Source organism: Triticum aestivum, chromosome 6B (genome assembly GCF_018294505.1).
Source record: "Triticum aestivum cultivar Chinese Spring chromosome 6B, IWGSC CS RefSeq v2.1, whole genome shotgun sequence".
Classification (NCBI taxonomy): domain Eukaryota; kingdom Viridiplantae; phylum Streptophyta; class Magnoliopsida; order Poales; family Poaceae; genus Triticum; species Triticum aestivum.
Genome location: NC_057810.1, coordinates 473,281,503 through 473,353,591, shown reverse-complemented (window position 1 = coordinate 473,353,591; position 72,089 = coordinate 473,281,503). Strand labels below are relative to the sequence as shown.

The window sequence follows — 72,089 nt, the reverse complement described above, 5'->3', positions numbered from 1 at the left end:
GCGGTGCTACTAAGGCTGCACTAACCACTTGATTTGTTGCCGCCAAGTACAACAACAACGGCTCCTGAGGCTTGGGTGCAACCAGGGTAGGCACAGAGGACAGGTAGGTCTTCAGCTTTTGCAAAGCTGCATCTGCTTTAGGGGTCCATTTCACGGGGCCTGCCTTCTTCGAAATCTTGAAGAACTGCAGGGCACGCTCGGCAGACTTGGAGACGAATCTTCTAACTGCGGCAACACATCCCGTCAGGCGCCTTACATCTTTGATTGTCCTTGGCGCTTGCATCTGCTTGATGACCTTGTTCTTGTCGGGATTGGCTTTGATCCCCCTGTGGGACACAAAGTATCCAAGCAGCTTGCCGAAGGGGACGCCAAAAACACATTTCTCTGGGTTTAGCTTCAAGTTGATCTTGCGCAGATTTGCAAACGTCTCCTCCAAATCCTGAATGAGAGTTGCCCTGTCTTTGGTTTTGACCACAATGCCATCCATATAAGCCTCAATGTTTCTGTGCAGCTGATGTTCAAAACTAATCTGGACTGCCCTTGCAAAGGTGGATCCGGCACTCTTTAATCCAAACGGCACGGACAAAGCAATACGTACCGCATGGAGTGATGAATGTTGTCTTCTCCTCGTCCTCCTTCGCATGAAGATCTGGTGATACCCAGAATAGGCATCCATAAATGAGAGAAAATCACAACCTGAGGTAGAATCCACTATCTGATCAATGTGTGGCAAGGGGAATGGGTCCTTTGGGCAAGCCTTGTTGAGGTATGTGAAGTCAACACAAAACCTGCATTTTCCGTTCGCCTTCCGGACTACTACTGGGGTTGCTAGCCAAGTGGGATGTAGCACTCCTCTGACCAAACCAGTTGCTTCAAGCTTCTTGATCTCTTCTGCAATGAACTGCTGCCTCTCCAAGGCCTACTTCTGGACTTTCTGCTTAACAGGTCTGGCGTGTGGGCAGACAACAAGGTGGTGCTCGATTACCTCCCTGGGAACACCAGGGATATTAGATGGTTGCCAAGAAAACACATCAATATTCGCCCACAGGAAGGCAACGAGCGTGCTTTCCTATTTGTCATCAAGGGTGGTGCTGATGGTGAAAGTACCATCAATGCCAGCCAACCCTTTTTCACATGTGGAGCAGCAACCTTGGATCTCTAGATGTTGGAACACTCTGGCACGTCGTCAACGGGTGTCGTGCACTAGGAGGGGCACGCTTCCCAGACTCTTTGCCAGAGGCCCTACAATACGGTTTCTTCCCTTTGTTTTCTTTGGCGGGAACTGCTGCCGATGCAGCCTCTGCCGCAACCGCGTCCCTGTACATCTTGTCCACACAAATGGTGGCATCCTTCTCATTTGACGGGATGGTGAGGACTCCTAGCGGTCCAGGCATGTTCAGGGTATTGTAGGCATAGTGGGATGCCGCCATGAATTTAGCCAAGGCCAGGAGTCCAAGGATCCTGTTGTACGGCAGGGGGAACTATGTCAAACACAATCTTCTTAGTCTGGTAGTTAAGCTCTCCCCCAAATGTTACTGCCAACGTAATCTTCCCGTTAGGATGACTCTTGCCGGGGTTGACTCCTTGAAACATGCATGTAACCTCTAACTCTTCTTCTGCTATCTGAAGCTTGTTGATAACTCTCAGGAAAATCAGATTCAGTCCGGCCCCATCGTCCACCAACATCTTTGTGACCTTGAGGTTGCGAATTGTTAGAGAAACCAACAATGGCAGGCATCCTACCGTAGTGGTGCGGCTAGGATGGTCCTCTTCGTCGAAGATGATGGGCATATGGGACTATTTGAGCGGCTTCTCGGCCTCTGGTGCTGGTTCCACGGCATTGACTTCCCTAGCCCATCGCTTGAGTTGGCGATGGGAGGTGTGCAAAGATGCACCTCCGTCAATGCACAGGGCGTCTGTGGCCTTCTGAAACTCCTGCTGACTGGTTTCCTCTTCATCCCCCTTGTCACTCTCATCACTACAGACTTCTTTCTCCTGGCCCCCGACGGATTTTCCTTTGTTCCGAAAGGGCTTGCCGAGGCGATTTGCTCCATCGCCTCGGCCCTTACCGCTAGTGACGTTCTGACCCTTTTCCTTATCTCGCTTCTCATATTATGCTCTCTGTTTCTTGACCAACTGCTCGAACTGATAGCACTCCTGAAAGTTGTGGCCTTTGGTCCGGTGAATCTTGCAGTATGGCCCATCACCCTTCTTGGCTTTCTCGGCAGCTGCAACATTGCTCGGAGGAGGTTACCGTGGTGTTGCTCAACAACACACACATCTCCCCTCCGCCCATCTTCAGGGATTCGCTGTTGGCCTAGACATGCCTGAGGATCAGAAGAGGCCATCGAGGTGTCATCGGGGTCTTGATTTAGTCGTGCCCGCGCCGGCCGCCGTGGCAGGGATTGCATCATGGGGACGACCTCCCCAGTGTGGGCAGCGGCATGGACTGTTGCCGTGGCTTGGGGAGGTCATGGCGGGGCAGCTCATCGTGAGCCCTCGGCTTCAGCGAAACCGAGCAGACTTTGGATGGTGGCATGCCACTCGTCCATCTGCTCGGCCGTTGGTGGAAACCTCAGCAGTAGTTGAGCCCGCGCCATGGCCTCCGAGGCTGTGCTCGGCATAGATGATGACGATGTCGATCACGCCGTCGCTCGGCTCCATGCGGAGCTAACGGCAGCTGCATTGTGCCCCCGTCGCTGTGGTGCAACCACCTGGTCAGCAGGGTGGCGAGGCGGAGGTACTTGGGGGCCGTCAGCCCTGTTGGGCGCACCAGTTCAGTCGGCCCGCCCAGGGGAGAGCGCACGCGCAGTAGCCGTGCCCATGGCGAGGACGGCTGTGAGAAGGTGGCTCGCCCCGGACCGAGCTCCATCGATGTGGCTGCATCTGTCAACGGCCGCAGCGCGGCCGTCGGGGTGTTGCTGGTGTCGCTCTTCTTTGGCATCTTCTGCTCTCGCGTCGGTCGCGAGGGGGATGGTGTCGGTGCCGCTTGCTCCGGCCACACACCCCGCAGCGTTCGCTCCCTCGTGCGTCTCCGCGTCCCCCGCAGTGTTGGAGGCCGCGGGTAGCGGAGCCCTCGAGGTGGACAGATGAGCTGAAGGAGCTGATTTCTTCTTGGGCGCCATGGTCAATGGCACCGTCGACGATGCGGATGGCGATGAAGATGACGCGTTGCTTACATCTCCAGGTTCGCGCAAGGAGCCCCCTACCTGGAGCGCCAAAGATGTCGCGGGAAACCACATCATCCCATGGGACCAGGACGGCCCCTTGCTGGCTCGGCAGGGGGAGTCGCGTTGCACAAAGAGCAGACCAACGCAAGGCTGCACAACAGGGATCACACAGTCAGTTTTACCCAGGTTCGGGCCGCTGCGAGGCATAAAACCCTACTCCTGCTTTGGTGGATTGATTGGGAAAAGGTGGTGGTGGTGCGTAGTACACTTGCCTGGCAGGGTTGCTTCGGGGCAGCGGTGTCTACGTGCGTACGGGGGGTGCGAGTGATCTAAACTTCTAACCCTTATCCTCGTTGCCATGGGCCACCTTTTATAGATCAAGGGGTTATCACAGTGGCAAATTGGTCATTAGACAATGATATGATAGCAAACAGTGCTATCATACCTAACTCTGCAGGCTGACAACATGCATTTAATGTGCCGCTTAGTGTCACATCATAGGTTACCCGGCAAGGCTTGTCGGGTTGATTCGCCAGCTCCACGCATGCTTGCTTGACACGTCTCTGGACGGGTGTCATCTGGGGATTCATTGGTAGGAAGTGGCCACCATGTGGGGAATGGTTGCCACTTAATCATCCTGCATCTTGACACCACACTGATCCACGACGTGGGTTGTGGTGGAGTAGTCGGTGGGGTGATCTCGTTTCCATGAGTCCCGACAGGCCCTGCCGGGACGCCTTGGTCCTCTTCTTCTGGGGGTGGCCTCTCCCCTTGTCGGGCTCGTCTTCCTAGCAAGGAGGCCTCTTCTTTGGTAATATTTGGTTCTTCTACATTAGCCTTGGTTCCTCTCGATCCATTAGCTGGTTCTTTGAGTCTCTTGGTCTCTGGTTCTAGTGCTTCAATCTTGATCTTGTGCATGTGCACAGTCAGGTCAACAGGCCCTGGGTCTATTGCACCGACAGTACACATTCTACCACAGATCCAAAGGCAAAATCTTTGTTGCCAAGAATGGAACCTTTCTAGAGAAGGAGTTTCTCTCGAAAGAAGTGAGTGGGAGGAAAGTAGAACTCGATGAGGTAATTGTACCTTCTCCCAATTTGGAAAGTAGCTCATCAGAGAAATATGTTCCCATGATGCCTACACCAACTAGAGAGGAAGCTAATGATGATGATCATGAAACTTTAGATCAAGTTACTACCAAACCTCATAGGTCAACCAGAGCACGGTCGACACCAGAGTGGTACGGTAATCCTGTTCTGGAAGTCACGTTACTAGACCACGGCAAACCTACAAACTATGAAGAAGCTATCATGAGCCCAGATTCTGACAAATGGCTTGAGGCCATGAAATCTAAGATAGGATCCATGTATGAGAACAAAGTGTCGACTTTGGTGGACTTGCTCGATGATCGGCGAGCCATATCGGATAAATGGATCTTCAAGAAGAAGACTGACGCTGATGATAATGTTACTGTCTACAAAGCTCGACTTGTCGCAGAAGGTTTTCGACAAGTTCAAGGAGTTGACTACGATGAGACTTTCTCACCCATAGCGATGCTTAAGTCTGTCCGAATCATGTTAGCAATTGCCGCATTTTAGGGTTATGAAATATGGAAAATGGACATTAAAACTGCATTCCTTAATGGATTTCTTAAAGAAGAGTTGTATATGATGCAACCAGAAGGTTTTGTCAATCCTAAAAGGTGCTAACAAAGTGTGCAAGCTCCAGCGATCCATCTATGGACTGGTGCAAGCATCTCGGAGTTGGAATATACACTTTGATTAGGTGATCAAAGCATATGGTTTTATACACACTTTCAGAGAAGCATGTATTTACAAGAAAGTAAGTGGGAGCTCTGTAGTATTTATAATATTATATGTGGATGACATATTGTTGATTGGAAATGATGTAGAATTTCTAGATAGCATAAAAGGATACTTGAATAAAAGTTTTTCAATGAAAGACCTCGGTGAAGCTGCTTATATATTGGGCATCAAGATCTATAGAGATAGATCAAGACACTTAATAGGACTTTCACAAAGCACATACCTTGACAAAGTTTTGAAGAAGTTCAAAATGGATCAGTCAAAGAAAGGATTCTTGCCTATGTTGCAAGGTGTCAAATTGAGTCAGACTCAATGCCCGACCACTGCAAAAGATAGAGAGAAAATGAAAGTCATTTCCTATGCCTATGCCATAGGTTCTATCATGTATGCTATGCTGTGTACCAGACCTGATGTGTGCCTTGCCATAAGTCTGGCAGGGAGGTACAAAAGTAATCCAGGAGTGGTTCACTTGACATCGGTCAAGAACATCCTGAAGTACCTGAAAAGGAGCAAGGATATGTTTCTCGTTTATGGAGGTGATAAATGGTTATGTCGATGCTAGTTTTGACAATGATCCAGATGACTCTAAGTCACAAACCGGATACATATTTATTTTGAATGGTGGAGCTGTCAGTTGGTGCAGTTCCAAGCAAAGCATCGTGGCAAGATATACGTGTGAAGCGGAGTACATAGCTGCTTCAGAAGCAGCAAATGAAGGAGTCTGGATGAAGGAGTTAATATCCGATCTAGGTGTAATACCTAATGCATCGGGTCTAATGAAAATCTTTTGTGACAATACCGGAGCAATTACCTTAGCGAAGGAATCCAGATTTCACAAAAGAAACAAACATATCAAGAGACACTTCAACTCCATCTGTGATCAAGTCAAGGAGGGATACATAGAGATTTGCAAAATACATATGGATCTGAATGTAGCATACCCGTTGACTAAGCCTCTTCCACGAGCAAAACATGATCAGCACCAAGACTCCATGGGTGTTAGAATCATTACAATGTAATCTAGATTATTGACTCTAGTGCAAGTGGGAGACTGAAGGAAATATGCCCTAGAGGCAATAATAAAGTTGTTATTTTATATTTCCTTATTCATGATAAAAGTTTATTATTCATGCTAGAATTGTATTGTTCGAAAACCTAAATACATGTGTGAATACATAGACAAACACTGTGTCCCTAGTGAGCCTCTACTTGACTAGCTCGTTGATCAAAGATGGTTAAGGTTTCCTAACCATGGACATGAGTTGTCATTTGATAACGGGATCACATCATTAGGAGAATGATGTGATGGACAAGACCCATCTGTTAGCTTAGCAAATGATTGTTCAATTTTATTGCTATTGATTTCTTCATGTCAAATACATATTCCATCGACTATGAGATTATGCAACTCCCGGATACCGGAGGAATGCCTTGTGTGCTATCAAATGTCACAACGTAACTGGGTGATTATAAAGATGCTCTACAGGTATCTCCAAAGGTGTTTGTTGGGTTGGCATATGTTGAGATTAGGATTTGTCACTCCGAGTATCAGAGAGGTATCGTTGGGCCCTCTCAGTAATACACATCATAAGAAGCCTTGCAAGCAAAGTGACAAATGAGTTAGTTGCAGGATAATGTATTACGGAACGAGTAAAGAGACTTGCCGGTAACGAGATTGAACTAGGTATGCAGATCCGACGATCGAATCTCAGGCAAGTAACATGCCGATGACAAACAGAATAACATAGGTTGTCATAACAATTCGACCAATAAAGATCTTCGTGGAATATGTGGGAGCCAATATGTTGGATCCCGGGCTCCACAGGCCCAAGAAAGATTCAAACTCTGGGGTGTGTGTGCAAAGAACTCAACCTTCCTAGCCAATTTACCCGCTGCTCTCATGACCTAGCTCGATGAACGGGAAGGAAATGGACACAATAGTGTACCCAGGTTTGGGCCACCTTGCGGTGTAAAACCCTACTCCTGCTTTATGGTGGATTAGCCTCGCAAGGGCTGAGGATGAACTAGTAGAATGGGGGAGCAGCCTCGGGAAGCTTGTTCTTGTGGTGAGCTCTAGGGATTCGGTCTCCGGGGTCCGATCCATTCTATGGTGGTGGCTATGGGTGCGGTTATGGAGAAGGTTCGGTCTGCGAAAAGTGGACTGAACGAAGCCTTCAATAGCCTACTGACGGGCTTTGAGGTACGTGATGTAATTCTTCTAACAAGTTTTTTTATAAGCAAGGTTGAACCCATGTATAGGCAGTAGCCCCTGAGACTCTGTCCGGATTAGAATAATCCGGACAGAGGATCCCAAAATAAGTTGCTAATGCACTATGCTATTGTGTGGTACATGCATCAATGTTGGCGGCTATTGCCCAAGCTGTAGAGGTTTCCGAGCTCAATCAGAAACTTAGATTAGCCGATGAGGAGCTCGACCACGTCAATAAGCGGTTTGACGAAACACAAGGTATGTGGAACTTACATACCAGAGGTAATATGTATATTGATGCTTTTAACATATTGAATTTTCTGATTGCAATTATAGTTGGCGCAGCCGAGGTCGAGTCCCTCAGGAGTGCGCTTGCCCAAGCCAAAAAAGAGGCGGAGGCGAGAAGGGCGGCCACTGACAAGGCGGTGAAGGAGCTGGAGGCGGAGTAGGCTACCCACCGCAAACACGAGGTGCGGGTAGGCGAAGTCGAGCAAGAGCTCAAGGACGCCATTACAAAGTGCGAGTCCTTGGAGCAGAACATTTCGGATCAAGCCTTCGAACTCGCTAAAGCTCTACAAAGCGTGAAGGAGGCCCAGGTTGAGGCCCAGGGTGCTCGCCAGGAGATCCAGGAGGCGAGGAAAATAGAGGATGGTAAGGCCTTTCTTCTGTAGAGTAAATTTACAAGTAGGAGATACATCTTGCTGACCCGAGTTTGGAGTTCCCCAGGCGCGTTTGCGGATCTGCCGAGGAGTGTTTCTGATGCCGCAAAGTTCTTCCGAGCCGAAGAGGGGAGCTCGACGGAGAGGCTATTCTAGTCGGAGTATCATGCGCTAGAGCATCCGACGCCCCTTAGTGATCAGCTAAATCAGCTGACCGAGCTGCATAGGGTGGCCAACTTTGCCATGAAGGACTTGATAGTCTAGTTGTCACCGGCCGAGCCCATATCCAGCAGCTACTTCGGCCTCGTGAAGCGGCTAGTCAATGTGCGTCTTTGGATCGATGCCATAAAGTGGTCGGCCTGCATAGAAGGTGCTCGGATGGCCTTTTCCCACGTAAAGGTGCAATGGGCGAAGATGAAGGCCACCGAGATTGCCACTGCAGGGCCGCCCGAAGGCAAGGATCACCGGAGGCTGGAGAAGTACTTTGGATAGGTCCTCGAGGGAGCCTGAATTGTAGAGGGCCAATGTTCAAAGGATTTCATATTTGAGTAGTGGAGTTCGGTTTGTAAAGACTGTGTAAACTCATGAAGTAAAATATTTATGTTTGAGCCTTATGATTGTGTCAGTTTATCCTCCTGTTCGGCCGTTTATAATTCTGAAGATTACCAGTCGTCGGCTTCTGCCCCCGTGAAAGTATCTCCAGGGTGTTCAAAAATGTGTGTCCGCTCTTTAACCAACATCTTGGTCCATGGAGGAGGCGTCCGCTAGATGAACTAGGCAATCAGACTATACGGCTTTATTATCCTCACTTAGCCAAGGAGTCCATTGGTGGGGCTAAGTACTAGCCCCGGTTGTGTGAATGGCAATTCGGAGTACGACGTCTTTGCAACACGGCTTGGTTAAATCCCAGCCCCTCGTATAGCACGGCATAAATCGCGAACGATTCATAGTATAACACTAAGTCACCAGATCGTTGACTAGCTCTCGCATATCATGATAGTCAGTTTTTGGCTTTCCCTACTTAGGTACTTGACCGGATGAACCGGCAATACAATCGCAGTAGTTCTGGCTTTACTACCTTAGCCGAACTTGCGGAACGTAAGGTGGTAAACAGAGGAGCTGGGCAACCCAACTATAGACCAAAGACATAATTTGGAGCCGATGCATATAGTGCAATATCCGGGACGCCGAAGAGTTCCCTATAGTTGTTCGGACTTAAAAGTTTGCGGGGCCGAATATAACCCCTAGTATGGAGGTCGTGCCATAGCACGTATGTCAGTCGAAAGCAAGGAGGGAACACGGATGATGAGAAAATATAAGAACCCAACAGAAAGGTGGTGATCATCTGCTTCCTTTTATATCCTTATCAGTATGTCAAGGTGTATTTCGACAAACAATGCCATAAATATTGAGGTCATCTTACATGCCTAAAAAAATTTACATCAGGGAAAGTCTAGCACAGGGCCTAAAAGTAATGGTTCAGAGACTCCAGTAATGCCCTGCCGCACGTCTGTGTCGTTTCTCCTTAGTAATGAATCCTTTGATAGGGGTGTTTGATGGTTGTCCGTAAAGGAGGGAAAAGCTAGCCTTGAGAAGGGTCCTTGATGCAACCATGCCGTAGATAGGACTCCTAATGAACCTGCAGTGAAAAAATGTATGAGGTCCAAGTAGGGTCAAGCCATACTATGGAACTTTTCCGTAGTGTGCCCCCGACGTTGCCCAAGGTATTTTGAGTGTGTAGTTATGTATGCTCGGTACATAAGACGAAACCTTATGGGGCAATCGGCGGAGGCCGAATTGCTAATCGAGGTCCGGATCCGTCGAGTTATTGCAGTGATTCACGGACCGGACTCATTTAGAGATGTTGTTGGCTTTAATGTCCGATGAATTATTCGGCTTGATAAGGCCGCCATACACCTCAGCTACAAGGGTCGCGGTGTGCTCTTCAGTATAGAGGGAGCGCTCCATATTTCCATTGACTGTAATAACGCCGCGTGGTCCGGGCATCTTAAGCTTCAAATAGCATAGTGTAGGACTGCATTAAAGCGGGCAAAAGCGGTTCATCTGAGCAGTGTGTGGTAACCACTATGGAAGGGGACAATGTCGAAGATTAGTTTTTCACTTCAAAAGTTGTCTGGGGAGCCGAATACTACCTCCGGTGTTAGTGAGCCCGTACAACAGGCTTCCATGCCGCGTATCACACCTTTAAAGGTAGTGTTACTAGGCTTGATTCTTGATAAATTAAGTTGAGACTGCTACCATCGTCCATAAGGACTCTAGTAAGATGGTATCCATCTATAATTGGATTGAGTACCAGGGCGGCCGAACCCCCATGACGGATACTGGTTGGATGATCACTGCGATCAAAAGTGATCGGACAGGTTGACCTTGGGTTAAATTTTGGGGCGACATGCTCTACGGCATAGACGTCCCTTAGTGCGCGCTTGCACTCCCTTTTGGGAATGTGAGTGGCATAGATCATGTTCACTGTTTTCACCTCGGGGGGAAATTGATTTTGGCCCCCAGTGTTTGGCTGAAGGGGCTCATCATCGTCCTCACTTGGAGGTCCCTTTCCCTTGTGTTTGGTATTTATCTTATCGGCCTATTTGAAAACCCAACAATTCATGTTGGTGTGGTTAGGAGGCTTATCAGGTGTGCCATGAATCTGATAGGGCCTCTCAAAGATTTTGTCCAAGCTGGATGGACCGTCCCTATTGCCTTTGAATGGTTTCTTCCGCTGACCGGATTTAGAACCACTAAATCCGGCATTGACTGTCGTATCATCTGCGTTGTCATTACTGCTCTGACGTTTGTTTCTATTGCAGCGTGGTTTACCATTGCCATCCCTGGCCTCAGAAGTGCCGAGGTCACCGGAGCTGTTGCTTCTACAAGCCAACCAGCTATCTTCACCCACACAAAAATGGGTCATGAGTGCAGTTAAAGCTGCCATGGTCTTCGGCTTTTCCCGGCCTAAGTGTCGAGCGAGCCATTCGTCCCGAACGCTGTGTTTGAAGGCCGCTAAGGCTTCGGCGTCTGAAAAGTCCATGATTTGGTTCTTCTTAATCAGGAACCCATTCCAAAGTTTGCGAGCCGATTCGCCTGGTTGCTGGATTATGTGACTCAAGTCATCTGCATCCGGCGGCCGGACATAAGTGCCCTGAAAGTTGGCCCGAAAAGCATCTTCTAAATATTTCCAAGTTCCAATGGAGTTCTTTGGGAGGCTGTTCAGCCAGTGACATGCTGGTCCTTCCATCTTTAGAGGAAAATATTTAATGACATGGAGGTCATCTCCACGAGCCATATGAATGTGGAGAAGAAAATCTTCAATCCAGACGGCCGAATCCGTTGTTCCATCGTACTGCTCGATATTCACGGTTTTAAACCCTTCTGGAAACTAATGCTACATTACCTCATCAGTGAAACACATAGGGTGTGCGACACCTCTATACCATGCAACATCATGGTGGAGGTCGGATGACATTTGTGTTCGATGCTGACCCCGAGTATTGTAATGTTCATCGCGTCAGGCTTCATAGCCATTATCTCATGACGGGGCCCGACCTCTTGATTCGTAGATCTATCTGGTCTGTCCAGCTTTATTGTCCAGGTCCTAATACAGGTCATACGTATAGCCCGCAGCTGTTGTCTCCTTGCCTCTTCGGCGAGGGGGTGCGGGCTGGTGTTTGGCTTGATGTGCCACTTTATCCCGTCCACGTGGTGGTCGGTCTGGTTGATCTGCATATCTTATTTCGACGGTATTGGCTCAAGGGCTTCGTCGTCGAATTGTGGCAGCAGCTTGCGCTTGGGGTAGCTTTTTATGGGTCGCTCGGGGCCATACTCTTCGGCGGCCAGGACCTTGGTCCACCTTTCATTGAGTGTATCCAGATCACCCTTGAGCTACTGTTGTTTCTTTCTCAAGCTCCGCACGGTGGCGATAAGTTGTCGCTTGAAGCGTTCTTATTCAAGAGGTTCCACTGGGACGATAAATTCTTCGTCACCGAGGATGACATCCTCTTCGGAGACTGGCATATAGCTAATGTCCTCCGAATCTTCATGATCAGCATGTTTGGTAATATACTGACCCTCCTCCCTCTCATCCAATTCGGATGTGGGCTCAACGGGATATTCGAGATCCTCGGCATTATCCGGAGTCTCATTATCTCCGGTATCAGTATTACTATCCTTCGCCCGGCGCGATCGTGAGCGGCGCCGCTGGTGTCGGTGCTTTGGTGGTTCGTCGACAGGCTTGTCCTTCCCTATATCTTGAATGCCATTGTTTTCCTTCTTCTCAGGAATGTCCACCATGTATACGTCGTATGTTGAAGTGGTTGTCCAACGCCCTGTAATGGGTGGGACTTGGCTTGATTCGGCGCCGGCATTGTCGTCCATACCATTAATGTCTTTGGATGCGTAATCTAGCATGTTGGTTAGATCCTCGACAGTGGCTATTAAGTGGGTGGTGGGTGGGTCATAAAATTCCTCGCTCCCAGCCCCAGACCATGTTGGATGGAGTTCGGAGGCAAAGCTTCCGTGATGGCGAGGGATCGCATTAAACCCAGTGCTTTGTCTAAGGGCAAAAGCTGGAAGTCTGCGGATCTACAGGGCTGAGTTCAACGACAGACACTTGATCGGGCCCGATCGACGCAGACCTCGACAGTTCGGAGCTGTCGTCTAGAGGCAAGTCCAAAACCGCATATGGGTCTCTGGTCAGAAGTTCCATGGTAGAAAAGAGTCCGGTGGGGCTGATCCTCCCGTCTTCGGATGATACGACTCGCTCCGGATCTAAGGCCGAGGCAGGTGTGAGTGTCGACCCCTGAACGGGATCTAAGAGCGGATCCTAAGAGCTTCCTTCATGGGGGCAATGGGCGGCAACCGAGGCCGCAAACCCCTCGAAGATCAGCTCTCCTCGGATATCAGCGATGTAACTCGGGTTTCCAAACCTAGTCTTGTGACCGGGGGCGTAGCTGTGGACCTGCTCGAGGGGGCTGGTCAAGTTGGCACAAAGCACAAAGCCGCCAAAAACAAAGACCTGTCCGAGGAGAAAGGTTTCCCTGGACATGGCATCATCATCGATGAAGAGTCGAGCCATCAATCCTTCTGTTGACAACAAAGCGGAGCTCTCAATGAAAGCACCAATGTTGGTGTCAAAACCGACAGATCTCAGGTAGGGGGGCCCAAGCTATGCGTCTAAGGATCCATGGTAACAATGGACAAAGGGACGCAATGTTTATCTAGGTTTGGGCCCTCTTGATGAAGGTAAAACCCTACTCCTCCTTGAATATATTCGATGAGTATAGAGGTTACATGAGTTGATCTATCTTGAGATCGTAATGGCTAAACCCTAACTTGGCTAGCCTGTCAATGTTGTGATCCTGCCTTCGGTCCAAGACCCTCCGGTTTATATAGACACCGGAGGGGCCTAGGGTTGTACAAAGTTGGTTTAACAGAAAGGAAACAGTATATCCAGACACCTAAACTTGCCGTTCATGTATACGGGAGACCTAACTGGACACGAGAGGTGGTCATCCTCCTTGTATCTTGACGGCCCATTAGTCCGGCCCATATCAAATAGACCGGACGCCCGAGGACCCCTTAGTCCAGGACTCCCTCACCCTCTCTACCTTCTTTAATTCTTTGCCACATTAGCATACTTGCTACTTCCGAGTGCATGATACCGGCTATGATACCACCACTATGGCCAGCCTTATAGTGGGGAGTATCATATACTAGTATCATGCATATGATACTAGTGTATGATACTACGTACCTTCGTAGTGCATAGTATCATAGATGACCGTATTTATGGCCAGGCACGAGAGAAAGTAGTATAGCATTTATTATGTTATGGTATCTACCTATGTTACTCTAACCCACTCTCCCTTCTTTAATTCCTTGCCACATCATCATATTTGCTATTCCCGAGTGCATGATACCGGCTATGATACCCCCACTATGGCCACCCTTAGCAAAGAAGGTGAACAAATCATTTGTGCGTCGCTTTGCGAGTTTTCATCCATTTGTACGAGAAGCGGGGAGAAGTTTCAAACATTTTCAGCCGCCAGGTGCGGCCACTAGCATAGTCCTAGTTGGTATTTTAATTACAGGAAATTTAGATGGAGTCTGGACATCATCAAAATTGATGTGTGCCCGTGGCGTGCTCTCACGACCCTGTGGAAAAAATTTGGTAAAGTTTGGCACAAGTTTTGATGATCGCTCCTTCCAAACCAGAGCATCTCACGTGAAGGATCATGGTTTCTAAAAGGAGACGTGTCAATTCAAACTCCAGTGGCCGGTGACTTCATCATTTGGCCTCATAAAAATTTCCATGGTACGCAATCACGATTATACCACGGGTTTGATTTTCTGGCGCATTTCAGGTATCGTTAGCTATATTTAAGACATTGTTTGAGTTTAACGTGCATTTTTTCATAAAAATAAAATTACAACCGGAATTGCGTTTGTTGTTGAAAGGGATGAGGATCGACGTTTGATTTGGGAGCATCCAATGGTGCAGACGTACGATCCATGGGGTTTGGGTTTTGGCCAATTAGAAGCACGACTCAGATTGCACGCGGAGTTTGGCCGGCACACGTCTTTCATGAACGAACCGTGTGCTATTCGCAAACCAGATTGTATATTTTTGTTCACACATACTGTAGTGAGATCAATTAAGTGTGCTACCTCTATGATGATGATGATCATAATGATGACGATAATAATAATAATAATAATAATAATAATAATAATAATAACAATAATAATAATAATAATAATAATAATAATAATAATAATAATAATAAACAGTTCATATTCATTGCCTGAGCTGACAGCATATCAAGGTCAACATATTAACAGTTCTTACATCAACAGAAAACCAAGCATGACTCACAAATTCAGTACACGCGACAGTTCTAAATTGAATGAATTAAGTTGCACGGTAGGCATAAAGACTAGTCTTACGGCTTAATTCCCATGTACAAGGGGGAACTGGGATCATTACGTTGACCCTGAATGAACTTGGGTTTTCTGATGATTTTACGCTTCTCTGTTACATGGGTGCATGATCCCTTGGCTGGCAACTCAGCAAATTCATCGTACTCATCCTCATGGGCAACATCCTCGACACCCAGTACCCTCCTCTTCCCATGCATCACTACATGGCAGTTCTTATGCAAGGAGTCTTCCGCAAAGAAAATCTGGGTAGCATCGCTGGCCAGAATGAACGGGTCCGCGTGATATGACAGTGTTGTCCTGTTAACACATGTCTTCCTGTAGTCATCAACTTTTACATGACCAAGAGGGATCCATGCGCACCTGAATAATGCAACCTTAACATTCACATAGTCAAGCTCCCAAATCTCTTTGATGGTTCCATAGTATACCCTTTTATCAGCTTCATCTACAGTCATGCATTCTATTCGAACAGAGCTATTCTGATGTGAGGTCTTCTCATCATGTTCTTTAGTGTAGAACGTGTATCCATTTATGTCATATGATTGGTACGTCAACACCGTAGGTGATGGCTTTTGTGCCAACCATGTAGCAATATCATCGATGGATCCTTGTGCCAAACGATTCTTCAGCCATTCGGCATAGTTTTTAGTGTGCTCCTTCATCTCCACATCCAATGAAGGCACCATTAGTAAGAAGCTTTGGCGTATCTCCGCTAAGTGTTCGGCATAAGTGCTGAGAACTGGGTTGTTAAACAGACCATCAAATGGGCTTTCTCTGCCAATTCTCCGGGTGCAGCCATTTGCGTGCCAGCAAGGACCGGCTTACCTTTCAGCATTCCCTCGTGGTGAGAGAGGGGCAAACCTATAGGTCTTTGTTTCATGTATTTGGTGCAAAACTCAACCACCACCTCCACGGTATAACCTTGTAGGATTCTTGCCTCTAGATGGTTTTGGTTCTGACAATAGCGCTTCAGTATTCCTATGAACCGCTCAAAGGGATACATGTTGCGAAGAAACACATGATCACAATACTTTATCTCGTCGACAAGGTGCACAGTGAGATGGACCATGACATCAAAAATGAAGGTGGGAAAAACATCTATAGGTTGGACAATATTCTTGCAATATCATCTTGCATATGATCCAACTCTTCAGGATCTACAACTTTCTGCCATAGTTGGTTGAAGAAATCACAAAGCTTAATGAGTGTGTTTCTTATATCTTTGTCCATCAGATTCCTGATGGCCACTGGGAGGATTTGTGTCAACATTATGTGGCAATCATGTGACTTCATGTGTCCCAATTTCATTTTACCTGAGCTCACATCCACAAGACTTCTAATGTTTGCGGAGTAGGAAGAGAGTGTCTTAACTAACAACAAATAGGTGAAGAACTGTGTTTCTTCTTTTGTACTGAAATTGTAACACTTGTGAGCTTTGATGAATTTGTCATCATCTTCTGCTTCACTCTTGCGTTTTGATTGACCAGGAAGCATATTGAGCTGTGAACCGTCACCATCCTTTCTTTTACCTTTAATCTTGAGCAGAGTACCAAGGATGCTTTCACATACGTTCTTCTCTATGTGCACGACATCCGTGCAGACATGCAGTGATGTACACGTAGAATCTCCCAGTAAGGTAATTTCCAGAACACCGATTTCTTCTTAAACACTTGACCCTTGGGTGTTTGTTTCACCATCAAAGCGTGCTTCTTGCCAAGCACAACATTAATTTTTTTAGCCATATTATGGACCACCTCCCCATCATAGGTCTTGGGCCCACATCTACCTCTGTCGTACCATAAGATTCAGATTTCATCTTTCGGTATGGGTGATTTCTCTATAAGAACCTACGATGATGCAAATACATGGTTTTGCACGAGTTGGGAAGAAATCTGCTAGCTGTCCTATCCATGCATGTGACACACCCTACATCTCCCTTTGTTTTCTGCCCCGATGTGTTGCCTAATGCCAGCATATCTTGAATGGTGTGCACCAGCATCGCATGTCGATCAAAAATCTCCTCTCTATAAGCATCATAACATTTTATAGCAGGCACATCTATCCACATTGTCAGCAGTTCTTCTACCAGTAGCTGAAAGTAAATGTTGATGTCATTTCCAGGTTGCTTCGGGCCTTGGATAATCATTGACATCATAATGTATTTTTTATTCATACACAACCAAGGAGCTAGGTCATATATGCACAGAAGAACCGGCCATGTGATGTGATTGGTGCTCATATCACCAAAAGGATTCATCCCGTCAGTACACTACACGTGCCTTATACTTCTAGGATCCTTGGCAAAGTCTTCAAATTTGCTATCGATAAATTCCCACTGAGCCCCATCTTTCGGGTGCCTCATATACTTATCCGCAGTTCGCTCATCATGATGCCATCGCAACCTCTTTGCCTCTCTAAGGTTTGCAAAAAAAATCCTCAACCTTGGAATTAAAGGCAAGTACCAAAAAAACCTTGAATGGGATTCCTATCTTGTTCTCGTTGTCCAATTTGTACTTGTCCTTTGCTCTCCTGCGCTTGTGTCGTGCATGCTTGCATGTGGGTCATGCACGCAAATCTTTGTACCCACCACGGTACAATATACAATCATTCACACAAGCCTGTATCTTTTGTACTTCAAATTCCAATTGGCAAACAATTTTCTTTGCTCCATTCGTGCTTCTGGGGAGCACGTTATGTTCCAGAAGAATTTCTTTGAAAAGACCTAACATCTCTGTGAAGCCCTTGTTTGATAGACCGTTTGCTACTTTAAATCTGAGAAGCGCCAGGGTGACACTCAACTTGGAAAATTTCTTTTTCCAACCTGGATATAATTCTTTCTTGGAGTCCGCATCAATTGTTGGCAGATCCTTGTACCAGATCATATCCTTTTTGGGCCCTTGAAATATGCAATCATAGCAGCAAAATCTGGCATATCAAGATCGTTGTCATCTGCGTTGACATCTTGGTTTTCCAGTGGGCATTTCGGCTTTCCGGTGTTCCATTGGTAGCTTGACGCCTCTGCCCCAATGTTAGATTCAACATCCATGTGACACTGATTGGCGTTTGGCATCTCACAGCCCTGGGTATATTCATCCATGACCTGCTCTTCACCGTGTCTAGTCCAACGTGTATATCCTTAGGAATTGAATACTAACCTTAGGAATTGAATACCTTAATTAAGCCACTCACGAAAAGAATACCTTAATTAATTAGCCGCGTGGTGACCTCCACCCAGCAGACAGAGAAGCATGATGCAGTGGCACGCCGAGACAGCAGGGTCGAGGAGCAAAGCTTAGTGCGGCTGCCGCCTGAAGTTCAACCGCGATGGATGTGCTCAAATCATGCCGCCTCCAACCTTGATGGTTGAGCTCCTCCTATCTCCCGCCGCAGACCGAGCATTGACCTCCTATGACACCGCCACCGCCCACCGACCGAGGATTGACCTCTTCTCCGGTAGCCTCTTCCTAGGCCACGGCGCCAATTCTATATGCAGAGCAGATGTTTTATTTTTTGACGGATATCCGCAGAGTGGCTGTTTACACGGTATCACAGTAACTCAATTATATGTATAGGGTAGTACATCACATACGGTTATGTAACGGCAACCATGTATCACCTACGTTGTCTTCTCACATGGTTTGGTGCGGAAATTGTGTGTGAAGTTGTAATACCTAACACAAATGACATGTATAAACAGTGTGCCGTATACAATATATAGTGCCATAAGTAGTTCCCGGCCGTTAGCTTATCCCCACTGTTTCCCCATATACCCCAAATCCCTAGATAGCCTCCAATTTCCCTCGCGTGACGTTGACATTGGGAGAATGCGGACGAGTGGTGCTGATGGTTTCGGTGCGGCTGCTCCTGCTCGTATCGCCACCACGACGGCGGTCGCCGCCGAGCCACTTGCTTAAGGTCATCAGAAGGCAGGTGTACTATAGATCCGAATCGGCCTGTCATGTTCCAATCTATCCTGATCTTTTTTAGCATGTCCAAAGTAGCTCCTTGCTAAATCTGGAGCATGACTCCAGACTCCCGCAACACGAGTTCCACTTCGAGTTTTGCGCCACCAAGAAGTACCAAAAGTTGAGTTGTGTGCATGGGCACACTCCCGCTCGACGTGTATGCACGGAGGGATTCGACATTGGCAGGCGGTTTCTCAGTTGCCCCTTAGAGGTTTATGCTAAGTTCATTATTTTACTTGAGTTAATGCCACCACTCATCCTAAATACTATTTAACATTGGTAGGGATATGAGGTTTGTGCCTTTGTTAACTGGCTGGATGAAGAATGGCATGGCAGGGATCGGAGTGTTATCACCAAGCTCGCAGAAGATAACGTAAAGCTGAAGAAGAAACTGGCTGATCTGGAATGTGCAATCAGTACGATGAAGCAAGAAAGAATCAATCATAGGCAACAGATGAAAGCAAGAGACAAGAAGGAACTAGCATGTGTAGTTGTGGTTGTCGCATTAGCCATGTTGTATGCGCTGTTTGCAATGATGATTAGGGGTTTTGTTTGACGGTATTGCTAAAGCACATCTAGATGTGCTCTAAGTAATGCACATCTAGGTCCTATGCCATTGATGTTACGCGAAGATTCGTGCAGATATTTTCCTTTCTCTTATTTTCTTTTCCTTTGTAGTTTGATTATTACTGGCTTCATCAATAAGAAGAGCTCAGTGTATTGCTTGCCAACTGTCCTACTCCATTCGTACCTGTACAGGTGCATAATCTCAAAACTCGTTCCTTGTTTTTTTCCTGAAAAAAGGAATTAGCCAATAGGATTCATGTGCAACCCCGGGAATTTGGAGCGACTGGGTACAAATAATTGTGGTTGATTATATCAGCACTTAGATAATACGTCAACCCCCACTTCAATTGGCATTTCCTCTTCTCTGCATACCTCGCTGAAGTGTCCACCATCTTCATCGTCCCCGGCAGGCCGCGCTAGACACTTGCACACACTCTGTAATCTCGCTTTCTCGCGATTTTTATACGACCACAGCCATGTCGAGCGACAGCGAGGAGACAGTTCGGCCAGCAGTCTGGCGCCCGATGATAGGTCAACATCGGAATCATCCCGCTCGTCTTCCATGAGTCCGGCGTCGATCCCAGAGCTCGATTATAGCCGGATCATGGAAGGGACGCCGCCTCCGGAGTCGTCAGACAACAACTAGACGGATGAGGAGCCATTGGAGGACGAAGAAGAGGATGACGTGATGATGAGGAGGAATGGTCGAACGAGGAGGAGGACGGCGACGACGATGACGATGGAGGCGGCGATGAAAAGCCAATGGTCAGCGGCAAGAAGCGTCCTTGCCAAGATGATGTCGCGGGGCCATCCAACAACAACAACAACAAGGACTAAATTAAGCAGACTGTATATATCTGTTTCCGTTTGCTCATATTAATTTGTAATCTCTCTTTATCCTGTTCTCATCGCAGACGGTTAGTAATACATATTCGACAGAGATCTTCTAAATTATCGCCCACAAGTTGGTTTGTTGAACTGTGTGCCTTGACGAGCACACAATTCACAAAAAAGACCGTATGGGCTGTCTATAATGATCGCACAAAATTCTGATTACCGACCTGTTTGTCGGGTATCACACACATTTTGTTACGCCGAATCGTCTGTGTTCACCTTGATCATCGCAACCAGTTCATCAGAGCGAACGGTATGTCGTATATCGCACACACATTGATATGGCTACCTGTTTTTGTTGTTCTTCCTCATCGCAAACAGTTCGGATGGATCAACCATGTGCCCTGCAACGCACACACAACTAAAATCGGAACCGTGTTTGATGGCTCCGCCATCGCAAACGTTTTGCATCTTTTTTGACGGTTTTCTTACATCAACGTTTGCAATTAATGCATCACACACAGTTTCATCAAAGGGTCTCTGATCGTAGTGTCGCGTTAGCAGCATCCTGTAGTAGTGTTTGCAAAAACAGGAGTAGAAGGAAATCTTGGGCTTTACTTTGTTGCTGACTCCATGGATGTCATATTGACAATGCAACATGGATTTACAATGAGAGTTAGCGGAAAACTTGATAAAGATGGTCACTCCTATTTTGATGCGGATCTTTGGAGAAAAATGTCTAAGTGTTATGAACTGAAAGCCGGCAATAAAGTTCTAGTGCGTGCACCACAGCCTGGTCTATTTAACATGGATGTTTACTTCCCCAACATCATCAGGCGATCAAAATCTGATCGAGGTTACTGTCCTTTCAACTTTATCCATGTTGGCATATTACTTGGCAAAATTGGGGTATTTGTTTTAACTAATTGATCACTATTTAAGCAACCAATTGTGATTTCATTTTCTGACTCCATTCCTAGGCAGTAACAAATTCTATTTACCAATTTATATGCATTATATATTCTTCTGCCCTGTTCTGAATAAATAATACATTTCCACCTTCTAAGCAGGTTATGTTAGATGCATAGTTAACGATCTGTATGTTATTAAGTGTACCAAATTTCAGTGGAAAGACTTGAAGCATGTCATAAAATTTGCTGATAATCTGACAGAGATAGCACAGTGTATGAACCCTGGGTTTTGGATGGATTAATTATACCTATGGTGCACACATTGAACAAGACCAATTGTGTGCACCAAACGCTGGTACAAAGTCTTATTTTTGTGTTGATCCTCATAAACTATATATATCTTCAATGATATGTTACAATCGGTTTTTATTCCACATTTCAACAGAAACTACCCGCTGCAACTGTACCTGAATCGATTTCCCAGGGTGGTTGAATTAGACTTGTGTCTGCTAATAATGCCAAAGTGATTGCAAGGTACTGCATTTCTCGCAGAAATGGAACCATTCAAATCAACAAGTTCTCTCTTGTCGTGGCAATGTATCCATATTAGAAAATTGGAGACACTATTCTACTCATACTCTACCAAGGCACAGGAGGGTTCTTCCTTTTCATTGATGAGATGTCGAGTCGCCGTGATCAATTTGCTTCCAGCGAATAGTTTTGGCTGTTGGATCTCAGCCTCTTAAAATGTGCTAGTTGTTACTATGTTAAGTATGTAGATATAGAATATATGGTTGTTGGCCCTCAGCCTCTTAAAATGTGATAGTTGGTACTATTTTAAGTATGTAGATATGGACCATATAGTTGTCAAAACTGTGTTACGAAGATCCTCCTTTTGTCGAATAGTGTAACCACTATATATATGTTACTCAAAATGTTGTTAGGCAAGTTCTTAAATTCTCATGGAAAGTATTAGTATCGTACACAGTTCATTGAGTTTAAGCATGTGCGCGGTAGAGCGATAGAGTAGAGGACGTCTATGTTTTCGATGTGGCGATCAACACCGATGTTCAGAAGGCATTTGCATATTAATTGTCCATATTGCAAATTTACACACGTGTTAACATAAGAGACGTATGTGTAACTTACTAATCACCGCACATGAGTACTTCGCAGACGCATCATGTACGATACTCCTAGCCACCGCAAGTAACTAGTTTGCATTTTATAAAGTTTTTTGTACACACAGAATCGCACACGAATTAACTATAGTAACTGTCTGTGTTATAATTTCTCAATGCAAACAGTTCATCCGAGTGGGCTACTTGCCGCGTGTCACACACATCTTGTTTACACAAATCGTTTGTGTTCTTTTGGATCATCGCAAATAGTTCATCTATGTAAACTATATGCCGCTTATCACACACATCTTGTTAAGTTGAACCGTTTCTGTTGTTTTTCCTAATCGAAAACAGTTCGTCCGAGTGAACCGTATGCCGTATATTACACACACCTTGATCTAGCTAACCATTTCTGTTGCATTCCTAATAGCAGACAGTTCATCTGAGCGAACATTATGCCGTATATTGCACACACCTTGATATGGCTGCTCGTTTATGTTGCTCTGTCTCATCGGAAACAGTTCATATGGATCAACCATCTCCCCTGCATCGCACACACAACTAAAATCTAAACAACGTTTGATGTGTCCACCATCGCAAACGTTTTGCATCTTTTTTGATGGTTTTTTTACATCACCATTTGCGATTAATGCATCGCACACAGTTTCGTCAAAGGGTCTCTGATTGTAGTGTCGCGTTAGTAGCATCCTGCAGTAGTGATTACACACAATCTAGCATGAGCATGGGATATTTCATATGCACTTTTCACATGACTATGTTACTTTTCGGATTTTTATCTTATGGAGAGTTATAGTTGGTGAACCTATTAACCTAGGCCCAGCTTTGATAATAAGAAAACACTTCCAAAAACTTTTACATGCGGTTTTATTTCTATTTATCATTATTCCAAAAGTACGAAAAAAATTACTATTATATTATCTTTTAATATCTTGTACTGCTTCCAAAGCTAGCAAGTTTGACACCCTTGTTAGTGTTGTCGGGGCACACATGAAGTTTATTTGTGTTACAGAGCTAATCATTAGTGTAAGAACCTTGTACCTCCATGGATTGCATTACTTTCTCATTGAGGAAAAGTCTTGTTGCTTGCTACAAACCCATGCACTTGGGGGGCAACTAGTTAATAAGCTAAAACCTAACAATCATCATTACTCTTGGAGGATGTGTGCCTCTTAGACAGTTAGAGTTCAACATGGCAATGGATACCCGCAACCCGCAAACCCGGCGGGTAAAAGCCCTATTAGGATAAGGGTTTGGGACAAATAAATACCCATGGGTTTATAAATGGGAAAAAATTGTACCCATCGGGTAAGCCGGGTATGGGTATGGGAATGCAATACCCATACCCGCGTACCCTCGTACCCGCATACCCATATACTACTTTCTTCTAACAAGTAGGACCGCTAACCTCGAACAAAATCCTCTCCCCTTTCCATGTGCATGATCTTGTTTAATTGCATTGATCTGTTTTTTGAACTCACGGTTTTGTTGATCTTATTATATAGTCTCCTTCTGTTGATTATTTCGAAGTAGGGGCTGCAGAAGTACTTTCAATAAAAGAAAATTAGAGAAAATTGTGTTTGTCTTGTAATTGAAAAAAATTAGATATGAATGTTTCTCTAAAAGATCATGTACAGGCTACTCATCCATGTATGTAACTGGACATTATTTAGTGCCATCTATTTGGTGCTTATTGCTATCCTTTCTGAAAATTAATAATATTCTTCTCATTCCAACGCACAACAAATCATCATCTATATGTGCTCAAATGCTAAAATATGGTGTGTATATATACTGAAATGTTGAAGTATACATGCTGAAATGTTATGTATATATATGCATAAATGTTGAAAAATACATGATGAAATATGAATTGGAGAAGGTGACCGAGATGGGTATTTTCACCCGCGGGTATTACCCACACCCAATCGGGTACGTGTATGGGAACAATTTGAAACCCGAGGTGCGGGTACGGGTACAAGTATGGCAGAAAATAATGAGACGGGTACGGTTTTGGGCGACCATTACGCGCACCCAAACCTGGCAGGTGCCATGTTGAGTTAGAGTGTCACTTGAGAGACTTTAAGGTGTGAAGGAATCAAGAAGTTCATACAATGCTCAGAGATTGCCTTCTTCGTGAAGATCTACTTTGAGCGAGGCTTACTTAATGGTTGCCATGGTAGGGAAGGCATGTTATATCTTTGGTGGTCAACCTAGCCAAGACCTTTGTGGTCCTAGGACTTGTGCCTCAACCTCCACCAAATAGTGTAGGTTTCGCTAATAGTATGAACCTCGGGAAATGTCTCAGTGTTTGTGCTTCCTTTTCCTTACTAGTTACTTATTTCTAGTTTCACTTCTCCTCTTTCGCTTGTAGACTTGCATGTTAGACAACTAGGAATAATTAGCTTAAAACTCACCAACGAAAAGGGTTAATTTTCATAACTATGTATTCACCATTCCCTCTAGACACCATCTTCGATCCTACATAAGGGCATCCATATCTTCTAGTTGGATCATAATAAGGGTATTATCAACATGTTGAAACCATGTCCCTCCCCAACCACACCCTCAAATTAGTGTATTATCAACGTGTTGAAACCATGTCCCTACCAACCACACCCTCAAGTTAGGTGTAACATCACCCCCTTGATTTTCCCAGATGCCTAGCAATTATGGAATTGTTGCTAATGCATTGACAACAAAGTTGAAGATGAGAATGTTGATCTCAAAATTGAAGAAGAGGTCATTAACCACAAATTTTAAAAGAAAGGCATTCTAATAAAATGGGGCCACCACAATGTTAATATTTCTAGCTTCCCGAGACTACATATGTGGAATATCTAACCCAAGGAAAAGTCATTCTTCAAAGTCACTCCAATAAAAAAGGATCAAATAACCAATCAGAATCCTTATCCAAATCCAGGTGCGCTTGATCTCGTGAATCACCTCATCGAGAGGATGGACTGCATCAAGAATAAACCATCCTAGGATACAATTAATTTCAGCTAAGTGGATAGCCTAACTAGTCACCGGGGATAATCAAGAAGCAAAATATTTAAATGTGAAATTTAAAAGAACGCGTTAATGGGACAACATATTATGCAAGTTAGAGTCTTGTTGGAGCCACATTGTTTGACCGAACCAACTGTTAAGCTATTCATCAATCTTATCTCTGTAAAGCCAAGTACACACCACTTCTAGATGTAATTTCGGGTTGTTTACAACAAAAACATAATTATATAAGCAAAGGTTTTTAAGTCGCGCTAGAAGGCATTATATAAATAGTGTTACAAGACTTTCTTTTGCCAAAGTTGATCATCAGGAAGGTCTAAAGCAACATTTATCTACTTGAGTTCGAGACAATTTTCTTGACCAATCTATAAACTCATCCTAAATCATACTACATATATTCTTGATAGAATACACAAATGAGACATATAAATTAACACGACATGCAAACCACCTCATTCACGCAATGCACTCGGGTGCCAAGATTTGGCATGACATATCTTCCACATAGTTGCTCGACAAAAAAGAGCTCACCTAAAATAGGTACCGACAAATCGAGAGACACTGGCACTCTCAAACTTTCACATGGCCCTTGAGGGTAGAACCATTCACGTTATCCGGCCCACATAAAGGCAAAATAATCAAACTTGTGGCAGACGACTCTTTCCAAAGGTAACCCAACATCTATTTAAGGTGTCGCCCTTCTTTTCCCCATCACCCTTCTGATATACATACTTCTTCGTAAATCGATGTGCCCCGAGGGCGGAACTACTAGGAGAGTAGTCAGGGCTCCAGCCCGCCGTATAGCCTACCTTATTCATCCATCATGGAATCTCAAGGTCATAAGGTCTTTAAAACATGGATCACAGGTACAACACTTATTATGCCATCTTTTTCTCATAGATCCCGTGTTTCCGTTTCTCATGGTAGAAGTCTGCATCTTCCAAGAGTACTACTTTGAGATAGTTAAACAGTCACTTCAACGTTTGGATCGTCTATGATAAATTACATGGTTTCTAGGCCGACGAATAGGCTACTTCTTTCGATAAACTAAATAAGGATGACATAATTCCTTCTATTTTCTCGAATATGCACGAGTGTGCATATCATATATTAAAGAAGGAAAGGCATAGAAAGCCTCGACCAGTCATTTACAAAGGTGTGAACCTTACACCAATAAGTACAACTCCACCTCACGCACGTTAACTAGGCTACTCCTCCCCACTCACCCACCTAGCTAAGCCTGCAAACACAGCCTCTACATTACCTTTGTAGAGCCCTGCCATCGACCAGCTCCTACCCTCTTTCTCAATTCTCTTTATAAGCCTCTACATTCCTCCTATTTCCTTGTGAGGAAAATTTGACATAAAGTAGGAGTATAAAGATATGCATACCGTTGTCTACGTACTAAGAAGGTCCATGAAGGATGTATTTATTGGAAATGAACAGCTTGTTGGGCTGAGAAATTGTTAGACCGCCCGATTAAAACCTATAGTAACGAAGATCTCAAACATGTCGCCCGATTAAAACCTGCAATAACTAAGAAGTGATAAAAAAACTCGGCAACTTGGAAATAAACTCACAAGCTAAGTAGCGATTTGAAGGAGATTGAAAGTGGGAAGAATATATTCTAGTTGGCCATCTTCGACAACGAGCGGGGAGACTTCAATAGGGATGCACATGCTTTAGAGAAATTTTCATCCTCCCATAGCGAGGGTTGACATGTTTGGTTTTCAGGGCCTCCGGATCCCGCTTGTATCCCTTTAAACATTACTGAGCAATAAAACTCTTTTATTCTCTAAAAAAAGGCAATTATACTGGTAAATCTGATGATGTACCACTAGTTAACTAGAGCAAATTAAACTATAAAAAAGTTGAAGTAAAAGTCTGAAACCGATGAAGATCCATGTTCCTTCACGCATACCTTAGCTTTTTAGCTGTTAAAGTAAAACAGAAAGCATTACATTGTGCCAAAACACATTTGTTCTTTTATACTCCCTCCGTTCGGAATTACTTGCCGCAGAAATGGATGTATCTAGACGCATTTTAGTTCTAGATATATCCATTTCCGAGACAAGTAATTCCGAACGGAGGGAGTAGGTAGCTGTTAAAGTAAAACAAAAAAGCATTACATTGTGCCAAAACACATTTGTTCTTTTATAACACCGTCCGTCCCTTGTCCAACACATGCATGTATCCTACGATCATCCCATCCCTTTCCTCCTGTCAGGAGCAAAATTAGGCACTTTTGCTTGTCCAAGCCCATAAGCAAGCCTGAAACTTAACCGAATATGTTCCAGGCTTCTGTTTTCCAAGGCACAAAAAATGCATTTTCTAGGAAGTGACCCGCAGCTGCTTTTGATAGCACGACACTGTTCTTTGGTAGTGTCCATCCGATCATTTTAGAACCACTGGAGCCTTACCAAGTTTCAATGAGTGGATGGGAAGAAGAGTGTTGTAATGAGCGGTGCGGAGGCAAGGTTATATGTGTGCAAGCAAGCAAGACAGTTGCGAACACCGACGCATATCCAACTGTATAGGCCGAACAAAGACGAAATCCCACGGATTTTAGTAATTCAGTGGGCGCACCAAAGTTACCTCGCCAACAACTTCAGTGTCTACTCTTTTTTTTTCTTTTTTTTTTGCGAATAAACTTCAGTTTCTACTTGATTTCCTCCTTTTCCACTCAGAAAAAGAAACTTGATTTTCCTTTTCAGGGTTGGTGAGGCTGTTTCTCCCTTCTTCTTTTTCTCTGCTCCTCGCTCCCTCGTTTAGCTTTCTCGTCAGTAGAAACAAATTTAAAAAATGTTTTCTTTTTTTTCCAGGACGAGTGTATGGATGAAGAAAGATAAAAGATATTTTTATGATATACTCCCTCCGGTCCTTTTTACTCTGCATATTAGGTTTGTTTAAAGTCAATCTCATCCAACTTTGACCAAGTTTATATAAAAAATTATTGATATTTACATAACAACATCAATATCATTAGATTCATCTCGGAATATATTTTCATATTATATTTATTAGATATTATAGATGCTAATAATTTCTAATATAAATTTGGTCAAACTTAGTTAAGTTTGACATTCGGCAAATTCAATGTGCAGAGTAAAAAGGACTGGAGGGAGTACTAGATATGTATTTGTAGCTGTTTCCGGATCCTAGGATTTCTCTCTTAATCTTCCCTGTATTTAGTAACCGTGCTGTTCTCTTCTCCTCGACCTCATAGTAGGGGTGTAATTAAGCATTAATATTCTCTTAGGAAAGTTATAAGTAGAATATTAGCAAAAACTTTGGCAGATCCAGCGTATCAGTCACCAACCAACCCACTAGGCAGTAGCAGTGCGGCAGAGAGGAGGAGGCCGCTCGATGGATAGGGGTCCTCGCCCACCTAAACCCGCCTACCTCGCCACCCCTGCGCTATTTAAGCTGCCACTCCGCTCCCGTTTCCCTCCAAGAAGAGCTCACCACCATCTCCTCCGGCTCTTCTTCGGCTCTCCTGCTCCTCCTCCTCCGCGCAGTTCGCCGGCCACCAGCACCACCCACCGAGAGAATGGCAGGCAACGGAGCCATCGTCGAGAAGGACCCGCTCAACTGGGGCGCGGCGGCGGCCGAGCTCACCGGCAGCCACCTCGACGAGGTGAAGCGGATGGTGGCGCAGTTCCGCGAGCCCGTGGTGAAGATCGAGGGCGCCAGCCTCCGCGTCGGCCAGGTGGCGGCCGTGGCCCAGGCCAAGGACGCGTCGGGCGTCTCCGTGGAGCTCGACGAGGAGGCGCGGCCCCGCGTCAAGGCCAGCAGCGAGTGGATCCTCAGCTGCCTCGCCGGCGGCGGCGACATCTACGGCGTCACCACCGGCTTCGGCGGCACCTCCCACCGCCGCACCAAGGACGGGCCCGCCCTCCAGGTGGAGCTCCTCAGGTAGTAACCAATTCACCCCCAAATCCTTTGTTTTCCGCAGCTGATCGGCGTCCAGATCATGCATGTTTACTCACTCCATGCGTTGGGCCCATCCGTCAGTCAAATAACTAGTATGAAAAATTTCGGTGTTTTAAGCAAAGCAAACAAAAAAGTGCTAGCTTTTGCCTAGCTGTAGCCTCCTGGGATTCATGTGCCGTGGCATGCGCAGCCATGGAAAGGAGCCTGGCAAAAATGGAAACAAAATACCACAGTAAATACATCCTCACGTAGTCCGTCTCATGGTAGTGGCCAGACCCGTTACCTCATGCAGGTGTGTACATCAGCACGTCCTGATGAGAAACGGAAAATAGACAGATCATAGGCATTTAAAGTCGAGGCTTTAAACTGCGTGCCATGCCGTGCTTGCTGCATAGTACATCGACGGTGACAAGTTGATGGAAGCAAGCAGGACGCAGAGACGCACGCAGTATAGTAGTGAAAAAGAAATAAAGAAACTAAACAAGAGGCAGATCTAATTAAGCGGATGTGGACCGTGCCGGGGCTTCGTCGGTCAGTTGGTTCGCGTCGCGTCGCGTTCCTGCCCCGCGAGAGGCCGGCCGGGAACATGCACAAGCACATGCGTCCCCGATAAACTAGTCACGCGTAGGACACCTGCGCCTGTGCCGGCCGGGTGAATTGGCATGCTCAGCCAAAATGTGCCAAGGAAAAGGTATAAACTGGACAGTGAAGTTGCCTAGATGAACATGCTTATAGGCTGTGTAACCCATCAAGAAGTTTTCTGTGTCAAAAAAAAAGTTTTCTGTGTCGCAAAGAAAAGGTATGAACTCTTTAGATATACAACTTTCAGAAAATATCTTTAGATACTCATTGTATGCAGTGTAGATCTAGTCCTCTGCCAGTTAGCAGGGAGCCAAGTCATCCATCATATCCAAACACACACAAAAAAAATTGTTTACTACTTCTACGTTGTTTGAGCATCATGGTCTGGCTTTCAGCAATAACAGAGGGCATGATCCAGCGACTAACTCTACCGCCACGTACATCTCCGTCCTTCTGTTATCTGTTACTTCACCTGCAACTAACGAACCATGTGCACGTCGCTGTCTTCCGTACAGGCATCTGAACGCCGGAATCTTTGGCCCCGGCGCCGATGGCCACTCGCTGCCGGCGGAGGTGTCCCGTGCGGCCATGCTCGTGCGCATCAACACCCTCCTCCAGGGCTACTCCGGCATCCGCTTCGAGATCCTCGAGGCCATCACCAAGCTCATCAACACCGGCGTCAGCCCCTGCCTACCGCTCCGGGGCACCATCACCGCCTCCGGCGACCTTGTGCCGCTGTCCTACATCGCCGGTCTCATCACCGGACGCCCCAACGCGCAGGCCACCACTGTTGACGGGAAGAATGTGGACGCCGCCGAGGCATTCAAGGCCGCTGGCATCGAGGGCGGCTTCTTCAAGCTCAACCCCAAGGAGGGTCTCGCCATTGTCAACGGCACGTCCGTGGGCTCTGCGCTTGCGGCCACGGTGCTGTTCGACTGCAACGTCCTTGCTGTTCTCTCCGAGGTCCTGTCCGCCGTCTTCTGCGAGGTGATGAACGGCAAGCCCGAGTTCACCGACCACCTCACCCACAAGCTCAAGCACCACCCCGGCTCCATCGAGGCCGCGGCCATCATGGAGCACATCCTGGCCGGCAGCGCCTTCATGGGCCACGCCAAGAAGGTCAACGAGATTGACACGCAGCTCAAGCCCAAGCAAGACAGGTACGCGCTCCGCACGTCGCCCCAGTGGCTCGGCCCCCAGATCGAGGTCATCCGGTCTGCCACCAAGTCCATCGAGCGCGAGGTCAACTCCGTCAACGACAACCCCGTCATCGACGTCCACCGTGGCAAGGCGCTCCATGGCGGCAACTTCCAGGGCACACCCATCGGTGTGTCCATGGACAACACCCGTCTCGCCATCGCCAACATTGGCAAGCTCATGTTCGCGCAGTTCTCGGAGCTCGTCAACGAGTTCTACAACAACGGGCTGACCTCCAACCTGGCAGGCAGCCGCAACCCGAGCCTGGACTACGGCTTCAAGGGCACCGAAATCGCCATGGCTTCCTACTGCTCTGAGCTCCAGTACCTTGCCAACCCGGTGACCAATCATGTCCAGAGTGCCGAGCAGCACAACCAGGACGTGAACTCTCTGGGCCTTGTGTCGGCCAGGAAGACCGCCGAGGCTGTGGACATCCTCAAGCTCATGTCCTCCACATACATGGTGGCGCTGTGCCAGGCCATCGACCTCCGCCACCTGGAGGAGAACATCAAGACCTCCGTGAAGAACTGCGTGACGCAGGTGTCGAAGAAGGTGCTGACCATGAACCCCACCGGCGACCTCTCCAGCGCGCGCTTCAGCGAGAAGAGCCTCATCACCGCCATCGACCGCGAGGCCGTGTTCAGCTACGCCGACGACGCCTGCAGCGCCAACTACCCACTGATGCAGAAGCTGCGCGCCGTGCTCGTGGACCACGCGCTCACCGCCGGCCCCGGCGAAGCCGAGAGCGAGGCCACGGTGTTCTCCAAGATCAACAAGTTCGAGGAGGAGCTGCGGTCGGCCCTGCCGCGGGAGATCGAGGCCGCCCGCGTGGCCTTCGAGAACGGCACCGCGCCCATCCCCAACCTGATCAAGGAGAGCAGGTCGTTCCCGCTGTACCGCTTCGTCCGCGAGGAGCTCGGCTGCGTGTACCTCACCGGCGAGAAGCTGCTGTCCCCCGGCGAGGAGTGCACCAAGGTCTTCCTGGGCATCAGCCAGAACAAGCTCATCGACCCCATGCTGGAGTGCCTCAAGGAGTGGAACGGCGAGCCCCTGCCCATCAACGTCTGAAGCATCGTCCGCGCCACCGTGGAGGAGAGGAGGAGGAGGAGGCTTCCAGAGTACATCCAAAAATAAGACGCTTAATTCGTTCGTGCATGTTCTTCTTCAGTTCCTATCGCCTTTTGCCTTTGGTTGTTCGTGCGTTGGTGTTGATCGACGTGTGGCGTTGTTGTTGATTGTGTAGCTGCTCTGCCGCAGCTTTACCTAAAGATATTGTCGTTGTATTTTGGGGTGAATCATGCTAATACTATGTGGCTTCTTTTTTGCTTGTATTATTATTACTGTCCTAGTAAAAATGTTTTGCTCCTATATAATACTCCCTCAGTTGCCAAATATAAGTCTTTTTAGATATTTCAACAAAAGACTATATATGGAATAAAATGAGTGAATCTACACTTTAAAATATGTCTATGTGCATTCGTATGTTGTAGTCTATTTAAAACCTCTAAAAAGACTTATATTTAGAAACGGAAGGAGTACAATATACCTGTATTTGCTCTGGGTGAATCTTTGGTGCTTATGATTGCAGAAATCTAGCTTTTCAGATTGCCTTTCTCCACACTGTTGGCTGCGAATCAAGTTTGTCACCTCACACTTGAGCCATCAGATGACTTCCATTTCACCCATTCTTAGCTAGTGAAGCTTCTAAACCAGTTAAGAGCACTTAACAGTACTAGCTTCCCTTCGATTGGTTCAAAAGAAGCCACTTGGCAGACTGATCCATCCATATTATGTAGCTGCAAGATTTGTCCTCTAGGTGTCAGTGTGAGCGCCTGACTTGCTCTTTTTATTTTTATTTTATTTATTGAGATCGCCCGTGACTTGCTAGCCGGTTTTAAATTTCAAGATATTTCAGTCATAACCAAAATCACTGAATTTTTCAGTTTTCACTCCGGCCAAAGGACCGAAGCTTTCCACTTGAATTTGGTTCAGATTCCACCTTGTATTTTGAAATTTCAAATAATAGTTTAAGATTATTTGAACACTAATTTGTGTGTACGACCGTAATCGCTGAAATATTCTGACCAAAAGGCAATTGCTTGAGTATCTACCAAGGTACCGATAGAAATGAAATTTATGAAGTTTCGATTAAATGAAAGTGAAAACCATGCTCGCTATAGTATAGTTAAGTATGGCAAAAGGCCATTTGCTCAAGTTGCATTGATGATAATGATGATTGCTGCTATGGGCGCGCCGTCCCCGACTCGTGCCGGCGCTGCTACGTCATCCTTGGCTCCTGCAGAAGCCCCGCCACCCTCAGCTGCGACTGCTGAAGCGTCGTCCACGTCTCCTGCTGGCTCCATCACATCGTCCTCGACTCCTGTGAAAGCGGCGCCGTCCTCAAATCCTGTCGGCATTTCGTCGGAACTGGGCACGGAGCCACCTGTTTCGTGGAGCTCTCTTATCGGCGACGAAGAAGGTGAAGATGACGACGAGCTGGCCCCTCCGCTTCCGGCTACTCGGGCGGACATGACGTGTGATGCAGATTCATGTGGAGGTTGGCAAGAGGTGTTGCCGCAGCGCAACATGCAGTGCCAGGACTCACTGGCCCCTGCATTGGCTCCCCGTCCTGTCCCCGCTTGGCTTCATGGTAGATGTTGCAGATGCCTCCTTCCTGGTCACCGTGCAATGGTTTGTCGAGATCCTTTTAGGTGTTCTCGGTGCCTTGAGAATGGTCATCGAGCTCGTGAGTGCCGCAATGTCTGGCGTCCCCTCAGCTTCTTGGGGAGCCCTACTGTGTCGTTGTTGCCTCGCGTTCCCGTTGGGCACCAACAAGTTTCAGCTCCTCACAAGGTCCAGAAAGAAGCCTCACCCCTCTCGAAGACATTTTGTCGTGATTCTTGGGCATCGATCGTTGCTACTTCTACTGGCTCAGTGGCCTCGGCGGATATCCTGGTGCGGCCTACCTTGGGGAGCCAGGCCGAGCTGCTGCGTTCTGAGCTGCTTGGTATGGCTTTCTTTCGGTTCGAGGAGACGGTTCAACCTCTGCGTGATGTCGTTGACTACATACAAGGTTGGATGTTGCGGATGGAGAGCTTCATGGAGCGTGCTGAGGCTGCACTACGCGAGCTCTCCCTGGCGCTGATAGTATTGCAGAATGCTCATGTGTTGCGCCCTTTGGTTGTGCCTGGTGACAGCTTCGAGATCGAGAGGGGAGCTGAGCTTCATGGTTGCTTCTCCCCTCGTGCTAGAGCCAGGTCATCGTCGTCAGCCTCTGAGGGATTAGACAATGATGTGGTTGTTACTCCGGTGCTACAGATCATGCCTGAGCTTCGGGAACTGTGTGGGGGCCGGTTCTGCCTTTGTCCGTCAAACACCTGAAGGTAGACCTGCCTGAGATCTCGATTGTGGCTTTACCGCCAGCATCATCCCTGGAGTCTAGCAAGATAATGGATGCCGAGGAGTGTGTTGATTTCGACGTTGCAATCTCTCGCTCGCCCAAGTCCATTGGGTGTCAGGCACCGTCTAGCCTACCTCTCGGTGTCATGGAGCACAAAGTTTTAGATGTTGCTGCCCTTCCCTCATCTGCGACCATCGATCAAGTGATGCCTGTGAGTGGCATGACCATTGAGCCAAGTGCGTGGGCACCTACTCCAAATTCAATGATCTCTTCGCGAAAGAACTTTGTGACTTGCTTGCTGGTGTGGAGGTTGCTAGACCTGGTTTGGGCAGGTCAATTGCTTGCCTCCTGACGGGGACGCCAATAAAAGGCAAACAAAAGAAGGTAGGCAAAGGCAAGAGTGGCGCCATAGGCAAGGCGTCTCTTGCTGCTTGATGAATGATCTTCGGTCTCTCGGCCCATCCTCTTGGATTGGGTTGTCGTTGTGTGTTGGGAGGTGTCTGACGTCTTGTGTCAAGGAGTTCTTGTCGGGGGTCATTTGGCGTAGGAGCAGTGTCAGGGTTTGTGGATTTTGTGTTTTCCAAGAGTCTAGTGGTTGCCGCCTGTGCGGTTGTGAGTTTTTTGCCACATGAGTAGTTGGTCATTGCTTCGTTTGTATTGGTTTTCGTCCGGTTTTTCATTAATTAACTGGATAGTTCTTTTTTTCTTAATTAATTGATGAGGTAAAATTTTTGACTCCGTTTCGAAAGAAAGATAATGATGATTGCTAGTAGTGGGCAAGCACAAATGCGCAAATGGATTGCGAAGCCAATCGCCCATGGGCTCGCCACTCCTACCTACCACACGCGACAACAGCATGACGAGAAAGAATTGCCGTTGGGTAGCTGCCGTGCTGGTAGTTTGAAAAATGCCCAGTTCGCTTTCAAGCTTGGCTCTCCCTCTCGCGTTGAAATCAAAGGCAGCCACTTGGCTCGGCATCATCTGCTTCCCTTATCCGGTCACCGCTGCTACGTTGGTCCTCAAGTGCGGTGACACAAATATATGGAACAAAACTGCCTCTGGATCAACCCTCTATTAATGTACGTCTTCTTCGCTCCTCTGGATCAGTAGAGCAGGGCAGCTCCCTCATATGCAGATTTAATTTTACTCCCATCTCCTTCAAACTCACTTCAGTCTATGGGCCTACGAGAAGTAATCTGAAAGACTCTTTCTTCCAAGAGCTTGTGAGCCTCAAGCCTGCACAGGGCACTAGATGGCTAGTGACGGAAAGCTTCAACCAAGTTTATCGTGCCCGGGACAAAAACCGTGCAAATGTGGACCGCTCTCGCTTGGTGCGCTTTCGAAATGCCCTTAACTCCTGTGAGCTGAAAGAAATCCATCTACAAAATCGAAAGTTCACTTGGAGCAACGAACAGACTAATCCGACTTTGAGCAAATTAGACTCTTTTTTCTGCAATGAGGAATGGGACCTAGATTTCGGCACACACATTCTCCATGCCCTGTCGTCCTCGCTCTCGGACCATTGCCCGCTCGTGTTGGCTAGCGACAAGGGGCCAAAACGGCCAAAATCTTTCCGTTTTGAAAACTTCTGGACTAAAATGCCTAACTTCAAGAAGATCGTCCAGGATGCCTGGAATGAGGAAACCACCCACTCTGAGCCCTATCAAGTGCTTTTCCACAAGCTCAAGAGAACAAGTCAGTGTCTTCGCAAGTGGAGCAGGTCCATTTTCTCGAACCACAAAATCCATCTCCACATGGCCCTTGAGATCATCCTCCGTCTCGACATCGCGCAAGAACAAAGGACACTATCAACAGGTGAACGAATCCTGAGAAAGAATCTTAAGAGAAAGGTTGTGGCCTTGGCGGTTCTTGAGCGGGCAAGGAAAAGGCAAAGCTCGAGAATTAAGTTACTCAAAGAAGGGCATGCAAACACTCGTTTTTTTCACCTTCGTATCAATCATCGACGAAGAAAGAACTTCATCCACCGTCTTAAGCACAATAATGGCTGGGTTACGAGCCATGATCACAAGAAAGAAATTATTCAGAGCCACTTTAGGAAAGCCATTGGGAAAGCCCCCCCGCGCTCCAAGGACTTTAACTGGGCCTGCATCCCGTCGTCTTCCTGCGACCTCTCGGACCTTGAGACACCATTCACCGAAGAGGAGGTCCGTTTGGCGATCCAAGAGCTCCCAGGAGACAAAGCTCCGGGCCCGGACGGATTCACTGGAGTTTTTTTCAAAGTATGTTGGGACATCATTAAGACGGAGATTATGCTTGTGATCAATAATTTCTCCAATCTGCATGTGAACAACCTCCATTGGCTCAACTCAGCCAACATTGCCCTCATCCCAAAAAAAGATGGGGCTGAAGACATGTCCGATTTTCGGCCTATCAGTCTCATTCACGCGGTTGCAAAGATCATAGCTAAGATGATGGCTACTCGGCTAGCCCCTCACATGTCCGCGCTCGTCTCCAACACACAAAGTGCCTTCATTAGGAAAAAGAAGTATCCACGACAACTTCATGTATGTCCGCAGCTTGGCCCGCAGACTCCACCGTACCAAATCCCCTACTTTGCTTCTCAAGCTAGACATCAAGAAAGCCTTCGACTCGGTTAGGTGGGATTACCTTATGGACTTGCTGCGCCACCATCACTTCCCAAGCCGGTTCTGTGATTGGATATCTGCTCTCCTTTCCACGGCCTCCTCCAGAGTTCTACTCAATGGTGTTGCTGGCGACCCAATCACGCATGGATGTGGGCTTCGGCAGGGGGGTCCTCTCTCCCCTCTGCTCTTTGTCCTTGCCATTGATCCCCTGCACCATATCCTAGCCAAGGCTACCGCGCAAGGCAACCTCCATCCACTCCGTGGCAACCCCATCCGGGCCTCCTTATACGCTGACGATGCGTCCATCTTTGTGGCTCCTTTTTAAGGAAGATATACAATTCCTCGCTTCAACGCTTTCTGCCTTTGGTGAAGTCATTGGATTAGTCACCAATTGCAACAAGAGCTTAGTTGCGCCCATCCGTTGTGCCGACTTGGACCTTGATGACATCCTTCAGGCTTTCCCGGCGGTCCGGACATCTTTCCCCTTGCGGTACCTTGGCCTTCCCCTGTCGGTCACTAGACTCAAGCGCATACACTTTCAGTATCTTGAGGACAAGATTGCGGGCAAGCTGCCGCCTTGGTCGACTATGCATGTTGTGACCCCTGGACTCATTGTTTTGGTCAAAGCTGTCCTCACAGCCATTGCGATCTACCATCTCACGCCGATGGAGCTCCCTGCTGAGGTGTGGAAAAAGATTGACAGCCTGCGACGTGCTTATCTTTGGGCTGGCTGTGACAAGGTGTCTGGTGGAAAGTGTAAGGTTAATTGGGAGCATGTTTGCAAGCCGAAGATCTTCGGTGGCCTGGGTGTGCTCAATCTTGAGAAATTTGCGACCGCCCTTCGTCTTCGTTGGCTTTGGTTCGAATGGGCTGACCCTCCCAAAACTTGGATGGGGATGGAAACGCCCTGTACTGATACGGACAGAGATCTTTTTTCAGCATCCACAATTGTGACCGTTGGTGATGGCAAAAAAGCAAAATTATGGGAGTCATCTTGGCTCAATGGCCTCCGACCTAAAGATATCGCTCCTAAAATCTTCCAAATATCCAAAAAGAAGGCATGTTTGGTTTGTAAGGCTCTTGACAACAATTTCTGGGTCCGGCAAATTGACATTTCACAGGGGCTCACTTTGGCACATATCCAGGAGTTTGCGGTCTTATGGGAATTGGTTACTGAAGTTGCTCTCAATCCGGATAGGAAGGACACCATTTCCTGGAAATTCACTTCCAGTGGTGAATATTCGACGGCTACAGCGTACATGGCACAATTCGAGGGCCTAGTTCTCAGCCCAACTGCTCTCACAATCTGGAAGAGTTGGGCTCCCCCAAAATGCAAGGTCTTCACTTGGCTTATCATCCAAAACCGTGTGTGGATGGCGGATCGATTACAACGGCTAGGATGGCCAAACTGTGGACTTTGTCCCCTATGCAAACAAGTCCAAGAGTCCGCCTCCCATCTCCTCTTCCAGTGTAGGTTCACTACCCGTGTCTGGCATGCGGTGGTCGCCTGGCTCGGCATGCAGGACCACTCGCCACTGATTTGGCGCCATGAAGACACGGTTCAAGATTGGTGGCTCAAGACGATAAACTCTGGAGGGCACATCAAGAAAGCCGCTGCCTCTGTTCTGATGCTTGTCATGTGGAAAATGTGGAAGGAGCGGAACGCAAGAGTCTTTCGCAACACGGCTTCACCGACCACCATTATTGTTGCCAAGATCAAAGAGGAGGCCCATCTTTGGGCGTTGGTGGGAGCCAACCACCTGAGTGAGCTTATGTCGCCAGAGTAATCTTTTTTTATTGCCGCTCTGCGGCTCTTGTTTAAACCTTCTCCTTAATTAATAAAAGTGGCAAGTCTTTTGCCTTGTTTCAAAAAAAAAATGGCTGTGTGCATCACCTGATGCAGATCTATTTCAGTTCACCTAATCTGTGTTAGAGTTTCAGTGACATAATAGTAGTTGGTCGTGCACTCATGTTCTCATCCGCTAACTGTTAGTACTCCCTCCGTAAACTAATATAAGAGCGTTTAGAATACTAAAATAGTGATCTAAACGCTCTTATATTAGTTTACAGAGGGAGTAGCATATTGGACCGATCAAAAACTTTTCTTCTCAAATTATAATGTGATGGCAACTCAACACATCTCGACAACTTTGCTGTTTACCTACCACGGTTCCTACCCGGCACCAAACAAGGTATCCAATGGGCAAAACAGGGGAACAAAAGAAAACAGCACAGTACAAAGGCATGTGAATAGATCATGTTTTTCGATTAGACATTATCGTAAAATGATTTTCTAATAATTAATTAATGTTCCAGCTTATTGTGATTGAACCACTCTGACCAACCTTAGGTTGTTCATTCAGCGAGAATAAGTGAGATGCCAGTGCTGGGTCCCAAGAAATGCTGAAAACAACACAATTTTACAATATGCAATCTACCAACCACAGCTTGCTTGCAGACAATAACAAGAGCTACTAATCAGTGAATAAACTCAAACAAGCTATCGACGACATACTGCCTGAGGTTGCCCCAATGGTATGATCTGTTCTCCTGACCGAGTTTTGAGGCAGAGGGTTCCAGCTAAGCTTCAATGACGTAATGATAACTTTATTAATAAACATATTTGAAGACTTTCACCAGTAACATTATAATGCTTATAAGGATTTGTTCTAAGGAACTTATATGCAACAGGGAGGTGAGGTGATTAACCTGTCAAAGTCTTGGTCAGTGGATGAGTGGGCTACTTATTGATGGAAGGTGGATACAAGTCACACACTCGAAGACAGCTAATGGTACATGTGGAGCATTATTATTTCCAAAACCATGTAGAGCATTATCTAGAGGCCCCTTGTTTTGAATCATTGAACTGAAAAAACAAGTGTAAGACTGAAGATATGAATGTCATGTTAATCTATTCATTGGATACCTACGACCAAGTAAGAACGGTCGCTTCGTTCAGAAAGAAATTAAGGATAAACTGTCTCTGCAATAATGGGTCTCCGGACGATCCAATTAAGATGCTAGAACATGTAGAGGCTCTATTTCGTATGGGTTCAAATGACACATAAATTGACAAAATAATATTTCATATTCCAAATCTGCATCTCAGTGGCATACCACTGTTAGATGTGTATAGTTCATTGTGTACATCCCCATTGTATAAGGGGCTTTTCTGCACTTTGTCACACCTGTATATGTACTGGCCTTTGGCCCTCAGTAAAGGTTAAGTAGCTGTTTATCCAACATGGTATCAGATGTTAGGTTTCCCTCTCTCCCGCACGCTGCAACTCCATGCTAGCTTCTTCTTCGATCCACCCACTGTCAGGTGCGGCTCTCCTCGCCGTGGATCCGGCCGCCCCGGCTCTCCTCTCCGCGGATCCAGCCGCCCCGGCTCTTCTCGCCGTGGATCCGGCCGCCCCGACCCTTCCTTGCTGCAGCTCCGGCCGCCTGGCCTGCTCCGCTGCCCGGCTCGGCCCAGTTGCGGCCGCCGTCGGTCTTCTGCGACTCGGCTTCGCGCGGGGTCGGACCCTCGCTTCGCTGCTCGCACACGCCGCCCCATCTGCCGGCCCGCCTGCCCTTCTTTGCTGCTGCTCTGCTTCGGCTGCTGAGGCTGCTACTTTTCTCGCCCCCGCGCGTGAGCTGCTTCGCCCGGCTCCTCTAATCCGCCTGCACTCGTCCGGCCCCGTGCCTGCTGCGTGCCGCCGCGGGTCCTTGCCCGCTTGCCTGTTGCGTGCCGCTCGTGTCACGCCCAATATACGACCCTATCCAAAAGGAACTCGAAGGTCCCACCAAGGATAGACCCGCATATTGAAACGTTTTTGCAAGGTGGATATCATTACATCAATATTACATAATAGATGGGGATACATACATAAGGCATACAATGCCACACGAATACATCATCACAATACATAAGAGCATCATCCGACTACGGACGAAACACAAACAGAAACTCAAACGACATCCACCCTGCTAGCCCAGGCTGCCGACCTGGAACCTATCCCCTGATCGAAGAAGCAGAAGAAGAACTCAACGCAAGCAAGCATCGCTCTCGCGTCATGATCATCGCATAACCTGTACCTGCAACTGTTGTTGTAGTAATCTGTGAGACACGAGGACTCAGCAATCCCATTACCATGGGTATCAAGACTAGCAAAGTTTAAAGGGAAAGAAGGGGTAAAGTGGTGAGGCTGCAGCAGCGACTAAGCATATATGATGGCTAATATACGCAAATAAGAGCGAGAAGAGAGCAAGCGGAACGGTCGTCAACTAGTAATGATCAAGAAGTGATCCTGAACTCCTACTTACGTCAAACATAACCCAGAAACTGTGTTCACTTCCCGGACTCCGCCGAAAAAAGAGCATCACGGCTACACACACGGTTGATGCGTTTTAATTCGGATCTGGTGTCAAGTTATCTACAACCGGACATTAACAAATTCCCATCTGCCTATAACCGCAGGCACGGCTTTCGAAAGATTATACCCTGCAGGGGTGTCCCAACTTAGCCCATGATAAGCTCTCGCGATCAACGAAGGATATACCTTCTCCCAGGAAGACCCAATCAGACTCGGAATCCCGGTTTACAAGACATTTCGACAATGGTAAAACAAGACCAGCAAAGCCTCCCGCTGTGCCGACAAATCCCGATAGGAGCTGCACATATCTCGTTCTCAGGGCACACCGGATGAGCCAGACGTCGGATTGGCATAGACCTTGGTTGCCCAGGGGGCGCCGGACATCGCTCGTTTTGGACCAACACTTAGACAAGCATTGGCCCGGGGGGGCTAAAATAAAGATGACCCTCGAGAGCACGACTCCCAAGGGAAAAAGGGCTAGGTGAGGCAAATGGTAAAACCAATGTTGGGCCTTGCTGGAGGAGTTTTATTCAAAGCAAACTGTCAAGGGGGTCCCATAAATCACCCAACCGCGTAAGGAACGCAAAATCCGGGAACATAACACCGGTATGACGGAAACTAGGGCGTCAAGAGTGGAACAAAACACCAGGCATAAGGCCGAGTCTTCCACCCTTTACCAAGTATATAGATGCATTAATAATATAAGAGATATTGTGATATCCCAACAAATCCTGTCCACCATGGAGCAATCTTCAACTTCACCTGCAACTAGCAACGCTATAAGAGGGCTGAGCAAAGCGTAACATAGCCAAACAATGGTTTGCATAGGAAAGGTGTCAAAGGTTAGAGGTTCATGGCAATATGGGAGGCTTGATGAGCCAAAGATAGGTAACGCAGCATAGCGATAGAACGAAGCAACTAGCATAGCAATGATAGTAGTGAGATCCAGGGTAGCGGTCATCTTGCCTGAAATCCCGCAAGGAAGAAGAACGAGTCCATGAAGAAGATGAAGCCACGAAGACGAACCAAGCGTAGACGAACGAATCCTCACGATCGCAACGAAACGAGAACTATCGAGAAGAAGCACACAACATAGGTGAACACACCACACATGAACAAGGCATGATGCACAACAAGCATGATGCATGACAAGGCTACATGAAGCTACTCATGGCAAGAGATGATGCAAACAAGAGCAACACATCAAAGCAAGTTTAAATGAGGCCGGGAACAACATATAAGAATTCCGGTAAGTCCTCATATGCTTTCGAAGTTGGTCCAGATCTGAATAAACCTTATGTTCAAGTTGTTAAACAGCAAGTTAAGATGCACAAAGATGATCTACATGAGATTCTAGTCAAGTTACATATAAAGTTCATTAGATTTGGAGCTACGACCTAGAAGATATGAGCAAAACAAGTTAAACATGGCATTGATGCAAAATGCACCCAAACATCAAGAAAACACCTCAAAACAAGTATGCAACGTGATAATATGAAACTACATGCAATTCTAAGCAAGTTTCATATAGAGCACACTCAAAACGGAGCAACGGTTCAACACACACACACTATACAAGTTATAGCAACAATCTGTCCAAAACAACAACTAGGCATATTGCAAGCATCAAAACAATATGCTAAAGGACCTCAACAAGAAAACAAAAGGCATGGGCATGATGTACAGGTAAAGCGTAACAAAACATGAACACTGAGCTATCTCCAGAAATCACTAGAACATGCTCAAACACACATGGCAAGATTGCAAATGATAATAGTTCAGACTTTGCAGAAAATAACATCAGGTTGCAATGTTTAGAGCTATCAAACAACATGTTACAGGAACTTATTATGGCAAACAAAGGTATGGCATGAATCTACTAATTGCATAGAACAAAAGTCCCTTACTGACCATGAGCCAAAAAGGATCAGAAGATATGATGGCACCCATGTAAACATAGCAAGTTATAATACAGATTCATACATGGCAGGAACAACAATAAGTAGGCATGTTGGTGAGCTTGTACCACTCACCACAGAGCATTACATAGCATGGCAAGGCACCCAACAGTAAGAAGACATATTTATGAAGCTAAGCATGGAAAGAGAAAGCTCATAGAGTGCATGGATCACTAGCAGAACGCATGGCAACAACTGAACTTAATGTTAACAGGATGACAACAACATTATTAAGCAACTTTGGAGCAAGTTTACAATAAGCTACAGCAGGCTATAAATGCAACCAGGGGCATGAATGGATAGAGCATGACATGTAGAATAAAACACCCTTAGTGAACATCTCCCGATTATGCATAGAATGATTTGTAGCAGCAGGTTTACATAGCATCACGAAATAACAGATTCAGCCTAGCAAAACAGTAACAGCAAGTGCACTAGTTAACAAGCTCGATTCACTCACCACAAGTCATTGCATGACAAGATAAGCATAACATCATTAAGAAGACATGTTTATGAAACAAACCAAGGCAAGAACAAGTTCATAGCATGCAAGGATTAACTACAACAACCTTGGCAAAATTGAATAACATGTAAACAATCTGCCAGGAAACATTTTGTAGCAAAAGTAGAGCACGAAAATAACATTCTAGACTACTCCATAATTGCAACCAGGGGCATGAATTGATAGAGAACAACCATATGTTCAAAACATCCTTACTGAAGTATCTAAAAATATGCATGGATCTCTCTGTAGCAACATGTTTACATGGCATCAAAATAATAGCAGAACAGAGACTAAAAATAGCAACATCACGAAGCCTAGTTTGCATGCTTGTGCTAGTCACCACATTGATCAGAAAAATACATGGTAAGCACCTCTGTAAAGAAGACATGGAATAGTTCAAAACACATGTAGACATCAACCTCATAGGATGCACACATCAATCATGGCAAAAATGACAAATGAGCATGTTTTGTTAAGAAACAGGAACTAACATCATGAAGCACTCTTGCAACGATGATTCAGGCATCAAGATTAGCTCAAATGAACATGATGCAATGGAATGGAATGAAGTACTCGTTGAGACAAACAATTTGACATATTACACGCATAAAACGGAGCTACGGATGCAGAGATATGATGCGATGAACATGGTATGATTATGCAAAATAACTTCGGGACTTAGGGAAAAAATCAACCTCCGAGATCTAGGGTTCCGGGGCACGCGGATCGAGGATCGCCGGCAACTACGCCGGAGATGAGGAAGGAGGCCGGAGAGGCACCGGAGAGGTCGGGGACGAGGGGCCCCGCCAGATCTGGCCAGATCCGGCGCGGGACGGCGGCGGAGGAGGCTGGACGCGGGGGCGGCGGAGCTCCTGCGGGGAGCTCCCGGGCGGCGCGGGCGGAGCCAAGGGCTCGGGCGCGCGGCGCGCCGGCCGGCGGCGACGGAGGAACCGGACGGTGGCGGCGGAGCAGAGGAGGACGGCGGCGGGGGCGGCGGAGCAGACTCCGGCGGCGGCGCTAGTGGCCGGCCGGACGGGGCGGGTCGCGCTCGGGCTGCGCGGCGGCGGCGCGCGGGCTGGCGCTGGCCCGCGATGGGCCTGGCGGGCCACGGCGGCGGAGGCGGTGGAGCGCCACGTGGCGGCTCCGGATAGGCGCGGGGAGCGGCGGCAGACATGTCCGGCTCGGGACGGACACGTCCGGCGGCGCGGAGGGAGGAAGAAGCTAGGGTTTATCCGTGAATTTCGGAGGGGGGGACTAATTTATAGATTCTGGGAGCTAGAAGAGTCCAAATGAGGAGCCGTTTTCGCCCACACGATCGTGATCGAATGACCGAGAGCATGGAGGGGAGATTGCTGGGTTTTGGGCCAGTTTGGAGGGGTATTGGGCTGCAAGAGAAAAGGGAGGGGTTCGGGCTACGCGGTTAACCGTTGAAGTATCAAACGACCTCCAAATGGCACGAAACTTGACAGGCGGTCTACCGGTGCTATACCAAGGCCGCTTGGCAAGACCTGGTCCATTTCGAGAACGTTTAACACCCGCTCACAACGAGAGACAAAAGGGGGACGCCGGAGGGCATAGGAGTGCCGGATTGCAAAATGGACAACGGGGAAAAGGCTCGGATGCAAGAGACGAACACGTATGCAATGCAATGCACATGATGACATGACGAAATGCAACACGCAAGCACATGACATGGCAACAGCGACGAATAACTGGCAAACACCTGGCGCATCGAATCCGGGGCGTTACAACACTCCTCCACTAACAAGAGATCTCGTCCCGAGATCTTAGGACCGAGACGGAAGGGAAAAAGGGACGAGGTGAAACAAGAACTCAAGAGAAGAAGCAAAGAATCGAGAGCACTCGAGAAGAAGAGAGGAACGACGAGAATGACGAGAATCGAAAGCTCACGGAATCAGATAGACTATGAAACCACTCCGGTTAGAACGAGATAAGAAACGAATAAGACTGAAATGATTTAGGCAGAACTCTGACTGAACATGGAAAGAATAGAACATGGACTTCACACGATGGGATGGCACTTGATGAGATGAACAACGCAAAGCCTCCGGAAGAATTGAAGAATGGAATGAAAAGAATTTAGAAGGAAGGGTTGAACAGAGTTGTTGAGAAAATCAACAACGAAAAGAATAAGTTTGTTGTGGTCTTATAGGTAACCTCTCAAGATCATAAGGTGATAACCAGCCACAAACGGAAATGATTGGATAGCTGAGAAGAACGAAGAAATGCAAAACTCCTCTTTAAGAAAAATACGGAGAATTAATTGCACTTCGAGATGCGAGAAGAAAAGATACTTGAACTCCGCCAACAAGAATCTTGATGAACTCTTGAAAGAATGAATTAAATCATGAAGAACCACCAAGAAGAACTCCGGTAATAAAAGGATGATGAGATAGAATGAAGGGTGAAAGAATAAGATGAGCCTTGCGATGATTTAGATGGAGGTTCTGACGAAGTGGCCGAGGAAATTTGAACTCCGGAAAAGAAAAGATGAAAGCACTTGGAACTAGAATTTATCCATCAAGAACAAACTCCGAAGGAAAGGATATCTCACTTGGATGAAATAAGAATAAGATTTATTGTATGCTTATCCTTCATCAAATTAAATTGATGACAAGCAATGGACTTTTACATACTACTTATTCTTCTTGAAAAGGATTAAGGGGAAATATGGCACAAAACTTGAGAAGTCTTCATGAACCACCGGTAGGATTCGAAAGAACGAATGGATTAAAAGATAATCGAGGAAAAAGAATCTTGAATGAACCACCGAAAGAATTCAAAAATGACTGATGAAAGAGACTTAATCACCGCGAAGAATTAGAAGAACAAATATGTTAAGAGGGGATTTAGATGCAAAAGAACAAAGAGATCATGAGCTGATTAAAGAACACTTGAACGAAGCACCGGGATAATTGGATAACGATAGCTGAAATGAGAGGACGAAGAATTCTTCTAGAACGATGGCCTCCGGTGAAAAGAAACGGGAAAACAGCTTCTGAAATACTCCGGATGGATGAAAAGAACTTCTGACAAACGGAACAATTCGCGAGGATAACATGAAGCTAGAACCACGAAACTTCGAGAGAACGGGCAAGATTGAGAGGAAAAACTCTTCTTCGGTCTTCAATGACGACGGGAAAACACCACCAAAATACTGAGATACCCAGGGAGAATGAAAAGCAGAGATGATGAGCCAACAATGAAATGATTTGAAATCGATCTTGGAAAAACATCTGACTGATGAAATTCATTCTTACGTCACTCTTCAAAAAGAATTGGGAATAGCTCCGGAATAATTAGAAGAGTCAGGTAAGATCCTAGGGAAAAAACCTGTGGGTTATGGGCCCACTGAAGAGAAAACACCGTTGGAAAGGGATGTTGAAGAGGTAGATGATGCACCGGAACAATTAAAATATTTGAATGAGGTGACAACCTCGAATTAATTGGAGCACAAACAAATCTCCTGAGATGTCTTCCGAACTCCGGAATGATTGAATGGCGAGAGGCAAACGAGCAAGGACAATACTTTAACCAAGGAAAAGAATGTGATCTCCCGAAAAACTTGAATAGAGTGCACCGGAAAAAGAAAGGGATGAAGAATGACGAATGAGACGAGAATTCACCGGTTGAAATAATTGAGGAAAAACTGAAGAGGCTCCACATGAATGAAATTTATGTTCGAAAGAGACTCAGGCTCCGGGAAGAAGAGGGTGGGAGGGCGGGAAAACAAAGACAACTTGGAAGGGGAACCGACGAATATCTTGAAGAGAAAAAACCGGTTGAAATCATTGAGGAAAGAAAACAAAGACTTCGCACGAGTAGGATGGATACTCGATTATGGACTCCGGTTCCGAGATGAAAAAGGGTGGGTGGGTGGGAAAGAAAACAATTGAGGACAGAGAAACAACTTCGTTGAGAGCGAACTGAGGATTGAACTCAAAGATGAAGAGGCTCGAGTCAACTTGACGAGAAATGCACCGGATGAAAAAAGTTGAGAACCAATGATCGGAAAAAACCAACTGCGTGATCCTAAAGAAAAGTTTGAAAGGGAAAAGGAGTAATTCAAAACAACTACGTCAAGATTCCTGACCAAAGCGACGAAGGGGCCGAGGAGTAAAAAGAATTCCTACTCTCCGATATAACTAGACTCCGAAAACAGTTTTCTTCTAGACTCAACAACGGCCAAACTACACAATCAATCAAGGGGGGCTCTGTCGTGGTTCTAAGTCTGACAGTAGAATAGGGGTAGTATAACGGAGCATGATCTACCGAGACGCATATGGGTGACACGGTGGTTTTAGCGAGTTCGGGCCTCTCACGGTGGAGATAACAACCCTACGTCTCGTGCTCCGGAGAGGCTTTGTTTTATCTGAGTATATATCCGGAGATTACAATGTGTGTGAGAGAGAGGAACGGATCCCCATGCCTGAGCTAAGTCCTGAGACTAATGGTGAAAAGAGAGAGAGGTGGAAGAAGTTCCCCTTAGTCTAGTGGTGGGGGTGGCTTATATAGAGTGCGCCACCCCCTCACCTCCTACGTTACAAAGTGGGGTATGAATGCCATAATGCCAGCCCACCATTAAGCCCTCACTATTAGAAAGATGCCGACTGCCTTGCTGCCTGCTGGTCTTCGTATATCCGAGTGAGTCGTACGGTCGAGTGGTGAACCGTCATCCGAGTGGATGATATGTTGCTTGGTCGAGTGGATAGTATGCTGCTTGTCCGAGTGGATAGTGTGTCTGTATGAAATTGACCTGGACCCACATGTTGTGTGGACCCCATGCTTCATGATATTTCGACCCTTCGTGGGCCTACCTGTTATGTATATCCCCAACATTAGCCCCCGAATCGATTGCGATTTTGCAGAACGAGTTGGTGTAAGACACAGTTTGGTCCGAGTGATTACAGAAATACTCGGTACATGTCGTCGTGCTTTCAGACAACCAAGGTTTGAATAAAATCTCAATGGATTCCGGCACCATGCTTCCCGACTAATCGAGGTAAGTGTCTTTGAGGAGCAACTTGGTGACATTCGTTCATCTCTCGGGAGAGGTTTAACTCATGATCTGAGTATGGGTGTGTCATTAAATCTGTGCGACCGGATTGACACATGGACTGTTCTCTTAGAGAGATGCCATTCTTATCCCGGAGGAACGTCAATACGAGTCGGTTTTAGATCCACACTTGTGAGTTTCACACTTTGAGTCCTAGAAGAAGGCTCAAAACAGGTCCACGGAGGAGCGTTAAACTCGCCTTATAGAATATTTTTTGGAGTGATTTGGAGATGGGCCTGCATCGAGTAACTGATTACTCGGAATTTCTTCACGCCTGGAACGTGTCTTTTTTGTTGTTTGGCCGTCACTCGGGTTGGGCGGACCGTTCCGAGTGGATACCATTCCAGTGGGGGCACGCTGAGTGCACCCACTGGGTGTAGTCCCCGAGACTGCTGTCGACTGCGCGCAGTCGGCGGGAGTCTTAGAGCCTGTCTTTTTGTTGTTGTTTGGCCGTCACTCGGGTTGGGCGGACCGTTCCGAGTGGATACCATTCCAGTGGGGGCACGCTGAGTGCACCCACTGGGTGTAGTCCCCGAGACTGCTGTCGACTGCGGGCAGTCGGCGGGAGTCTTAGAGCCTGTCTTTTTGTTGTTGTTTGGCCGTCACTCGGGTTGGGCGGACCGTTCCAAGTGGATACCATTCCAGTGGGGGCACGCTGAGTGCACCCACTGGGTGTAGTCCCCGAGACTGCTGTCGACTGCGGGCAGTCGGCGGGAGTCTTAGAGCCTGTCTTTTTGTTGTTGATACTGATCGAACTTGTTCTTATCTGACTCGGAGGTCGAGTAATACTGGAGATGGGTTTGCATCGAGCAAAATGTTTCTTTCTGAGTCCTCTTCCAGTGGGGGCACGCTGAGTGCACCCACTGGGTGTAGTCCCCGAGCCTCTGTCGGACTAGATGAGTCTGGCAGAGGGTTTAAGTCTCTCGGTAAACCTCCATGCAGTTGGCATGGCAAATATCTTTGTCTGGAATTGAATCAATCGGATGGATGCGTAACGAGGTGGTTGTACGAACGATGAGTAAGGTCGCCTGTACGATTCAGCGATGGCGCTTCATTTTTACCCTTTTGCATGAAAAGGGGTATTTATCCATGTGGACGTGCTTCACTTATAGATCTTCGGCGAACCGAGCATGTATGGTCAGAAGAATATCTTGATGTGATCAACAGGTTGACCAAATGGGCGTAACCCCTGAGGGTGACATGGCCAACTGCCGCGCGTAGCCCCCAGTGATGCTCGAAGGAGGTAAGCTTGCTACAGAGTGTGATATGAGGTTTGACCATATGAGTAACTTAGCCGTTCCCGTGCTGGGGGTGTAGAGGTAAAGACATGTCCAACTGATGGTGACGCGCGGGGCGGCCGAGGGGCGAGGACGTGTATAACCGAGTGGCGACGCGCGGGGCGGCCGAGTGGTGAAGACGTGCAAAACCGAGTGGCGCCGCGCGGGGCGGGCGAGTGGTGAAGATGTGCAGAACCAAGTGGCGATGCGCGGGGCGGCCGAGTGGTGAAGACGCACACAACCGAGTGGAGACGCGCGGGGCGGACGAGTGATGAAGACGTGCGCAACCGAGTGGCGACGCGCGGGGCGGCCGAGTGGTGAAGACGTGCAAAACCGAGTGGCGACGCGCGGGGCGGCCGAGTGAAGGACTAAGTGTCCAGCTGAGTGGCAAAAATGGTCCTTGAAGGAGTTAGCCAGATGCTTTTGAAGCTGATGCAGCGACAAGGTCGGTGTAGTGTGGCTGTGGCGCAACAAGACCGGTGCGACAACTGAATTTGAGTAGGAACGAAGATGGCACGCAGAGTGTCTGGGTGATTATGAAATTTGTCAGAGTGACGGATCGAATGTACTTGTTGAAGTGAAGGGTCTGATTGGTGATGAAGTACTCGACCACTTAGGAGAGTGTCATTCCAAATGAGATGCAGCCCCCGAGTGCGGCGTAGCCCCCGAGCATACTACAGGCTTCGACAACGGACATGTCGGAATATGAGAAATATAGTTTTGAATGGATGATTTGTAATTCATCGAGTCGGATTTGGGTAAAGATGAGGAGAAGCTTCCGAGTGATGCTCGGAAGAAGCAAACTCGCAAAAGAGTGAAGTGTGAAGTTTAATTATGAAAGGGACTTATCTGTCTCATGCCCGACGAGGTCTATATCATTGATACGATGAAGAGAATTCCATAGAGGGGTTGGCCGGACGTGTTTGAAATCAATAGGGCGACAAAGTCAGTGTTGTGGTGCGCTAGGACCAGTATGGAGACCGAGTCCGAGCAGCGATGAAGTTGGCGCGTAGGGCCGTCGAGTGATCGCGGTAACTTGTGTAAAAAATGGCACAAGTCAACACAATAATTTCTTGAGGAAATTTGATGTGTGCTGAAATGATTTGTGTGAATAACACCCATAGACACCCACTGGGAGTGCAAGGGGCTTGCTGGTTGACCAGCAAAAGTTCAAAAGAGCGAAGGATTCGTTCGCACTTGTCGAAGCGAGAAATCCTACTGAACTTGTTGGAATACTGGCTAAAATAAAATGGAAGTGTAGTGTTTTGACTGAGTTGCAGCCCCGGAGGACCGATGCAAACTCGAAATGAAGAACGACACATGGTGTTCGTGAATGATATATGCGAAAAAAAGGAAGTTGGACTTTGGAGTCACATAACCAGTACTAAGCAAGTATGTGAAAATAAGCAGTCGAGCGTAGAGGTACACTCGGTGGTGTGGCCTCCGAGTGAACCTGATGTGTGAATTATGGAATGCTCGGGAAGACGAAAATAACAGAATGTAAAATGACTTAGCTGTCTGAAGGCGCGCAGGGCAGTCGAATGGTTATGAGGTGACCAACCGATTGGCGACGCGCGGGGCGGCCGAGTGGTGATGAGGTGATCAACCGATGGCGACGCGCGGGGCGGCCGAGTGGTTATGAGGTGACCAACCTATGGCGACGCGCGGGGCGGCCGAGTGGTTATGAGGTGACCAACCTGTGGCGACGCGCGAGGCGGCCGAGTGGTGATGAGGTGACCAACCGAGTGGCGACGCGTGGGGCGGCCGAGTGGTGATGAGGTGACCAACCGAGTGGCGACGCGCGGGCAGCCGAGTGGTGATGAGGTGACCAACCGAGTGGCGACGCGCGGGGAGGCCGAGTGGTGATGAGGTGACCAACCGAGTGGCGACGCGCGGGGCGGCCGAGTGGTGATGAGGTGACCAACCGAGTGGCGACGCGCGGGGCGGCCGAGTGGTGATGAGGTGACCAACCGAGTGGCGACGCGCGGGGCGGCCGAGTGGTGATGAGGTGACCAACCGAGTGGCGACGCGGGGGCGGCCGAGTGGTGATGAGGTGACCAACCGAGTGGCGACGCGCGGGGCGGCCGAGTGGTGATGAGGTGACCAACCGAGTGGCGACGCGCGGGGCGGCCGAGTGGTGATGAGGTGACCAACCGAGTGGCGACGCGCGGGGCGGCCGAGTGGTGATGAGGTGACCAACCGAGTGGCGACGCGCGGGGCGGCCGAGTGGTGATGAGGTGACCAACCGAGTGGCGACGCGCGGGGCGGCCGAGTGGTGATGAGGTGACCAACCGAGTGGCGACGCGCGGGGCGGCCGAGTGGTGATGAGGTGACCAACCGAGTGGCGACGCGCGGGGCGGCCGAGTGGTGATGAGGTGACCAACCCGAGTGGCGACGCGCGGGGCGGCCGAGTGGTGATGAGGTGACCAACCGAGTGGCGACGCGCGGGGCGGCCGAGTGGTGATGAGGTGACCAACCGAGTGGCGACGCGTGGGGCGGCCGAGTGGTGATGAGGTGACCAACCGAGTGGCGACGCGCGGGGCGGCCGAGTGGTGATGAGGTGACCACCGAGTGGCGACGCGCGGCGGCCAGTGGTGATGAGGTGACCACCGAGTGGCGACGCGCGGGGCGGCCGAGTGGTGATGAGGTGACCACCGAGTGGCCGACGCGCGGGGCGGCCGAGTGGTGATGAGGTGACCAACCGAGTGGCGACGCGCGCTGAGTGGTGTTGAGGTGACCAACCGAGTGGCGACGCGCGGAGCGGCCGAGTGGTGATGAGGTGACCAACCGAGTGGCGACGCGCGGAGCGGCCGAGTGGTGATGAGGTGACCAACCGATTGGTGACGTGCGGGATGGCCGAGTGAGGATGCTCGAGGTGGCCGAGTGAAGGAATGCGTATCCAGCCAAGTGGTGATGCGCGGGGTGTCCAGTGATGTAGACGCGACCGCGAAGTGACGATGCGCGGGGCATCCGAGAGACAACAACGCACGGGCGGTCGAGTGTCTCATCGAGCGGCGACACACGGAGCAGTCGAGTCAGTTAAGGTGACGAAGATGTGTCCAACAGAGTGATGGCGTGCAGGCGTTCAAGTCACTCCACATTAATCGTCTGGACGCAAATTCATCTGAGTTAATCTGCATATGATGTTAGTCGCTTGAAACAAAATGTTGGTCCGAATGAACTGCTGTCCGAGGGCCATGACGGACGAGTGACCCTGCAGGTTAGTAGCCACGAATATTGTTTTGCTGGACTAAAGTGAACCTGCACAGATCCTATTTTGCAAGGATTAAAGACCATGGATGGTTGTGCATGCATGCACAAATTTAATCAGCATGAAAAACGAAAGGTACACAATTAAGCCATTAAATTGCGGAAGAAGCGGAGGCAATCAATCACCTTAACTAGGTAATGGAATCCTTGCCTAATTGGCCACTTCATGAGATATTTATCTTAAAGAAATGGTAAATGGCACATGGCACGCAATTGGGTTAAGTGCATTTGCCAATTGAGTGCATGCACGCACTAGCACAACCATACGGGAGTGTATGGATGCATGCAAGGAGCATTAAACGGCTGTGGTAATTGGTGCTGGAAACCCTCATTTAATGGGCGTTTAATCAGGCGATTAATTTGAGGAAACTACCAGGTCACTTTACAAAGGATTAAGAGGGCCAGGTTATGGGGTAGGAGGCAACGTACCATCCGATGTAGACGTCGCAGATGAAGAAGACCCAGGCGGCCGGGTGGCTCGTGCAGCCGGCGATGCAAGCGAGTGCCGGCAAGCGCGTCTTGAGGCGGCCCCGTGCGTGCCACGGGGCGGCCCTGACGAGCGTGTCGCAAGGCGGGCGAGCGCGGCGCTTGGCAGACGAGCATGTCTCAGGGCAGGCGTGCGTGGCTTGAGGCCTGTGAGCATGACTCGGGCCGACGAGCACGGCACAACACTTCACTGCTCCGGGAATCAGACGGGTCTGATCCCTTCGCCTCCTCGACCGCGCTGCATGCGAGGCGGTCGTGCACGAAGCAGCAGCAACAGCGTTCGCGGACGACGTCGAAGACGACGGGACGGACCGCACCGGTGACCGTGTGTAGGAGCTCAACGACGGTGCCAGACACAAGGCCGGTGAGGACGAGGACGGATCACGTCGATGGCCGATTTTGCGGTCACCGTTGATGATGATCTCGGAAGAAGTCAAGAAATATGGGAAACGAGTTGTTCTTTTCTCTTCTTCTCTGCTTCATGATATGCATGGGTGCGTCTGATCCTACAGGAGGAAAAGACAAACTCATTGTTAGACAATGTATTGTAAAGAGACTAGATCGAATGGATACTTCCCTGGTCCTTTTGTTTGTACGAATGGTGCGATGAGTAGAGCTCTAGCGGCCAATTTCTCTGGCGATGGTAGTTGATTTGCTGTTGAAGATTGGAGAAAAGCCCATTTGCATCATGGTTCGATAGACGCCATGCCCCACGGTGGGCGCCAACTGTCGTGGTTCTAAGTCTGACAGTAGAATAGGGGTAGTATAACGGAGCATGATCTACCGAGACGCATATGGGTGACACGGTGGTTTTAGCGAGTTCGGGCCTCTCACGGTGGAGATAACAACCCTACGTCTCGTGCTCCGGAGAGGCTTTGTTTTATCTGAGTATATATCCGGAGATTACAATGTGTGTGAGAGAGAGGAACGGATCCCCATGCCTGAGCTAAGTCCTGAGACTAATGGTGAAAAGAGAGAGAGGTGGAAGAAGTCCCCCTTAGTCTAGTGGTGGGGGTGGCTTATATAGAGTGCGCCACCCCCTCACCTCCTACGTTACAAAGTGGGGTATGAATGCCATAATGCTAGCCCACCATTAAGCCCTCACTATTAGAAAGATGCCGACTGCCTTGCTGCCTGCTGGTCTTCGTATATCCAAGTGAGTCGTACGGTCGAGTGGTGAACCGTCATCCGAGTGGATGATATGTTGCTTGGTCGAGTGGATAGTATGCTGCTTGTCCGAGTGGATAGTGTGTCTGTATGAAATTGATCTGGACCCACATGTTGTGTGGACCCCATGCTTCATGATATTTCGACCCTTCGTGGGCCTACCTGTTATGTATATCCCCAACAGGCTCCTAGGGTCGGCTGAGGCTCTGATACCAACTTGTCACGCCCAATATGCGACCCTATCTAAAAACTCGAAGGTCCCACCAAGGATAGACCCGCATATTGCAACGCTTTTGCAAGGTGGATATCATTACATCAACATTACATAATAGATGGGGATACATACATAAGGCATACAATGCCACACGAATACATCATCACAATACATAAGAGCATCATCTGACTACGGACGAAACACAAACAGAAACTCAAATGACATCCACCCTGCTAGCCCAGGCTGCCGACCTGGAACCTATCCCCTGATCGAAGAAGCAGAAGAAGAACTCAACGCAAGAAAGCATCGCTCTCGCGTCATGATCATCGCATAACCTGTACCTGCAACTGTTGTTGTAGTAATATGTGAGCCACGAGGACTCAGCAATACCATTACCATGGGTATCAAGACTAGCAAAGCTTAAAGGGAAAGAAGGGGTAAAGTGGTGAGGCTGCAGCAGCGACTAAGCATATATGGTGGCTAACATACGCAAATAAGAGCGAGAAGAGAGCAAGCGGAACGGTCGTCAACTAATAATAATCAAGAAGTGATCCTGAACTCCTACTTACGTCAAACATAACCCAGAAACCGTGTTCACTTCCCAGACTCCGCCGAAAAGAGACCATCATGGCTACACACACGGTTGATGCGTTTTAATTCGGATCTGGTGTCAAGTTATCTACAACCGGACATTAACAAATTCCCATCTGCCTATAACCGCATGCACAGCTTTCGAAAGATTATACCCTGCAGGGGTGTCCCAACTTAGCCCATGATAAGCTCTCGCGATCAACGAAGGATATACCTTCTCCCAGGAAGACCCGATCAGACTCGGAATCCCGGTTTACAAGACATTTCGACAATGGTAAAACAAGACAAGCAAAGCCTCCCGCTATGCCGACAAATCCTGATAGGAGCTGCACATATCTCGTTCTCAGGGCACACCGGATGAGCCAGACGTCGGGTTGGTATAGACCATGGTTGCCCAGGGGGCGCCGGACATCGCTCAGTTTGGACTAATACTTAGACAAGCATTGGCCCGGGGGGCTAAAATAAAGATGACCCTTGAGAGCGCGACTCCCAAGGGAAAAAGGGCTAGGTGAGGCAAATGGTAAAACCATTGTTGGGCCTTGCTGGAGGAGTTTTATTCAAAGCGAACTGTCAAGGGGGTCCCATAAATCACCCAACCGCGTAAGGAATGCAAAATCCGGGAACATAACACCGGTATGACGGAAACTAGGGCGTCAAGAGTGGAACAAAACACCAGGCATAAGGCCGAGTCTTCCACCCTTTACCAAGTATATAGATGCATTAATAATATAAGAGATATTGTGATATCCCAACAAATCCTGTCCATCATGGAGCAATCTTCAACTTCACATGCAACTAGCAACGCTATAAGAGGGCTGAGCAAAGCGGTAACATAGCCGAACAATGGTTTGCATAGGAAAGGTGTCAAAGGTTAGAGGTTCATGGCAATATGGGAGGCTTGATGAGCAAAAGATAGGTAACGCAGCATAGCGATAGAACGAAGCAACTAGCATAGCAATGATAGTAGTGAGATCCAGGGTAGCGGTCATCTTGCCTGAAATCCCGCAAGGAAGAAGAACGAGTCCATGAAGAAGATGAAGCCACGAAGACGAACCAAGCGTAGACGAACGAATCCTCACGATCGCAACGAAATGGGAACTATCAAGAAGAAGCACACAACATAGGTAAACACACCACACATGAACAAGGCATGATGCACAACAAGCATGATGCATGACAAGGCTACATGAAGCTACTCATGGCAAGAGATGATGCAAACAAGAGAAACACATCAAAGCAAGTTTAAATGAGGCCGGGAACAACATATAAGAATTCCGGTAAGTCCTCATATGCAAATTTCGAAGTTGGTCCAGATCTGAATAAACCTTATGTTCACGTTGTTAAACAGCAAGTTAAGATGCACAAAGATGATCTACACGAGATTCTAGTCAAGTTACATATAAAGTTCATTAGATTTGGAGCTACGACCTAGAAAATATGAGCAAAACAAGTTAAACATGACATTGATGCAAAATGCACCCAAACATCAAGCAAACACCTCAAAACAAGGATGCAACATGATTATGAAACTACATGCAATTCTAAGCAAGTTTCATATAGAGCACACTCAAAACGGAGCAACGGTTCAACACACACACACACTATACAAGTTGTAGCAACAATCTGTCCAAAACAACAACTAGGCATATTGCAAGCATCAAAACAATATGCTAAAGGACCTCAACAAGAAAACAAAAGGCATGAGCATGATGTACATGTAAAGCATAACAAAACATGAACACTGCTATCTCCAGAAATCACTAGAACATGCTCAAACACACATGGCAAGATTGCAAATGATAATAGTTCAGACTTTGCAGAAAATAACATCAGGTTGCAATGTTTAGAGCTATCAAACAACATGTTACAGGAACTTATTATGGCAAACAAAGGTATGGCATGAATCTACTAATTGCATAGAACAAAAGACCCTTACTGACCATGAGCCAAAAAGGATCAGAAGATATGATGGCACCCATGTAAACATAGCAAGTTATAATACAGATTCATACATGGCAGGAACAACAATAAGTAGGCATGTTGGTGAGCTTGTACCACTCACCACAGAGCATTACATAGCATGGCAAGGCACCCAACAGTAAGAAGACATATTTATGAAGCTAAGCATGGCAAGAGAAAGCTCATAGGGTGCATGGATCACTAGCAAAACTCATGGCAACAACTGAACTTAATGTTACCAGGATGACAACAACATTATTAAGCAACTTTGGAGCAAGTTTACAATAAGCTACAGCAGGCTATAAATGCAACCAGGGGCATGAATGGATAGAGCATGACATGTAGAACAAAACACCCTTAGTGAACATCTCCCGATTATGCATAGAATGATTTGTAGCAGCAGGTTTACATAGCATCACGAAATAACAGATTCAGCCTAGCAAAACAGTAATAGCAAGTACACTACTTAACAAGCTCGATTCACTCACCACAAGTCATTGCATGAAAAGATAAGCATAGCATCAGTAAGAATACATGTTTATGAAACAAACCAAGGCAAGAACAAGTTCATAGCATGCAAGGATCAACTACAACAACCTTGGCAAAATTGAATAACATGTAAACAATCTGCCAGGAAACATTTTATAGCAAAAGTAGAGCACGAAAATGACATTCTAGACTACTCCATAATTGCAACCAGGGGCATGAATGGATAGATAACAACCATATGTTCAAAACATCCTTACTGAAGTATCTCAAAATATGCATGGATCTCTCTGTAGCAACATGTTTACATGGCATCAAAATAACAGCAGAACAGAGACTAAAAACAACAACATCACGAAGCCTAGTTTGCATGCTTGTGCTAGTCACCACATTGATCAGAAAAATACATGGTAAGCACCTCTGTAAAGAAGACATGAAATAGTTCAAAACACATGTAGACATCAACCTCATAGGATGCACACATCAATCATGGCAAAAATGACAAATGAGCATGTTTTGTTAAGAAACAGGAACTAACATTATGAAGCACTCTTGCAACGATGATTCAGGCATCAAGATTAGCTCAAATGAACATGATGCAATGGAATGGAATGAAGTACTCGTTGAGACAAACAATTTGACATATTACACGCACAAAATAGAGCTACGGATGCAGAGATATGATGCGATGAACATGGCATGATTATGCAAAATAACTTTGGGACTTTGGGAAAAAATCAACCTCCGAGATCTAGGGTTCCGGGGCACGCGGATAGAGGATCGCCGGAAACTACGCCGGAGATGAGGAAGGAGGCCGGAGAGGCACCGGAGAGGTCGGGGATGAGGGGCCCCGCCGGATCTGGCCGGATCCGACGCGGGACGGCGGCGGAGGAGGCCGGACGCGGGGGCGGCGGGGCTCCTGCGGGGAGCTCCCGGGCGGCGACGGAGGAACCGGACGGCGGCGGCAGAGCAGAGGAGGACGGCGGCGGGGCGGCCGGACGCAGGGGCGGCGGAGCAGACTCCGGCGGCGGCGCTGGTGGCCGGCCGGACGGGGCGGGTCGCGCTCGGGCTGCGCGGCGACGGCGCGCGGGCTGGCGCGGGCCCGCGATGGGCTTGGTGGCCCGCGGCGGCGGACGGCGGCGGAGCGCCACGTGGCGGCTCCGGATAGGCGCGGGGAGCGGCGGCGGACATGTCCAGCTCGGGACGGACACGTCCGGCGGCGCGGAGGGAGGAAGAAGCTAGGGTTTATCCGCGAATTTCGGAGGGGGGACTAATTTATAGATTCTGGGAGCTAGAAGAGTCCAAATGAGGAGCGGTTTTTGCCCACACGATCGTGATCGAACGACCGAGAGCATGGAGGGGATATTTCTGGGTTTTGGGCCAGTTTGGAGGGGTGTTGGGCTGCAAGAGAAAAGGGGGGGTTTCGGGCTACGCGGTTAACCATTGGAGTATCAAACGACCTCCAAATGGCACAAAACTTGACAGGCAGTCTACCGGTGCTATACCAAGGCCGCTTGGCAAGACTCGGTCCATTTCGAGAACGTTTAACACCCGCTCACAACAAGAGACAAAAGGGGGACGCCGGAGGGCAAAGGAGTGCCGGATTGCGAAACGGACAACGGGGAAAAGGCTCGGATGCAAGAGATGAACACGTATGCAATGCAATGCACATGATGACATGAAAAAATGCAACACGCAAGCAAATGACATGGCAACAACGATGAATAACTGGAAAACACCTGGTGCATCGAATTCGGGGCGTTACAGCTCGCCTCGGTTGTAAGCGCGCGGGCGTGAGCGAGCTGTTTATCCCGATCGATCCAGATCGGGTTCTGTGTCTTCGTTGACCAAAGAAAAGAAGAAAGAAAAAAGAGGATATCTCAGTATGTCATCTTCAGGATATGTGGCTGTTCCCCACTGCTCGGTGATCTTTGATGGCACCAACTATGCCGAGTTTGCGGGTTTCATGCGTATTCATATGCGCGGCCTCCTGCTGTGGGGCGTTCTCTCTGGCGAGGTATCGTGTCCGCCCTGCCCTGTTGCTCCGGTGGCTCCTGTTCCGCCGTTGCCGCCGGTGCTTGCTGCTGATGCCTCTTAGGCTGATCGGGATGCAGCCAAGGCTCTGGATGATGCTGCAGTTGATGGTTATGATCAGCAGGTATCCGCTTATTCTGATGCTCTTTCTGTCTATCGGGATGACCTGTCTGCTTACACTTAGTGGTGCAATGATGATGCTCGAGCTGCTACTGTTCTCACTGCGAGTGTCCTCCCTCAGTTTGCTTCGGAGTTCATGGGCCTCGGCACTGTTGCAGCAATGTGGTCCTACCTTTGTCAGCGCTATCATCCCTCTGGTGATGCTTTATACCTTTCTGTGGTGCGTCAGGAGCATGCTCTTCAGCAGGGTGATTCTTCTGTTGATGAGTTCTACTCACAGTGTTCTACCATATGGCGCCAGCTTGACTCACTACGGACAGTTGTTTGTGGCACGTGCTGATGTTGTCAGACCACACGGTCTGACTTGGAGTTTCAGAGGGTTCACGAGTTCTTATCTCGTCTCCGGTCTGAGTTTGAGCCTCGCCGTGCTCATTGCTTGCTCGTGGTCGTGTTCCTATCTCCGAGATACTTGCTGAGCTTCGTGCTGAGGAGACCTGCCTTCGCTCTGCTGGGTTGCTTCTGGTTCCGTCAGTATTGGCCGCCGGGCTACTGTGTCGTCTGCTCGCCTCACTGGTCCGCCGCTCCTGCCTACTCCTCCAGGGGGGGTGAGCCGTCCTCCTTATGCTGAGAAGGGCACATCACGCTGTGACACCGTCTGTGGTTACTACTCTCGGTCAGGTCACCCAGATTCTGATTGTCGCCAGAAGAAGCGAGATCAGAGGCGCTCCTCCTCCAGCGGGACTCATGTGTCTTCCTCGACTCCGTCACTCACTGACCAGGACATTGTTTGCCTCAAGCGCCTTCTTGCTTCCTCAGGCTCCTCGTCGACTGTTGCTGCTGTGACTGCATCCCCTTCCTCACCACCACCGGCATCTACACAGTCAGGTACATCTTCGTGGGTTCTGGATTCTGGAGCCTCCTTTCATATGTCTTCTGATTCTTCCGAGTTGTCCTCTCTCCGACCTCTTGATTCACCTGTTAATGTTCTTACTGCCGATGGCACATCTCTTCCTGTTGCTAGTCATGGTATTCTTTCCACTCCATCTTTTTCTGTTCCGAGTGTTTCTCATGTTCCTCGCCTTACCATGAATCTTTTTTCCGCTGCCCAACTTACTGATTCTGGTTGTCATGTCATTCTTGATACCGACTCTTGCTCCATTCAGGATCGTCGCACCAAGGCTTTGGTTGGTGCTGGCCCCCGGCACCGTGAGTCCGAGGGCCTTTGGGAGGTTGACTGGCTTTGTGTTCCTTCCGTAGCCACCACTTCTGCCAGCTCTCATGCTCTTGCTTCCTCTTCGTCTGCGTCCTTCCAGTAGTGGCATCATCGCCTTGGTCACATCTGTGGCTCTTGCTTATCTTCTTTAGTTCGTCAGGGTCTCTTAGGGTCTGTATCTGGAGATGTCTCCTTACATTGTAATGGTTGCAGACTTGGCAAACAGACTCAGTTACCTTATCCTACTAGTGAGACTGTATCTTAGCGTCCTTTTGACTTAGTTCATTCTGATGTCTGGGGTCCTGCTCCCTTTGATTCGAAAGGTGGTCATTGCTACTATGTTTTGTTTATTGATGATTTCTCTCGCTACACTTGGCTCTACTTCATGAAATCTCGTAGCGAGGTTCTCCCTATATACAAACGTTTTGCTGCCATGGTTCACACCCAGTTTGCCACGCCCATTAATACTTTTCGTGCTGACTCTGCTGGCGAGCATATCTCTCAGCTGTTGCGTGGTTTTCTCACGGAACAGGGTACTCTTGCCCGGTTCACTTGTCCTGGTGCTCATGCTCAGAATGGCGTTGCCGAACGAAAGCATCGTCATTTGCTTGAGACGGCTCGTGTGCTGATGATTGCTGCTTCCCTTCCACCCCACTTCTGGGCTGAGGTTGTTTCCGCATCCACCTATCTCATCAACCTTCAGCCATCGTCTCCTCTGCAGGGTGGTATTCCTATGGAGTGTCTCACTGGTCGCTCTCCTGACTACTCAGCTTCGTATGTTTGGATGCGTGTGCTATGTTCTTCTTGCCCCCCGAGAACGCACCAAACTGTCTGCTCAGTCGGTTGAGTGTGTTTTCCTTGGCTACAGTGATGAGCACAAGGGATATCGATGTTGGGATCCCGTGGGTCGTCGCTTGCGCATTTCGCGTGATGTGACTTTTGACGAGTCTCGTTCTTACTACCCACGTCCTTCTTCCTCGAGTTTCTCTGTGGACGACCTTTCTTTCCTTCTCCTTCCTGATATATCCTGCTATGTGCCTCATGTGTCACCTATTCCTCCGGCACCTCTCTTTCCTTCTCATTCACGACCAACCCTGTCTTCTCCATCCTACTCCTCCACTTCTCCACCATCATCTCCAGTCCATCGCCCTCTCTCACCGTTTCCTCTTCACTATACTCGCTGATCTCGTACTGAGGATGTCTCCTCTGACGAGCCTTCCACCTCTGGTGCACCTCCTCTCACGCCTCCCCGGTTCACAATCTTCGTGCTCGACCTCGCCCCCCGCCTGATCGCTACTCCCCTGATCGGTGCGGTCTCTCTGTTATTGCTGAGCCCACTTCCTATCGAACTGCCATGACTCAGCCTGAATGGCAGCTTGCGATGGCTGAAGAGCTTGCTGCTCTTGAGCGCTCTGGCACATGGGATCTAGTTCCCCTTCCTTCTAGTGCCCGTCCCATTACCTGCAAGTGGGTCTACAAGATTAAGACTCGCTCCGATGGTTCTCTTGAGCGCTACAAAGCTCGTCTTGTGGCCCGTGGTTTTCAGCAGGAGCAGGGGTGCGATTATGATGAGACATCGCTCCTGTGGCCCACATGACCACTGTCCGCACTCTTCTTGCTGTGGCTTCTATTCGTCAGTGGTCTATCTCTCAACTCGATGTTCAGAACGCTTTTCTCAATGGCGAGTTACGTGAGGAGGTTTATGTTGGGGAACGTTGCAGAAAATAAAATTTTTCCTACGGTTTCACCAAGATCAATCTATGAGTTCATCTAGCAACAAGAGAGAGGAGTGCATATACATACCCTTGTAGATCGAGCGGAAGCGTTCAAGAGAACGGGGTTGAGGGAGTCGTACTCATCGTGATCCAAATCACCGGAGATCCTAGCACCGAACGGACGACACCTCCGTGTTCAACACACATACGGTCAGCGAGACGTCTCCTCCTTCTTGATCCAGCAAGGGGGAAGGAGAGGTTGATGAAGATCCAGCAGCACGACGGCGTGGTGGTGGATGCAGCAGGGATCCCAGCAGGGCTTCGCCAAGCGTCTGCGGGAGGGAGAGGTGTAGCAAGGGGGAAGGGAGGCGCCAAGTGCAAGGGTGCGGCTGCCCTCCCTCCCCCCTCTTTATATAGGGCCCCTAGGGGGGGCGCCGGCCCTAGGAGATGGGATCTCCTAGGGGGGGCGGCGGCCAAGGGGGTGCCTTGCCCCCCAAGGCAAGTGGAGGTGCCCCCCACCCTAGGGTTTCCAACCCTAGGCGCAGGGGGGCCGAAGGGGGGCGCACCAGCCCACCAGGGGCTGGTTCCCCTCCCACTTCAGCCCATGGGTCCCTCCGGGATAGGTGGCCCCACCCGGTGGACCCCCGGGACCCTTCCGGTGGTCCCGGTACAATACCGGTAACCCCCGAAACTTTCCTGATGGCCGAAACTTCACTTCCTATATATAATTCTTTACCTCCGGACCATTCCAGAACTCCTCTGACGTCCGGCATCTCATCCGGGACTCCGAACAACTTTCGCTTTACTGCATACTCATATCTCTACAACCCTAGCGTCACCGAACCTTAAGTGTGTAGACCCTACGGGTTCGGAAGACATGCAGACATGACCGAGACGCCTCTCCGGTCAATAACCAACAGAGGGATCTAGATACCCATGTTGGCTCCCACATGCTCCTCGATGATCTCATCGGATGAACCACGATGTCGAGGATTTAAGCAACCCCGTATACAATTCCCTTTGTCAATCGGTACGTTATTTGCCCGAGACTCGATTGTCGGTATCCCAATACCTCATTTAATCTCGTTACCGGCAAGTCACTTTACTCGTACCGTAATGCATGATCCCATGACCAGACACTTGGTCACATTGAGCTCATTATGATGATGCATTACCGAGTGGGCCTAGAGATACCTCTCCGTCATACGGGGTGACAAATCCCAGTCTCGATTCGTGCCAACCCAACAAACACTTTCGGAGATACCCATAGTGCACCTTTATAGTCACCCAGTTACGTTGTGACGTTTGGCACACCCAAAGCACTCCTACGGTATCCGGGAGTTGCACAATCTCATGGTCTAAGGAAATGATACTTGACATTTGGAAAAGCTCTAGCTAAACGAACTACACGATCTTTGAGCTATGCTTAGGATTGGGTCTTGTCCATCACATCATTCTCCTAATGATGTGATCCCGTTATCAATGACATCCAATGTCCATAGTCAGGAAACCATGACTATCTGTTGATCAACGAGCTAGTCAACTAGAGGCTCACTAGGGACATGTTGTGGTCTATGTATTCACACGTGTATTATGATTTCCGGATAATACAATTATAGCATGAAAGACAATTATCATGAACAAAGAAATATAATAATAACCATTTTATTATTGCCTCTAGGGCATATTTCCAACAGTCTCCCACTTGCACTAGAGTTCAATAATCTAGTTACATTGTGATGAATCGAACACCCATGGAATTCTGGTGTTGATCATGTTTTTCCCTAGGGAGAGGTTTAGTCAACGGATCTGCCACATTCAGGTCTGTATGTACTTTACAAATATCTATGTCTCCATCTTGAACATTTTCACGTATGGATTTGAAGCGACGCTTGATGTGCCTGGTCTTCTTGTGAAACCTGGGCTCCTTGGCAAGTGCAATATCTCCAGTGTTGCCACAGAAGAGTTTGATCGACCCCGATGCATTGGGTATGACTCCTAGGTCAGTGATGAACTCCTTCACCCAGATTGCTTCATGCGCTGCCTCCGAGGCTGCCATGTACTCTGCTTCACATGTAGATCCCGCCATGACGCTTTTCTTGCAACTGCAACAACTTACTGCCCCACCATTCAAAATATACACGTATCCAGTTTGTGACTTAGAGTCATCCAGGTCTGTGTCGAAGCTAGCGTCGACGTAACCCTTTACGACGAGCTCTTCGTCACCTCCATAAACGAGAAACATATCCTTAGTCCTTTTCAGGTACTTTAGGATGTTCTTGACCGCTATCCAGTGTTCCTTGCCGGGATTACTTTGGTACCTTCCTACCAAACTTACGGCAAGGTTTACATCAGGTCTGGTACACAACATGGCATACATAATAGACCCTATGGCTGAGGCATAGGGGATGACACTCATCTCTTCTTTATCTTTTGCCGTGGTCCGGCATTGAGCCGAGCCCAATCTCACACCTTGCAATACAGGCAAGAACCCTTTCTTGGACTGATCCATATTGAACGTCTTCAATATGTTCTCAAGGTATGTGCTTTGTGAAATACCTATGAGGCGTCTCGATCTATCCCTATAGATCTTGATGCCTAGTATGTAAGCAGCTTCTCCAAGGTCCTTCATTGAAAAACACTTATTCAAGTAGGCCTTTATGCTGTCCAAGAGTTCTATATCATTTCCCATCAAAAGTATGTCATCTACATATAATATGAGAAATGCTACAGCGCTCCCACTCACTTTCTTGTAAACGCAGGCTTCTCCATAAGTCTGCATAAACCCAAATGCTTTGATCATCTCATCAAAGCAAATGTTCCAACTCCGAGATGCTTGCACCAGCCCATAAATGGATCGCTAGAGATTGCATACCTTCCGGCTGCATCATATACAGTTCTTCCTTAAGATGTCCGTTAAGGAATGCCGTTTTGATGTCCATTTGCCATATCTCATAATCATAGTATGCGACAATTGCTAACATGATTCGGACGGACTTTAGCTTCGCTACGGGAGAGAATGTCTCATCGTAGTCAACCCCTTGAACTTGTCGATAACCCTTAGCAACAAGTCGAGCTTTATAGATGGTAACATTAGCATCCGCGTCCGTCTTCTTCTTAAAGATCCATTTGTTTTCTATCGCTCGCCGATCATCGGGCAAGCCTGTCAAAGTCCATACTTCGTTTTCATACATGGATCCTATCTCAGATTGCATGGCTTCAAGCCATTTGTTGGAATCTGGGCCCGCCATCGCTTCTTCATAGTTCGAAGGTTCACCGTTGTCTAACAACATGATTTCTAGGACAGGATTGCCGTACCACTCTGGTGTGGAACGTGTCCTCGTGGACCTACGAAGTTCAGTAGTAACTTGATCCAAAGTACCTTGATCATCATCATTAACTTCCTCTTCAGTTGGTGCTGGCACCACAGGAACATCTTCCTGAGCTGCGCTACTCACCAGTTCAAGAGGTAGTACTTCATCAAGTTCCACTTTCCTCCCACTTACTTCTCTTGAGAGAAACTCTTTCTCCAGAAAGGACCCATTCTTGGCAACAAAGATCTTGCCTTCGGATCTAAGGTAGAAGGTATACCCAATGGTTTCCTTAGGGTATCCTATGAAGACGCATTTTTCCGACTTGGGTTCGAGCTTTTCAGGTTGAAGTTTCTTGACATAAGCATCGCATCCCCAAACTTTTAGAAACGACAACTTAGGTTTCTTCCCAAACCATAATTCATACGGTGTCGTCTCAACGGATTTAGACGGTGCCCTATTTAAAGTGAATGTAGCTGTCTCTAGAGCATATCCCCAAAAAGATAGCGGTAAATCGGTAAGAGACATCATAGATCGCACCATATCCAATAAAGTGCGATTACGACGTTCGGACACACCGTTACGCCGAGGTGTTCCAGGTGGTGTGAGTTGTGAAACAATTCCACATTTCCTTAAGTGCGTACCAAATTCGTGACTTAAATATTCTCCTCCACGATCTGATCGTAGGAACTTTATCTTTCGATCACGTTGATTCTCTACCTCATTCTGAAATTCCTTGAACTTTTCAAAGGTCTCAGACTTGTGTTTCATCAAGTAGACATACCCATATCTACTCAAGTCGCCAGTGAGAGTGAGAACATAACGATATCCTCCGCGAGCCTCAATGCTCATTGGACCGCACACATCAGTATGTATGATTTCCAATAAGTTGGTTGCTCACTCCATTGTTCCGGAGAACGGAGTCTTGGTCATTTTGCCCATGAGGCATGGTTCGCATGTGTCAAATGATTCATAAACGAGAGACTCTAAAAGTCCATCAGCATGGAGCTTCTTCATGCGCTTGACACCAATGTGACCAAGGCGGCAGTGCCACAAGTATGTGGGACTATCATTATCAAGTTTACATCTTTTGGTATTCACACTATGAATATGTGTAACATCACGTTCGAGATTCATTAAGAATAAACCATTGACCATCGGGGCATGACCATAAAACATATCTCTCATATAAATAGAACAACCATTATTCTCGGATTTAAATGAGTAGCCATCTCATATTAAACGAGATCCAGATACAATGTTCATGCTCAAACTTGGCATTAAATAACAATTATTGAGGTTTAAAACTAATTGCGTAGGTAAATGTAGAGGTAGCGTGCCGACGGCGATCACATCGACCTTGGAACCATTCCCGACGCACATTGTCACCTCGTCCTTCGCCAGTCTCCGTTTATTCCGCAGTTCCTGCTTTGAGTTACAAATATGAGCAACTGCACCGGTATCAAATACCCAGGAGCTACTACGAGTACTAGTAAGGTACACATCAATTACATGTATATCACATATACCTTTAGTGTTGCCGGCCTTCTTGTCCGCTAAGTACTTGGGGCAGTTCCGCTTCCAGTGACCACTTCCCTTGCAATAAAAGCACTCAGTCTCAGGCTTGTGTCCATTCTTTGACTTCTTCCCGACAACTGGCTTACCGGGCGTGGCAACTCCCTTGCCGTCCTTCTTGAAGTTCTTCTTACCCTTGCCTTTCTTGAACTTAGTGGTTTTATTCACCATCAACACTTGATGTTCTTTCTTGATCTCTACCTCCGCTGATTTCAGCATTGAATATACCTCAGGAATGGTCTTTTCCATCCCCTACATATTGAAGTTCATCACAAAGCTCTTGTAGCTCGGTGGAAGCGACTGGAGGATTCTGTCAATAACCGTGTCATCTGGGAGATTAACTCCCAGCTGAGTCAGGCGGTTGTGCAACCCAGACATCTTGAGTATGTGCTCACTGATAGAACTATTTTCCTCCATCTTACAGCTGAAGAACTTGTCGGAGACTTCATATCTCTCGACCCGGGCAGGAGCTTGGAAAACCATTTTCATCTCTTAGAACATCTCATATGCTCTGTGTTGCTCAAAACGTTTTTGGAACCCCGGTTCTAAGCTATAAAGCATGCCGCACTGAACGAGGGAGTAATCATCAGCACGAGACTGCCAAGCGTTCATAACGTCTTGGTTCTCTGGGATGGGTGCTTCACCTAGCGGTGCTTCTAGGACATAGTTTTTCTTGGCAGCTATGAGGATGATCCTCAGGTTCCGGACCCAGTCCGTATAGTTGCTGCCATCATCTTTCAGCTTGGTTCTAGGAACACGTTGAAGTTGAGGGTAACGTGGGCCATTTGATCTACAAGACATATTGTAAAGATTTTAGACTAAGTTCATGATAATTAAGTTCATCTAATCAAATTATCTAATGAACTCCCACTCAGATTAGACATCCCTCTAGTCATCTAAGTGCTACATGATTCGAGTCGACTAGGCCGTGTTCGATCATCACGTGAGACGGACTAGTCATCACAAGTGAACATCTCCATGTTGATCGTATCTTCCATACGACTCATGTTCTACCTTTCGGTCTCTTGTGTTCCGAGGCCATGTCTGTACATGCTAGGATCGTCAAGTTAACCTAAGTGTCTCTGCATGTGTAAATCTGTCTTACACCCGTTGTATGTGAACATTAGAATCTATCACACCCGATCATCACGTGGTGCTTCGAAACGACGAACTTTCGCAACGGTGCATAGTTAGGGTGAACACTTTCTTGAAATTATTATGAGGGATCATCTTATTTACTACCGTCGTTCTAAGTAAACAAGATGCATAAGCATAATAAACATCACATGCAATTAAACAGTGACATGATATGGCCAATATCATATAGCTCCTTTGATCTCCATCTTCGGGGCTCCATGATCATCTTCGTCACCGGCATGACACCATGATCTCCATCATCATGATCTCCATCATCGTGTCTCCATAAAGTTGCTCGCCAACTATTACTTCTACTACTATGGCTAACAGTTTAGCAATAAAGTAAAGTAATTACATGGCGTTAAATCATTGACATGCATGTCATACAATAATTAAGACAACTCCTATGGCTCCTGCCGGTTGTCATACTCATCGACATGCAAGTCGTGATTCCTATTACAAGAACATGATCTCATACATCACAATATATCATTCATCATTCATCACAACTTTTGGCCATATCACATCACAAATCATATGCTGCAAAAACAAGTTAGACGTCCTCTAACTGTTGTTGTATGTTTTACGTGGCTGCAATAGGGTTCTAGCAAGAACATTTTCTTACCTACATAAAAGCCACAACGTGATTTGTCATCTTCTATTTACCCTTCATAAGGACCCTTTTCATCGAATCCGCTCCAACTAAAGTGGGAGAGACAGACACCCGCTAGCCACCTTATGCAACTAGTGCATGTCAGTCGGTGGAACCTGTCTCACGTAAGCGTACGTGTAAGGTCAGTCCGGGCCGCTTCATCCCACAATACCGCTGAAGAAAAATAAGACTAGTAGTGGCAAGAAAGTTGATAACATCTACGCCCACAACAAATTTGTGTTCTACTCGCGCAAAGAGAACTACGCATAGACCTAGCTCATGATGCCACTGTTGGGGAACGTTGCAGAAAATAAAAAATTTCCTACGGTTTCACCAAGATCAATCTATGAGTTCATCTAGCAACGAGAGAGAGGAGTGCATCTACATACCCTTGTAGATCGAGCGGAAGCGTTCAAGAGAACGGGGTTGATGGAGTCGTATTCGTCGTGATCCAAATCACCGGAGATCCTAGCGCCGAACGGATGGCACCTCCGCGTTCAACACACGTACGGTCAGCGAGACGTCTCCTCCTTCTTGATCCAGCAAGGGGGAAGGAGAGGTTGATGAAGATCCAGCAGCACGACAGCGTGGTGGTGGATGCAGCAGGGATCCCGGCAAGGCTTCGCCAAGCGTCTGCGGGAGGGAGAGGTGTAGCAAGGGGGAAGGGAGGCGCCAAGTGCAAGGGTGCGGATGCCCCCCCTCCCCCCTCTTTATATAGGGCCCCTAGGGGGGGCGCTGGCCCTAGGAGATGGGATCTCCTGGGGGGCGGCATCCAAGGGGGTGCCTTGCCCCCCAAGGCAAGTGGAGGCGCCCCCCACCCTAGGGTTTCCAACCCTAGGCGCAGGGGGGGCCCAAGGAGGGGCACACCAGCCCACCAGGGGCTGGTTCCCCTCCCACTTCAGCCCATGGGACCCTCCAGGATAGGTGGCCCCACCCGATGGACCCTCGGGACCCTTCCGGTGGTCCTGGTACAATACCGGTAACCCCCGAAACTTTCCCGATGGCCGAAACTTCACTTCCTATATATAATTCTTTACCTCCGGACCATTCCGGAGCTCCTCTAACGTCCGGGATCTCATCCGGGACTCCGAACAACTTTCGGTTTACTGCATACTCATATCTCTACAACCCTAGCGTCACCGAACCTTTAGTGTGTAGACCCTACGGGTTCGGGAGACATGCAGACATGACCGAGACGCCTCTCCGATCAATAACCAACAGCGGGATCTGGATACCCATGTTGGCTCCCACATGCTCCTCGATGATCTCATCGGATGAACCACGATGTCGACGATTTAAGCAACCCCGTATACAATTCCCTTTGTCAATCGGTACGTTACTTGCACGAGACTCGATCGTCGGTATCCCAATACCTCGTTTAATCTCATTACCGGCAAGTCACTTTACTCGTACCGTAATGCATGATCCCGTGACCAGACACTTGGTCACATTGAGCTCATTATGATGATGCATTACCGAGTGGGCCCAGAGATACCTCTCCATCATACGGAGTGACAAATCCCAGTCTCGATTCGTGCCAACCCAACAGACACTTTCGGAGATACCCGTAGTGCACCTTTATAGTCACCCAGTTACGTTGTGACGTTAGGCACACCCAAAGCACTCCTACGGTATCCGGGAGTTGCACAATCTCATGGTCTAAGGAAATGATACTTGACATTTGGAAAAGCTCTAGCTAAACTAACTACACGATGTTTGAGCTATGCTTAGGATTGGGTCTTGTCCATCACATCATTCTCCTAATGATGTGATCCCGTTATCAATGACATCCAATGTCCATAGTCAGGAAACCATGACTATCTGTTGATCAACGAGCTAGTCAACTAGAGGCTCACTAGGGACATGTTGTGGTCTATGTATTCACACGTGTATTACGATTTCCAGATAATACAATTATAGCATGAATAACAGACAATTATCATGAACAAAGAAATATAATAATAACCATTTTATTATTGCCTCTAGGGCATATTTCCAACAGTTTATATGCAGCCACCAC

The 72,089-nt window shown here is 47.7% G+C and overlaps 1 protein-coding gene across 1 annotated transcript; it reads left to right on the top strand.

The window, feature by feature from the left end:
* The first annotated feature begins 28,350 nt into the window (after nucleotides 1–28,350).
* On the top strand, nucleotides 28,351–32,292 carry LOC123137534 (phenylalanine ammonia-lyase). The gene is made up of 2 exons (XM_044557323.1): nucleotides 28,351–29,161; nucleotides 30,277–32,292. Exons 1-2 carry the CDS (start codon nucleotides 28,797–28,799, stop codon nucleotides 32,024–32,026), a joined length of 2,115 nt encoding a protein of 704 aa, XP_044413258.1. The 5' UTR covers nucleotides 28,351–28,796; the 3' UTR covers nucleotides 32,027–32,292.
* Nucleotides 32,293–72,089: the final 39,797 nt, after the last annotated feature.

Excerpts from the sequence above, each read along its gene's own strand:
- LOC123137534 (XM_044557323.1), top strand. The coding sequence starts at position 28,797 with ATGGCAGGCAACGGAGCCATCGTCGAGAAGGACCCGCTCAACTGGGGC. Across the intron at positions 29,162-30,276 it reads CTCCAGGTGGAGCTCCTCAG|GCATCTGAACGCCGGAATCT; the intron begins GTAGTAACCAAT and ends TCTTCCGTACAG.